The 72,089-nt window shown below is 38.4% G+C and overlaps 3 protein-coding genes across 26 annotated transcripts; 2 read left to right on the top strand and 1 right to left on the bottom strand.

The window, feature by feature from the left end:
• The first annotated feature begins 22,598 nt into the window (after positions 1-22,598).
• Positions 22,599-25,731, top strand: LOC110007680 (glucan endo-1,3-beta-glucosidase 1). 4 transcript variants are annotated; one of them, XM_088849765.1, is made up of 3 exons: positions 22,599-22,721; positions 23,521-23,775; positions 25,505-25,731. In XM_088849765.1, the coding sequence occupies exons 1-3, from the start codon at positions 22,643-22,645 to the stop codon at positions 25,537-25,539; spliced, it is 369 nt and encodes a 122-aa protein (XP_088705891.1). In that variant the 5' UTR covers positions 22,599-22,642; the 3' UTR covers positions 25,540-25,731. The 4 variants fall into 4 exon arrangements, with proteins under 4 accessions (XP_088705891.1, XP_020525840.1, XP_020525837.1 ...); XM_020670181.2 differs by having other exon boundaries at positions 23,515-23,775; XM_020670178.2 differs by having other exon boundaries at positions 23,515-23,775; positions 25,380-25,731.
• A 14,176-nt stretch (positions 25,732-39,907) lies between these two features.
• On the top strand, positions 39,908-41,762 carry LOC18438794 (glucan endo-1,3-beta-glucosidase 4). 4 transcript variants are annotated; one of them, XM_088849762.1, is made up of 3 exons: positions 39,908-40,061; positions 40,738-40,987; positions 41,566-41,762. In XM_088849762.1, exons 1-3 carry the CDS (start codon positions 39,983-39,985, stop codon positions 41,609-41,611), a joined length of 375 nt encoding a protein of 124 aa, XP_088705888.1. In that variant the 5' UTR covers positions 39,908-39,982; the 3' UTR covers positions 41,612-41,762. The 4 variants fall into 4 exon arrangements, with proteins under 4 accessions (XP_088705888.1, XP_088705890.1, XP_020525841.1 ...); XM_088849764.1 differs by having other exon boundaries at positions 39,910-40,061; positions 40,738-40,959; XM_020670182.2 differs by having other exon boundaries at positions 39,910-40,061; positions 40,705-40,987.
• A 315-nt stretch (positions 41,763-42,077) lies between these two features.
• LOC18438793 (uncharacterized) lies at positions 42,078-58,707 on the bottom strand. 18 transcript variants are annotated; one of them, XM_088849750.1, is made up of 7 exons: positions 58,477-58,707; positions 58,311-58,381; positions 57,851-57,931; positions 57,668-57,711; positions 57,451-57,580; positions 55,699-55,779; positions 42,078-42,328 (listed from the first exon to the last, which is right to left on the bottom strand). In XM_088849750.1, exons 1-7 carry the CDS (start codon positions 58,514-58,516, stop codon positions 42,305-42,307), a joined length of 471 nt encoding a protein of 156 aa, XP_088705876.1. In that variant the 5' UTR covers positions 58,517-58,707; the 3' UTR covers positions 42,078-42,304. The 18 variants fall into 18 exon arrangements, with proteins under 18 accessions (XP_088705876.1, XP_020525835.1, XP_020525830.1 ...); XM_020670176.2 differs by having other exon boundaries at positions 57,528-57,580; XM_020670171.2 differs by having other exon boundaries at positions 55,699-55,768; positions 57,528-57,580.
• Between the last annotated feature and the right edge of the window lie 13,382 nt (positions 58,708-72,089).

The raw sequence follows: 72,089 nt of genomic DNA, 5'->3' as shown, positions 1-72,089 counted from the left end.
GCTAGATATGAGCACCAAAAGTTACTGTTCGTGACTGTCCCATGGAATCGTAGGGTGGCCGCATGGGAATAGTGCGCGGCTTCTTTTGTTTCACTCTTTCGCTTATAACATCTTCTTGGAGTGTCCGTTTATGCTGAAAGTTGACCCCCCAGGGTTTTCACCTTGTTGGATCCAATGGTGGTGGTCCCATAGCAATTTGAGAGACCGAAAATGTAGCTCTAGTTTTAAGGTCCGTTTCAAGGTGCTAGAGGTCGATTCTGCTAGAAGTTTTTTTCAGTCTACATTTCCTTAGACATGTCAGAATGAGACAAAACTTGGTAGGAGATTTTTGAGAATCCTCATGAAGACCTTGATCCGTTCTAGGGCTATTCTGAGACTGTTGAAATTTTCACTATTTGCTAAGCTTTTATTGAGCGAAGGCCCCATGATGATGAAAAATATCTTCCAACAGAGAGGTCCAAAGTTTGGGAGGGATCTTTCTTTGGATCAGTGATCATGACAGCTGAACTGGTTACTCCTTTTTGTTGGTTGCCTCGGGGGTTAGTCTGAGAGCTACCATTGCCCCGGTTCTTCCCTGAGCTTGCAGATGGTTGTCGTGACCCGTTGTGGTGGCGTGTTAGGCATTCTATGCGGATTGATTTATAGATCAGATCTGACATGGAAGTCAGGTTGGAGGCCTCAACATGTAGAGCAATCTCAGGTCGCATGTTTTGCACACAAGTTTGAACTGCTTCCTTCTCAAGAATGGTATTGGGATAGCGAGCATTTCTCCATCTTGATAAGAACTGATCCACGGGCTCATCAGGGTCTTTGGTCAAGGTGAGAAGCTTAATGGTTTGAACCTCTCTCTTGACCTTGTAGAAGCACTGGAGGAAGAGTTTCTCCATTTCCTCCCAAGTATGCACCGAGTTTGGGGGAAGTCGAGTATACCACTAAAGTCTGGGCCATCAAGGGTTTCAACAAACTGATGGAGGATGAGTCTCCCATCAACTGTTGTTTCTCGGCATGCTGCTTAGAAATGGGCGATATGCTGGTTCGGGGACATGGTTCTGGTTAATAGGGGAAACTTCCCTTTCTTGTGATCTGAGGGAGTCTCCCATCAACTACTGTATCCCTGAAATTTACTTGTTCTTTAAGCTATGAGTAACCATAGCTTGGATGTTTACCTATGAGAAGGGATGAGGAAAGGGAAGGGGCTGCCTTGGAGGTGCACCATCTGACTGGTGGGAATTGACATCATGGTTAGTTGACTATTGTGCAGCGTTATAAGATCAATCTTCTCTATCATTGCATGCACACTATCTTTGAATTTTTTCATGCAGTCTTCCTGCGAGTCAAGTTCATTTTTAACCATTTCGCTGACTATTTCTTCAGGAGGGTCAGCCTTAGTTGCAATTGAGGGCTTGTGAACATGACGGGTCGCGCACACTAGATTGGTCAGCAGGGGGTCAACATGCCCTGACTGGACTCGATTCTTATATGTCGATCGCATGAGGATCGGTTCACGACAGTCTTGGGACAGTGGCTATTGAGTGGTTCGGTCATCTTCTATGACACTAACCACCATAAAGGGCGCATGTACTTCTTCTTCAGGCTTCGTCATTTAAAAAGGGTAGAAGGGATTTAGGTGAAGAGGGTCATCAGAACCGGTTGCCCCGACCGCCTTGGTCACTTCCTTGGTAAGAATTTGTAGACCCCTGTCACGTTTAGCTTTGAGGTTTTGATGGACCTCGCGTCAAAACTATGATCGGGACTGCGGCTGATCAGCTCTTCTTGCACAAGAGAGAACTGTCTCCCTCAGGTGAGGCAAAGGATGAGGGCCTGGGACCGGAGTCATCCTAAGCCAGGGAGGATGAAGGACTCGATCTTCCATCAAGTCTTTGCCCTGAGCTCTCTTATGAGCTCCAGAAACACGATCGAGATGACGAGGCTGGTTCAGGATGATACTCTTGAGGAAGATCTTCGAGTACCAGGGCTGGAGGTGCTTGCTCGAAGAAGGAGAAGCAGAAAAGAGTTAGGTTGACTCATGACGATGTCTGAGTCGAGGACGAGGAGCTGTTTGTGGCAGCGACATGTGTGAACCACTTGAAGTTCGAGGATCTTGTTCCCTGGGGACACTCACAAATGCAGGGATAGGAAAATCCCCGATCCGGATGAATTGGTTACAGAAGCCGGAAGCCATAAGTGCAGATCCAGAAAATAAAAGGAGAAACTTAGCCAAATAAGAACAATCTGACTAAGGGGTAGTATGTCCCCAGTGGAGTTGCCAAGCTGGTTAGGTGCTTCGATCTCATCCTTCGAATCTGGATGATCGGGCGGAATGCGTCTCGGGTTTCAAGGGAACCCGAGACTTTCTGATCCCTCTCTTGAGAACCTTGCTAAAAAATAAGTGCAGGCATACAAACCAATGAGAGAGGAATTTAAGGTGGGTTCATGACTTACGCAGGTTGGCTCACGTGGGTGTCCTCTTAGATCATGAAGAGAGCCCCCCAATCGTAAAACTGGTTCGAAATCACCTCCCTTGGCTTGTATTCTCCCATTTCTGATTTCACACACCTATGGAAAATATTACAAGACAGGTGGGTCAAGGGACCACACCTTGCCTTTAGGTGACAGTACACAGGCGTGCGCTATCAAAAGATGAGAAGAACGAGAGCATGAGGATTGGGGAGAGAAGAATTTGATCGATTGGTGAAACGGACATAGTGACCTGACTAATAAGTAACTGACCAATCGTGGTAGTAAAACTGGCTTGGTAGCTCAGACCGACTCAACAGAGAGATCAAAGAGAGAAAGTAAAGAAGAGAGAGAAGAAGAAACAGAGTAAAGAAGAAGATAAAAGAGAAGAAGAAATAGAGTAGGTTAGAAGATGATGAGAGAAGAAGAAGAGAGAGAAGGGAAGGCGTGTTTAGGGTCATGCATTCGAGACCTATGGGAAGCCTTTTAACCTCGGGCTGCCAGGACGTGCACTATAGTTTAGGGTCATATAGTTGGACCGTAGTGGTGATGAATGGCAGTTTGTGGAGGCCATAGAGTGAGCTTGGTGATGACTTTTGACTCACTTGGGAAGATGGCATGAGTTTCCTTATGAAGAGTTGATGATGGCTGGATGGTGGGTGAGCACTGGTGACCCACTAGTGGATGGAAAGTATGACTTGCGGAAGGGTTCACCATTTGGTGAGCATGGGTAAGACTCACTAGGGGAAAGGATATCAATGATGGTGAAGGGGGTGCGCGCACACGAATGGGCTGGCTAGGGAAGGCGTGCGTGAAGATGCACGTAAAGGGCATGTTTGCACGTATGTAGACTCACCAAGGAGGAAATGGAGGTGGAGTGAACACACGAGCGGGTCGGTTAGGGAAGACGTGCTTGAAGATGAGCGTAAAAGGTGTGTATGCATATGTGGGGGCATCTTTAAGGTCATGCCTCTTGGACCTGGGCAAAGTAGTTTAACGTCATGCTGTCAATATGTGCACTATGGTTTAAGGTCATATATCTTATACCATAGTTATGCAGTTTAAAGTCATGCAACTAGAACTATGTAGTTTAAGGTCATGCAGCAAGAGCTCCGCTGCAGTTTAAGGTCATGCAACATGACCTCCGTTATAGTTTAAAGTCATATAGTTTGGATTATGGCTGTGCAGTTTAAGGTCATGCAGCAAAGACCATAACTGTGAAGTTTAAGGTCATGTAGCATGGACCAGTGTGTGGGTCATCATGTAGGTAAGGCTACATGGGGGATGAGTTGTGGATAGCCATCTGACTCTTAAGGATAAAGGTGGTTAAGGCTATACACAAGAAGTGAGGTTTTAGATGGAGATGGTAGCACTCAAGTAATGACAAATGGAAGAGATTTCACTAGGGGTTAAGAGGGCCATTGTGACTCCACGGGTATAATGAGCAATGGGATGTACGAACTCCACTAGGGATGATAGGCCAGAGCACAAATGAACCTCATTGAGGGTGAAGGGATAAGGATGGCCATAACTCCCTATGGATAGTGGGTGGTCGTAGGATGTGACCCTTACTGGGATGTCGGTGCGGAACACCCATTGGGGGTTAAGGGGGTAAGTACGACCCCTGCGTGCATCTAACTCCACTGAGGATGTTGTTGAGATACCCTTTTAACAAAGGATGGTCTATCTCACGGTTGGAGCCATGTGCATGGGCCATTTGTCCCGCCATGCGTTACATTTTTTAAGGTCTTGTAGCTCGGACCTTGGCTATGCAATTTAAGGTCATGCAGTAACGACTATGCAGTTTAAGGTCATGCAACTAGACTTCCTCTACAGATTAAGGTCATGTAGTTTGGACCGTCATGCTAAACCTTTTAACTTCATGCTGTCAAGACATGCACTATGGTTTAAGGTCACACGTTGGACCATAGTCATATAGTTTTGAGTCATGAACCAAGGACTATGCAGTTTAAGGTCATGCAACTAGACCACCGCTACAGTTTAAGGTCATATAATTTGGACCATGCAGTTTAAGGTCGTGCAACTAGGGTTTAGGGTTTAGGGTTTAGGGTTTAGGGTTTAGGGTTTAGGGTTTAGGATTTAGGGTTTAAGGTTTCGGGTTTAGGGTTTAGGGTTTAGGCTCTAAGGTTTAGGGTTTAGACCTTCTCTACAGTTTAGAGTCATGAAACAAGGACTATGCAGTCTAAGGTCGTGCAACTAGACCACTGCTACAGTTTAAAGTCATAGTTTGGACCATACAGTTTAAGGTTGTGCAACTAGACCTTCGCTACAGTTTAGAGTCATGAAACGAGTACTATGCAGTTTAAGGTCATGCAACTAGACCACCGCTATAGTTTAAGGTCATATAGTTTGGACCTTACAATTTAAGGTCGTGCAACTAAACCTTGGTTGTACATTTTAAGATCATGCAGCATGGACGGTGGTGAGGTGTGGGAATGTGACTCCATGGGGAGTAGAACCGTTGCCAGAGACTAGACTCCTTGAGGAGTGAGGCTGTGGTGTAGGGGATGAACTTCTTGAGAGTACAAGACGATGGTCCGGCTGAACACATAGCATTAAGCCCCTTGGTGAAGCGGGTGACGGTCACTCCCGACGAAACGCGCGGCGATAACCTCTTGACGAGACGTGCAGCGATGACCCCTTGACGAGGCGTGCGGCAATAGCCTCAAGACGAGGAGTGCGACAATAGTCCTCTAACAGAGCGCACAGCGCTGTCCTTTGAATGAAACTTGTGCGATGACCTTTTTGGGTCTCAAGCTTGACCTGACCCAGCCTAGTCTTACAGCCCTCAAGAACTAGGGACTGGAATGTCATTTTTTATTTGTCGAGGCAGGGATACCCCGATAGAGGTCGTAATAATAGAAGAGGATGAACCCCCAAGAGCTGAAGTGGGGCCATCCGAGCAACAGGAGACGACTACCTCGAGCGAAAGATCTCCGGGGGGTGGAGAAGCAAGACGCCCTGAGGGATCAAGCTTGTCGGGCCCTAAGGTGGCGCTCGTGACTGAAGAGGAGACAGGCACCATGGGAAAGCCTGTTGATGAAATGATCCCCATGGCAGACCAGGGTCAAGAAGGAGACGGAGAGGGTGTCGATCGTCCCGAGGTGGAGATGGCTCTAGAGGATGGGACACAATGCAAATGAGGATGGTCATTGTGTATATTACATGACTAGTGGGAGTGGTATCACTTTCAGGACCCTGTATGTGGATGACATTCTAATAGCTAGTAGCACCTTAGACCAAATAAGGGATACAAAAGCATTGCTATCTAATAGTTTTGACATGAAGGATTTAGGAGAAGCCTCTTACGTGTTGGGAATCCAAATTGTGAGAGATAGAGCTGCCCGTACAATTCATTTGACACAATCCACATATTGCAAGAAGGTTCTTGAGAGGTTCGGTGTGAGTGAGTGCAAATCAATTGATACACCTGTTGAAAAGAGAGTGAAATTGAGAGTCAATATGAAACCAAGTGGTGATCTTCAAAGAAGTGAAATGGAAAGGGTCCCGTATAGGTGTGTCGTGGGGTCGCTAATGTATTTAACTATGGGAACTTGGCCCGACCTAGCTTTTGCCCAAAGTTTAATACGTCGTTTTCAAAGTGATCCTAGGTTAGAACAATGGAAAGTCATTTAAAGAATCATGAGATATCTAAAAAGAACAATTGATTATGCATTAACCGATGGGAATGTGAGTGAGCTTAGAGTTTTGGGATATACGGAGTCCGACTATCAAGGGACCCAGATGACTCAAGATCCACATCAGGTTACCTATTTTTGTATGGAGGTACTGCCACATCTTGGCTCACCAAGATGCAAAATACAGTAGCCCTATCTACTATGAAAGTTGAGTACATGGCTTTGAGTTCCATAGTTAAAGAAGCCATATGGATTAAGAAGTCCTTGAATCATCTGTTTTAAAACCTACTCAAGCATGGAACACTTAGAATCATGTGTGTAATCAAGCCGCCATAGCCATGGCAGTAAAACCAAGGTTTCATAGCAAATCAAGACACATAAGAGCTCGATATCATCATGTGAGAGAAGAGGCTTTGGAGCTATCTCTCCCTGCTTTGGAAGCTGTTGTGTCTGTAAGCTAGGACATTGTTTAATCTGGTGTCCCAATTTTCCACATTTAAAACAGGCTCCGGTATTCCAATAACAATGGCTTGATCCATGATTTTTCCCCCATTTTCTACATGGTTCTATTGGGTTTTGAAATGGCGAGGGCCTTGGCTTCTTGTTTGGCCTTTCAAACTGTTGTCGATTAGATGATGTAGGTCTAACATGACTGTTCTGATTTTTCATCTTTTGGTAATCTTCAAAATCTTTTTCGACAATTTGGGCACGATCCCCTATTTCAGCATAAGTTCTTAATTTCAAGACTGATATTCTGCTTCTAATAGCTGGCCTGAGAGCCCTTTCAAATTTCTTCACCTTTCTTGCCTCATTGTTAATCATATGTGGTGCAAACCTGGCCAATTCAGTAAACTTGGCCTCATATTGTGCTACTGTCCTATTTCCTTGGATTAATTCTAGAAATTCCATTTCTTTTTGGTCTCGAATAAAATCTGGGAAATACTTTTCATTAAATGCCTCTAGAAATACTTCCCAAGTCAAGTTTTTATTTTCTTTGACCAATACTCCTTTTGCCATTCGCCACCAGTGTTGTGCCTCACCTTCTAACATAAAAACTGCAAAGGCCACCTTCCTATCATCAAGACATTCCATAACCTCGAATATTTTTTCCAGTTGCATAATCCATCCCTCGGCTTCCAGTGGGTTTACAGCACCCTTAAAAGAAGGTGGGTTTAATTTCTTAAATTGTTCGATATTGCTCCCACCATTTCTTGTAACTGACTGCCTGGGTGGATTGTTGTTTTCCATCTGATGTTGCATTAGAGCAACCATATTTTTCAAGGCTTTGTGAATTCCTTCCATATTGGCTTCAGCTATTCTGGATCCTGACTTTATCCCGGTCTGTACACACAATAAATGTGATTTTAAGTACTTTCTTTTTAAATTTCCTAAGGATCTTAAACCTATTGCTCTGATACCATAATTGTCACACCCCAAGAATTTACAATACTATTATTCCTGAGATGTGACGGAAAAAAACATATATACATCTATTGATAAGACAAATTTACAGTGGCGAGGTCTTACATAGTAATTAAAGAAAGCTAGCACAACAACAGTATCTTCCAAGGTTAATCTTGACTAGCACTCAAAATGAATCCGTAGTTATCCTGAAAAAATGTTTACCATAGTTTGATGAGTTTGGCTACTCAGTAAGTGATCATCATAATCTTAAAAATAATCATGATTTAAAGATATCAATATTTTCCAAAATGAGATCTATTAACAGAAATGCATCAACAGTTTCACTTTCAATAAATGCATAATTTAAGTATAATCTGAGTAATTGAAATGCTTATAACACTTTTAACGACAGTACATAATTCAAAGGATTTCACAAAATACCCTACTGGCATCCCAAGTAGGTCACCTATATACCCCATCAGCGTCCTGATGGGTCCACTTAATCCCTATCGGCGTCCCAGATAGGTCCACTTAATCCCTGCAGGTCCACTTATACCTCACCGGCGTACCGGATGAGTCTACTTAATCCCTACCGGCGTCCCCGATAGGTCCACTTATACCTCACCGGCGAACCGGATGAGTCCACTTGCATACTTAAATTATTTCTAAATCTCTTCAAATATTCGAAAGTAGCAATATCATGTACTCAACATATCACTGAAACCATTAATATGAATTTCACTTAAACCATTAATAACAGTCACTCTCTATAATATTTCAAAAATAACCAATCAAATATTTTGGGCTCAAATTTAGAAAGGTAGCAGTTTGTAAAGGCATTCTAACATAATTGCCAATTTAATATGTATAGAAAAACTCTTATAAAAATTCAAGAATACAGAATTATCACAATTTATGGAATATCAATTCACAAATAAACATTTCACAACAGTACTATAATCAATTGCAAAAATGTCAATTTTTAAATAATAAGGCAGTCATTTGCACATGAATTTTACAATGTCTAAATATTCAAAACAGTAGAAAGAAATATCACAATTTTACTAAAAGCAGAAATATCACATTTATTTCTAACAATAGACAAGAAAAATAAATAAATTTATTTTTCTAATTTACAGCATTCAAAATTTCTAACATAGATAAAATATCACAATTTTTATTAAAAGGATTATTTTTCAAGATAATGAGGTCACGTGCGCATAAAATTTATCGCGCTTAAAATTCATGATAATAAGCAGAAATAATTATTTCATTTCATTTTTAAAAAGAATGGATTATTTTTCGAGACAATGGGGTCACTTACACACAAAACTTATAAAATAAAGATCCTGGACGGAAATATCACTATTTATTAAAAACAGACTATTTTTCAGGAAGACGATGTCACTTACCCACAAATGTTTGAGAGGAAGCTTCCGATAAAAATTTCGGTTCGAGAGAGAAGTTCACTGTGTTTCGACCAGAGAGAGAGATCTCAAAATTTTGTTTTAGGGTGGGAGTGCTCACATCCCCTATTTAAATTCTTATAACGTATTATTATATTATTTTATTACGCTCTACCTCATACCTGAGGTGTCGCGTTAAAAGTCTGCTTTTATCATACAAAAACCACGTCCGCTAAAGGACGTTGCCAGCTGCAAGCAGCAGGAGGCAAAAGCAGGCCAAGCAAAAGTTAAACCAAAGTAAAAGTTTTGAAAATAGTGATGGTCCCCAAGGACCATCATACTCAATCAGACCATCACTTATTAAAAGCATCATTTCCCCCCCATTTTTTTTTTTTTTTTTTTTTTTTTTTAAGTTTTAGGATTGTTACAGAACCAGACACAAATGTATTTGGGTCCAGGTTTTGGACTGGGATCCAACCTGTCGGATCCAATAGTTGGACTCATATCCGTACCTGTCGGGTCTCGGATCTATCCCGTCAAGTCCCTGGTTTGGTAGGGTCCATTGCCACCATCACCATGAACTTTTTTTTTTTTTGCCCATTTTTTACTATCATATACCCATATTGTTGGCAACAAGGGCATAATCATCTGTCATTGGATTTCAAGTTGTCTGATTTATTGTTTAATAGCTAAAGATGACTACGAATTCTTATTGTATATGATCTTTAATACACCCAAACGAATAGGGCTTGAAGTATTTTATCTCCAACAGTTTATGGGTATGGGTCTGGTCCAACTGGACCTAGACCCAGACCCGAATAGTGTTAGGGTTCAAGTTTTGGACCCAGACCCGACCTGCGGGTACAACTATTAGACCCATACCCTGACCTGTGTCTGGGTATACCAGTCGAGTCAGGACCCCTAATTGTTTGGCTCAAGAGTAACCTTCTCTCTCTTTATTGATGTTTATATATGGAACGCTGGCAATGGGTAGGGTGCCTAGTCCACCCTAGTTGCCCTAGTCCTGAAAGGTAGGGCCTGAAAATGTGACTAGAGGGCCAAGCCAATGCTTGGCTGGGGTCGGGCCGGGCGGGCAATGGCCAGGGCCATGATAGAACATGAATAACCATCTAGATTTTTCGTTTTTCATCAGCTCAGATTGGGCCGGGCTGGGGCCAAAGGACGTGTGGGCTCTCTCTACAAGATCTCATCACATGGAGGTGGGCTTAGCCCATCAATAGGTGCGCGTCCATTGGGGTGGATTCACATAATTGTATTGATGCACTAAACAAGTGTTTAAAAGGCACAATCGTATTGACAGAAAAATGGTCCAAACAAGTTTTAACAATTTAAAAGTTTTTAAAAGGGAAAATTATAAATACCCCTCAAAATGAAGACATCCTGTCCTTGAATACTTTTAATATCACGCCCTAAACTCCAGCACTTCTTTTTCTTGTATTTACCCACCCAGTCAATAAGTAAAGGCTAAAATAAGCTTATCTTTTCCCACCCTCTCTACCCACCTACCCTTTCTCTCTACTGGCCCTCTCTCTACCTATCCTCTCTCACTCACTCTCCACCTACCCTTTCTCTATCTCTCTCACCTCATGGCATCTACTCCAACTGTGCCAGTTTACTCATACAACAAATAAGAGAGGAAAAGAAGCGAAAGAAGTAAGAAGGCTATAATGAAGATTTTCAGGGGACTAGATTTTGTTGTTTTCCATAGAATTTTTTCCAAAAAAGAAATTCAAGTGTTTAGGAAAAACCACTTCTCACATAAACCAAGTAAGCAAAGACATTTTGCTGGGTCTACGTCGAAGATATTTATGCAACAATTATGTATGAGAAGACAAGGTAAGCCTCAATACCAATACGATCCACAAAGCTATGCTCCTAATTTTGACAGTGATCGTGATGACAATTTCGATGGGTTTTCTAGTTTGTTTTCCGTCGAGATTCAACATTTTTTAGAGAGCAGTGATGTCCTCGTTGATTTTTGGAGGTTTGGGTGGAGAGAGAGAGAGAGAGAGAGAGAGAGAGAGAGAGACCGTTATTGGGGCAGAGAGAGAGGTGGGTAGAGAGAGGGAGATAGAGAGAGGGAGAGATGGAGAGAGGGTGGATAGAGAAAGAGTGAGAGAGGGGGTGGGTAGAGAGAAAGAGAGGGAGGATAAAGAGACAGAAAGAGAGGGAGGATGGGTAGAGAGAGAAAGAGAGGGCGTATATTTTACGCTATATTTGTTTGACTCATTGATTGAGGGTATTACAATAAAAAATAGTGTTGTGGTTTAGGATGTGATACTAAAAGTCTTGGGAGGTATGTATAATTTTCCCTAAATATACTATAGTAATGAAGGGTATGAACAACTTTCCCTAAATAACATGCCTCGAAGACGTTCAAAATGTCATAGGTGATGTGGTATAGAGTCTAGGGTGTTCTTTGAGCAAAACCACAAATACAACTCAAAATTTTCAATAAGAGGTATTGTTTAAACAAGCAAATAAACAATTACAGCCACTCCAATTAGAAATAAGAACACTTTAAGATATGAATACCACTTACAAATGCCCCTTATGGGGTATAATACATATCTTTGCTCACAAATCAAAACTATGTCACAAAACATAACATTTTTACAATAAATGAGCTTATGCTCTTACCTAACCAAATGACATAACATAAACACTTGAAACAAAAATTACAGAGCTTTTCTAGACTTGTAACAGTGAGTTGAGTGCCAATACTAAGTGGGGAAGCCAATGGATTCTAACCCTTATGCCTAGGTCACAACCGGACCTTTTGAGGATTTAATATTGTTTTAAGGATAAGTGCAAGAGTGGTTTTGTAATCACAAGGTGATTAATTCAAATGGGAAGCTTCAAACACTTTTTAAAACAACAAATAAATCCCAATGAGAGAGATTAAAATGATGGAGATTAGTTTGCAAAATGAATGAGAGCGATCAGACCCAAAATGAGCCAAATATGAACAAACTACTCCATATGGTCCACCAATATTTCTCTCAATGTAAAACGAGGAACTCTACCTCAACAAATGTGCTTTTAAAATAGAAATTAATTCTCTGAACTTGAAGATTAATATAGGATGTACTCAAGAAAGTTTGGATGGAAAGGATATATGAGAAACTATACATGATTCATAAAGCAATGAAGGTATTGAACTCACGATCAAGGTTAAAGGCACACCTTATAACTTTAGCATAAAGATCATGCAAAACCAATAAAAAAAGGATGTCAAACTTCTGTAAACATGAATTTATAGCAATTTTAGATCATGAAGAAGTAAAACGATGAACGATAAACTCACAAATAGATGATACCTTGATGGTGACATATGATGGACTTGACATAGTAGAAAGAAGGGGCAATATTAAAAATCATTTTATGCTCAAGAACATGAACCAAAAGGGGCTGAACGTGGAGCTCAAGTTTTGATATCTTTTCTCTCTCTTTGATTCATGAAAAGTATTTTCTTAGGGTTTGAATTTGAGCTTTAAATGTATTTATATGAAGTGTATAAGTTATGAATTGATCATGACCTATGGTGCACTTCATCAATGACATATGAGAGTCTAATTATCCTAGCCACTCATCCCATCCAACCACTAGGATGAGGGGGATGAGATTTGAGCACCTTATCACCTCATAAACCCTAAGTCAAAGCTACATTACCCTTTCATTCTTGTCCCCATATATTAATTCTAATCGTATCCAACACGGCTTTACACAAAGACCCTTGATTTTAATAAATCTATAAGTGTAGAGAATGGTCAAGTGTAAGGGCATTTTGGTAAAAGGTTTCAATCACATGAGAAAGGTAAAAGGGGCTTATGATGCCACCAATAAAATTAGCACAACTCACACCCTTCATGTGCACCTTCACATTGGGTCACTCCAATGGGGCACATCCACATGAAATGTTAACATGGCATATGTCCCATATGGATATTTTAAAATTGCTTTGGCTCTATACAAGCCAAGCATGTCACATATGTAACATTTAAGCATGTGACTAAAATTCAACTTTAAGTCATAACAATATAACATAAGCTTTCAAATAAAAGAAAAAAGGAAGGTAAGTGACCGAGTGCCATAAGGTTTCCCATGCATGGGAATCTTCTCCCAAACATAGGGGGCCCAACGTGAGGGGTCCATTGTGCCACGTGGCCACCCTGTGGCCACTTGGGTGCTATGTGGCATCCACATGGACGCCCTCACATAAGCTTGAACAATTTCGAAAATCATATTTTTGGTAATTTAAAAAATACAAAATAATTCTCCAAAAATTTCAATAAATATTTAAATATCTTTACATCATTTCTCAATAAAATAAAATCAGACAAAAGGTATGTGAGATCTCGAGGTTTGATTCTAGGAATCAAAGTACTCCATTGGGCTAGTCTTGAATGATGTTCCACTATGTCTCAAGTTGACCCGATGCACCTATGATCCCCAGTTTATGGCAGTGACATATAATTGGACACATCAAAATCATTAAGGAAGAGCTTCCCATCATCGGGTTCTCAATATATTACATAAGATTGTAGCTGTGAGGTGAAAGTGGGATATATTCTATTGGAGGCTATGCATGATGACCCATTTACAAAAGGCTTGGTTGCTAATGCTTGCATGAGGCATGTGCATGGGATGGGGCTAAAGAGGTTAACATAGCTGTCATTACTTCCTCCCTTCATTGTGAGTATTTCTTTTATAGATGTGTATGAATGTTTTCCATTACTCTATAATTGTGTGCGATAATGAGAATGAGATTCGATTAAAGCCTCAAAAGGCCAAGTGGGAGAATGTTGGCAATATGGCCTTTCAATACCTTAATGCCAAGAGTATTTCGCTTAGTGGGAGTGAGTGAGAGAGATAGAATCATGTGTGATAATCAAGCCGCCATAGCCATGGCAGTAAAACTAAGGTTTCATAGCAAATCAAGACACATAAGAGCTCGATATCATCTTGTGAGAGAAGAGATTGGAGCTGGTGAGGTGAAAGTGGGATATATTCCATTGGAGGCTATGGATGTTGACCCATGTACTAAAGGCTTGGTTACTAGTGCTTTCATGAGGCATGTGCATAAGATGGGGCTAAGGAGGTTAACATAGTTGTTATTACTTTCTTCCTTCATTATGAGTATTTCTTTTATAGATGTGTATGAATGTTTTGTATTATTCTATTGTGTGCGATAATGAGAATGAGATTCGATTAAGTTCTCAAAAGACCATGTAGGAGAATGTTGGTAATATAGCCTTTTAATGCCAAGATTCTTTCGCTTAATGGAAGTGAGTAAGAGAGATAGAATCTAGGTACTTTGCGAACTGGGGCTCAAATTCTCTTACCTCGAGTACATGAGGGACTAAGAGTTTACGTTTTCATAAATCAATTTCTTAAGGAGGTGCGAGGGTTACCACTTAGTCATGAATTTTAATTAGAATACCTCATGATTAGTTGTGATTAGCTAGAGCTTAAAGAATCTAATGGAGTAGCATAGAACCTAAGTGTTTGTTGAGAGTTGGCGCTATATGGGATGGTCAAGACTCATGAGACATGAGTCCATAACCTGACACGAGACCATTCCATAGCATATACGCTTTCATTCGTAAGAGAAGCCATTCTTCTTAAGGTTTATCCGACTTAGAAGAGCTAATGCACATGTGCTTTGAGAGGACCCTGTATTTAAGTAGGAATATGTCCTACAGGGAAGGGAAGAGTATTTGCGATTACCGAGCAAGACGCTCAGGCCTCAAAATCAGTGATCCAAGGTACTCTTACTATCTTCCAAAAAGTAGCTCATGTTTTGATTGATCCTGGATCTACTCATTCATTTGTGTTACAACACTTTGTATGCCACTTAAAGGTAGAACCAGAACAATTAGAATACATTCTAGAGGTAGCCACACCGATGGGAGATTCAATTAACACTAATATAATGTACAAATCATGTGTAATAAAGATAGAAGAAAAGGAACTGTTGGTTGATTTAATACTCTTGGAAATTCAAGATTTTGATGTAATCTTAGGCATGGATTGGCTTTCTGCATACCATGCAAGTATTGATTGTTATAAGAAAATTCTTACCTTTAGTATTCCGAATCAACCAGTATTTTACTTCAATGGTTTAAAGAAGACTCCCCATCATATTTAATCTCTTATATTCGAGCTAATCGCCTCCTTCGAAAAGGGTGTCAAGGCTTTCTTGCCTATATCAAAGAAGATAGGAAGGAAGAAATAAATTTGGATATCACTCCGGTTATCCGAGAATTTCCCGACGTTTTTCCTGAAGAATTGCCAGGATTACCGCCTGACAGGGAAATTGAATTCTCCATTGAATTATTGCCAGGGGTAGCACCAATTTCTAAGCCACCTTACAGAATGGCTCATGTAGAACTTAAAGAACTGAAACAACAATTGGAAGAATTATTAGATAAAGGTTTTATCAGGCCCAGTGTGTCACCTTGGGGTGCTCCAGTACTGTTTGTCAAAAAGAGAGATGGGACTATGAGATTGTGTATTGATTATAGACAGTTGAACCAAGTGACAGTGAAAATTAAGTATCCATTACCTAGAATTGATGATTTATTTGATCAATTACAAGGATCACAAGTGTTTTCAAAAATTGATCTTAGATCTGGATACCATCAGCTTAAGATTAAAAGTGAAGATGTACTCAAGACAGCTTTCAGAACAAGGTATGGCCATTATGAATTTTTAGTCATGCCTTTTGGATTAACCAATGCACCAGCTGCATTTATGGATTTGATGAATCGGATCTTTAAGCCCTTTTTGGATAAATTTATTGTGGTATTCATCGATGATATTTTAATTTATTCCAAGAATCAGAAGGAACATGAGCAGCATGTAAGAATGGTATTGAAAATATTAAGAGAGAAGAAATTGTATGCCAAACTTAGTAAATGTGAATTTTGGCTTGAACAAGTGACATTTTTAGGACATGTCATATCAAATGAAGGTCTATCAGTTGATCCTTCAAAGGTTGAAGCCGTTGTTAATTGGAAACAACCAAGTAATGTAACTGAAGTTCGAAGCTTTTTGGGATTGGCAGGATATTACAGAAAATTTGTAGAAGGATTTTCTCGAATCGCAATCCCATTGACTCGATTGACACAGAAAAATGTCAAATTTGAGTGGACAAGTGAATGTGAGGAGAGTTTTCAAGAACTAAAAGTTCGATTAACTTCAGCACCTATTTTAACTATTCCTGAGGGGAGTGGGGGATTTGTGATTTATAGTGATGCTTCACATAAAGGTTTGGGCTGTGTATTAATGCAATATGGGAAAGTAGTGGCATATGCATCCAGATAGTTGAAAGAATATGAGAAAAAATATCCAATTCATGATTTGGAGCTAGCCGCAATAGTATTCGCTCTAAAAATATGGAGGCATTATCTATATGGTGAGCAATTCGTAATATACACGGATCATAAGAGTTTGAAATACCTTTTCTCTCAAAAAGATTTAAATATGCAACAGATAAGATGGATGGATTTCTTAAAAGATTATGATTGTACAATCCATTATCATTCAGGAAAAGCTAACGTTGTGGCCGACGCTCTAAGTAGAAAATCTACGGGAGTCTTAGCTCATCTAATGATCCAAGAAATGCGATTGTTAGAAGAAATAGTGGATTGGCATCCAACTCCGTCCATTAATGGTGTGGTAAGTATGATTGCCAATATTAAGGCGGAACCCCAACTAATCCAACAGATTCGATTGGCACAAAAGAAAGACCATCAGCTTATAACAATTATAGAAAAGGTGAAGCAAGGAAAGAGAGATGAATTCTCTATATGTAGTGAGGATTTGCTAAGATTCAAAAGTCGGGTTTGTGTCCCGAATGATGAGAGTGTAAAGAAAGCTATCTTAGAAGAAGCACATCATTCTCGTTATACGATACATCCCGGAAGTATTAAAATGTATCAGGACCTGAAGAAAAGCTTTTGGTGGAATAATATGAAAAAAGAGGTAGCACTATTTGTGTCTAAATGCCTAACATGCCAGCAAGTAAAAAGCTGAACATCAAAGGCCCGTTGGGTTGTTGCAGCCTTTACCTGTGCCAGAATGGAAGTGGGAGCACATCTCTATGGATTTTGTCTCTGGCTTGCCTAGAACAAATTCAGGACATGATAGCATTTGGGTCATTGTGGACCGGTTAACCAAAGCTGCCCACTTTCTACCGATTCACACGACGTACACTTTGGATCGACTGGCTCAGCTGTACATTAAGGAAATAGTGCGGTTGCATGGAGTTCCTGTCAATATTGTATCGGACAAGGATACTCGGTTTACTTCTAAATTTTGGGCTAGACTACAGTCAGCCATGGGGACGAGACTCGCCTTTAGTATTGCCTTTCACCCCCAAACTGATGGACAATCGGAGAGGACCATCCAAACCTTGGAAGATATGCTGAGGGCCTGTGTTATTGACCTTACAGGAAGCTGGGATGACCATTTACCTCTAATTGAGTTTGCTTATAATAATAGCTTCCAAGCCAGTATTCAGATGGCACCATATGAAGCACTGTATGGAAGGAAATGCAGGTCACCCATATGTTGGGACGAGGTTGGTGAAAGAAAGCTTTTGGGGCCCGAAATTGTCCAGATAACCACAGATAAGATAGCATTAATTCGTGAAAGGCTCAAGACAGCTCAGTGTCGGCAAAAGAGTTATGCCGATAACCGAAGGAGAGATCTTGAATTTGAGGAAAGTGATCGAGTTTTCCTAAAAATCTCACCAATAAAGGGCATTATGAGATTCGGCAAGAAAGAAAAGTTGAGCCCACGTTACATCGGACCATTTGAAATCCTGGAAAGAATCGGAGGTATCGCTTATAGACTTGCCTTACCACCCGAATTGGCAAATGTCCATAATGTCTTTCATGTATCTTCACTATGAAAATATCAGCTCAACCCGTCCCATATCTTAAAATATGAACCTTTACCGATCAGGAAGGACCTATCTTTCATTGAGCAGCCAATTTTGATACTAGATAGAAGGGTGCAAGTGTTGCGTAACAAGGAGATTCCTTTAGTCCGTGTATTATGGCAGTACCATTCAAGAGAATAGTCGATTTGGGAACGAGAAGACGAAATCAGAGAAAAATACCCCTATCTTTTTCAGTAATCAGGTACACAAATTTAGAGGACTAAATTTCTTTAAGGAGGGAAGAATGTAACAATCCTAAAATTTCAAAAAAAAAAAAAAGAAAAAAAAAAAAATGGGGGGGGGGAAATGATGCTTTTAATAGGTGATGGTCTGATTGAGTATGATGGTCCTTGAGGACCATCACTATTTTCAAAACTTTTACTTTGGTTTAACTTTTGCTTTGCCTGCTTTTGCCTCCTGCTGCTTGCAGCTGGCAATGTCCTTTAGCGGACGTGGTTTTCGTACGATAAAAGCAGACTTTTAACGCGACACCTCAGGTATGAAGTAGAGCGTAATAAAATAATATAATAATACGTTATAAGAATTTAAATAGGGGATGTAAGCACTCCCACCCTAAAACAAAATTTTGAGATCTCTCTCTCTGATCGAAACACAGTGAACTTCTCTCTCGAACCGAATTTTTTATCGGAAGCTTCCTCTCAAACATTTGTGGGTAAGTGACATCGTCTTCCTGAAAAATAGTCTGTTTTTAATAAATAGTGATATTTCCGTCCAGGATCTTTATTTTATAAGTTTTGTGTGTAAGTGACCCCATTGTCTCGAAAAATAATCCATTCTTTTTAAAAATGAAATGAAATAATTATTTCTGCTTATTATCATGAATTTTAGGCGCGATAAATTTTATGCGCAAGTGACCTCATTATCTTGAAAAATAATCTTTTTAATAAAAATTGTGATATTTTATCTATGTTAGAAATTTTGAATGCTGTAAATTAGAAAAATAAATTTATTTATTTTTCTTGTCTATTGTTAGAAATAAATGTGAGATTTCTGCTATTAGTAAAATTGTGATATTTCTTTCTACTGTTTTGAATATTTAGACATTGTAAAATTCATGTGCAAATGACTGCCTTATTATTTAAAAATTGACATTTTTGTAATTGATTATAGTATTGTTGTGAAATGTGTATTTGTGAATTGATATTCCATAAATTGTGATAATTCCGTATTCTTGAATTTTTATAAGAGTTTTTTTATACATATTAAATTGGCAATTATGCTAGAATGCCTTTACAAACTGCTACCTTTCTAAATTTGAGCCCAAAATATTTAATTGGTTATTTTTGAAATATTATAGAGAGTGACTGTTATTAATGGTTTAAGTGAAATTCATATTAATGGTTTCAGTGATATGTTGAGTACATGATATTGCTACTTTCGAATGTTTAAAGAGATTTATAAATAATTTAAGTATGCAAGTGGACTCATCCGGTTCGCCGGTGAGGTATAAGTGGACCTATCTGGGACGCCGGTAGGGATTAAGTAGACTCATCCGGTACGCCGGTGAGGTATAAGTGGACCTGCAGGGATTAAGTGGACCTATCTGGGACGCCGATAGGGATTAAGTGGACCCATCAGAACGCTAATGCGGTATATAGGTGACCTACTTGGGACGCCAGTAGGGTATTTTGTGAAATCCTTTGAATTATGTACTGCTGTTAAAAGTGTTATAAGCATTTCAATTACTCGGATTATACTTAAATTATGCATTTATTGAAAGTGAAACTGTTGATGCATTTCTGTTAATAGATCTCATTTTGGAAAATATTGATATCTTTCAATCATGATTATTTTTAGGATTATGATGATCACTTACTGAGTAGCCAAACTCATCAAACTATGGTAAACATTTTTTCAGGATAACTACGGATTCATTTTGAGTGCTAGTCAAGATCAACTTTGGAAGATACTGTTGTTGTGCTAGCTTTCTTTAATTACTATGTAAGACCTCGCCACTGTAAATTTGTCTTATCAATAGATGTATATATGTTTTGTCCGTCACATTTCAAGAATAATATTATTGTAAATTCTTGGGGTGTGACAGGTTCCGAGTCCAGCCGGACCTGACCCATACCCAACCCGTTGCCACCCCTACATACGATGAATAGACCCTGGTTGTTCAAACTTAAGAAGTTCACTTTACTTTCTAAATGCTTGTACCCTGAATATTCAGAGGTAGTATAGTTATTTTAAATTAGGTGGCCCCGAGAAAAATTCTAGTTCAAGTTAGTGATGGAACGATATTGTTATTTTGGTTGAATCAAGTGATAGTTGATAAGGTATCTGAATAATGCCAAATTAGTTGCTTTGAGCACGCTTTACAAAAAATAAAATAAATCGATCGTTTCATTTTTGGAAGTTTGACCTTGAATTTATATTTTCCCCTAAACTGTATTTCGACTAACAATGCCTAAAGCCAAACAAAAGCTCCTCAATTACGACTGCTAAATAGCCAGCGGTTTTGGTATTGACCAAAACTACAAGTGGAGCATTAGGAGACAAGGAACTAATTACACTAGTGCCTCTACCATGCTCTCGTATGCATACTATACACTTAACTCCCTCGAGCAAAAGAGCTGTTTTGAGGATTTTTGACTTGAGATTTTGAGATCCATCTAAAAAATCACAAGATGATTCTTCTTTTTTTAGAAAGAATAGGATTTTCAGTTTCAACATTTAGATCTTGCCCTCCAACAATTGGACAATCCATGTTCAATCTTCAATCTTGGACGTTATTTTCTCAAGCACATGGAGCGTGCAATTCCAATTGCCTTTTTTGAAGGATTGGTACTTGGTTCAAGAGATACATCAGCAAATGAATTTCCTGAAAATAAACCTAGGTTGGATTTTACCATAGGGAGCAGTATTTCAAAACTCAACTAGGAGGGGTGGATCATTCACCCACACATTTGTAGCTGATTGTTGGATCCACGATTCAAATCGAGTATGCCTTGGCCAATCCAAAAACGTTTTAAAAATAATTAAAATAAAAATAAAAATAAGATTTTATAGGACATACATGACATTTAAAAAACTATTAAATAAGCTTAAAAAGAAAAATAATATATGAGAAGGGATTTTACAAGAGAACTGGGCGAGAGCCATACTATCCTATAATCAATTCCAATCCCTATCAATTTCCATCCAGATGGGCGATCGGGATCGAAAATCTACAGAGTAAATAAGTGTATTCTCCCTAAGGTGCATGAATCTTTTCACATGGAACATTTCTCCCTGCATGTTCCAAAAGCACCCAAAGTGTGGAATCTCTCGATAATGTAATCTCACACGCCAAAGTAGTCCGTCAGTTACGCAGCAAGGCAAGGGTGTTCCTTTTACATGTTCCATAATATTCCAATGATAATAAGTGTATTATGTTCCCTCGGGAGCATAATTTGCTTTTACTCGGTCTGTGACCTATTTGAGGATTTTTTTTAATCTGAAATTTTGGAAATGGAAAAAGTTTATATAAAGTTGCAACCTCATAATGTAGAGCTACGGATGCACCTGAAAAATCCATCGGAGAAGGTAGTTTTAATGTTGAAAAATCATGTGATTGATCATCTTTATATTGAGATGTATGACAATAAAAAATAAAAGATTTTAATTCTCAAAAATAGTGCATTTTATAACATATTACCTAGACCGTCTATTTTCAAGATTTTCATATGTTTATATATCTACTTGATTTTAACCATTTTTGAAATTTAAAATTTTATAATTAGATATAAAAATAGATTTTGAGATAATCCTAAAAACATTTTACATTAAAATTATATACCATGATAAAATGTGAAGGCACACCTTACCTCTACAGCTACGGATGCATTGGTATGCCAACTGGAAATTACCTTAGAATCACTAGATGATTATTTCTCCAAAAAAAGAAAAAAAAAAGGTTTTCAATTTGAGTTTCTAACACTTATAACTCACCTTCTTAAAATTTGGATAGTTTCCATTCAATCTTGAGACATTTGTTTTTTAAGCGCTTAAAAGATACAATTACAACAAAATTTATTGAGGGTAATATATGTGTTAAAATGGTTATATGCTCAAAATGTGGGGTCCTAAAACTGATTCTAGAAGGGTTTTATGCGAGGGAGTAAATACACAGTGATTTCAGAGCGAGTAGAGTATACTTTTCTAGAAAGAGGAGGTCTTGCGGGTTCTTCACGCAAGAATAACACTTTGTTGCGTTTTTAGAGAGGAAGTACACAAGAATAAAAGTATGTTGCGTTTAGAAAGAGAGAGTAGTCATTTGTGATAGGAATGACTTTTTCCTGTTTTATTAATTTTTTTTAGGGGAGAAGTACGTGAGTCCGCGAGAAAGAGTCACGTTAACATTGGAGGGAAAATAAATAAAAATTATCTCTCTTAGCCAGGAAATCGCAATGAGATGTTGAACTCATTTTGAACCCACACATATAATATTTACCTATTAAAAGTGATTGTAACTATCTTGTTCCAATGATAAACAGTTTTTTCCGGCTCTGACCCTACAGTGAAACAGTGGGGAGTGGTACATCCCCTTTAAATCATAGTATAGTGATCTGCCCAAAAAATAGTATAAGACCATCAAATGCCAGCTTCTATACCGATTTCAAAAGATACTGTAAAAAAAACATCCCTCTTCTTTTCAAGCTTTATATGCACATTGTGGCAGAGTACATGAACAGAGTCCAAACTGCAAGATCCAGAGTCTAGAAAGAGAATACCGATCCACAATGGTTTCTCTCTCATCGACTTTCTCTCTCCTCCTGTTCCTTCTCACAGTTCTTCTCTCACTAAATCTGCCATTCTCAGGTAAAACCACTGCCTTGTTTTATTCATTTTTCGTTTTTATTTTCTAGACCAAACTGAGAGATTCATATATGAAATGAATAATGAAAAATATCCAATATAAATAACAAATTAAGAATTATCATTTCTTAGGTCTTCGATTTGTGTATTTTTTTTCTGTGATTGAAATTGTTTACTGAGTGAAACAACGATGTTTTGCAGAATTCTGGATCCAAGAGAAATAAAAATTAAAGAAAGATCCTCCTAGATTAGCATTTTGCCTGCAGGAGTAAGGGTACAATGTAGTCCTGCTAGATTGCAATGGGCGCTCTGTTAAGTTGCATTTTTTTTTTTTTAAGCGCAAGAGAAAATCACTTCAAATTGGTAATGAATCTAGATTTTGCCAAAAAAAAAAATCTTATTTTACTTGAACAATTTTCACTCTTCCATTGCTCTCATTTTTGTTTCCCCTTTTCATTCCCTTCTTTTATATCTATACTCAGTACATCCATGATTGGATCACATTACAAAAACATTTTTCAGGCCTTTTCCTCATTATAATGAAAATTCATTCATTGAATCAGTAAGCGATTGAATCAGATTCAATTACATAATATTTCGAACGATACACCACCACTACCATAACTTTCTCAAAGCAAACAAACTGCATCCAAGAAAAAAAACAACCCAATAATCCCAACAAAACATGAGAACATTAGAGACGATTTTTTTTTTTTTTTAACCTTCAATTGAATCTATTAATTATTTGTGTAGATTTTGATTAGTAGTTTTGGAAACGGTTTTCGTGATTATGAAGGTGCAGATGGTGAAGATGTGAAGGAATGGTGTATTGCTGATTCTCAATTCCCAAATGAGCAGCTGCAGGCGGCCATGGACTGGGCCTGCGGTCCAGGTGGGGCAGACTGCACCAAGATCCAGCCAGGTGGCGAATGCTATAAACCAAATACGGTTCTGGATCATGCTTCCTTTGCATTCAACAGCTATTGGCAAAAGTTCAAGAACCAGGGCGCCTCTTGCTACTTCAATGCAGCTGCCTTCATCTCTGAAGAGGACCCAAGTAAATATAAAACACCTCTCTCTCTCTTTCTCCAAGAAAAAGAGAGAGAAAGAGAGGGACTCTCTCTTGTGATCTAACATGATCAAACATTAATCTACATTTGACCTATACTTTTTCTGTTAATATTACCCGACTATTATAAAATCTAAAAATAATATAAAAAACTTGTCATGAGACTATTTATCTCGAGGTCACAATTATCCTAAGCCATTAAATGTTGAATTCGATGGATTTCGTTGCATCATGAAGTTCAAGATTTTTTTTTTTTTTAATCTCACTCTAGTCAATGACACACACAACTACGTAATTTGAAATTTGATGGAGAAGAGTCGTTGCGATCTCCTTGTACTAAAAGTAAATGGTTTCTTTGTATGTTTTCTTTATAGGGTGTTGTTTGTATAGAACCGAGGCTTTAAACATTCAAAGTAAAGCACACCATCAAATAGTGTCGAGAAATGTGGTTTCAATACTGGATTTGTGATGACATTAAGATATATTTTTATCTTTAATTATAAAATTTAAAGCTTAAAAAATAGTGTAGATCAAGCCATATATATGAAAACTTTAAAATCTTGAAAATTGACGGTCCAAAAATGCATTACAAGATGCACTATTTCCAAAACTTGAAATCTATCTTTTTCTCATGTCCATGCATCTTGAGATTGAGATGATCAATTTGAAGATATTTGGACATCAAAATATCCCCTTTTAAAGAAATTTTTGAGGTGTGCCCTAATTTGATTGTCTAGAGCCTCTCGCTTATATAAATGATTCCTTTTGTTATATCGTATGTCCCAACACTTCTACAACTATAAAACAACCCTGTGATTTTCAAGCTAATGATGTTCATACTTTTCCCTTATTTTGATCTTAAAAACATTGGACACCATACTTGTCCCTTGATTTTGATCTTAGAAAGTTTGGATGCTATTATATTCTTTTTAATTTTTGCCTATGTTGTGATCAAAGTTTGGTGCCAATTTATGTATTGATCCAAAATAATAATGTGTCATGTTTTGGGATATCTTACAGTAGAGGTCTCAAATTTTGAAATTTTTTTTCTCATTTTACCCCGTTATAAGGTTCAAATCTCAAGCAGCTAACTAAGTGTGTCAGTGGTTCGAAATTTAAAATTTGAACCATCCTTTATCTAAGTGTGTCAGTGGTTCGAAATTGAAATTTTGAACCATCCTTTATTATGGGCAAATTCAAGAATTTCTCAACACGGGGTATGCAAGGCAGGTCAAAAGATCAACCTTTGAAGCACCCTACAATTAGGGAGGTTCGAAATTTGGATCTCCAACAGCTCTTGTCACAAAGAAAATTTACATTCGCACTATTTTTAATCCAAAAAGATAAAAAAGCCCCAAAAGTTTTGGATCTCACCATAAAATGTCCAAAAATATGGACCACTTTTTAATTGCATGAAATTCGTACATAATTTTCCCGAAGTTCAGCATTCTATTCAGGTGTCTTTTAATTCAATTTTTACCTCTTGAAACTTTGATCACTACTATTTGGATTAGTATACAATGAGATCATTTATCTTCCATTCAAGATGGTCGCACTTAATCCTTTTGGTAATTACTATTTTCTTGATACAGTGATGGACAGAAAGCCTCAGTTACTTGCAAAAGAATCCTTCCCACTTTTTCCTTTTCCTGGAAATTTTCGGATAGCATTATGATTCAGGATGCTAACAAAGTGATACATTGTCTTCGATTTTCAGGTCATCAATCCTGTAAATTTGAATATCTTCCGTGATGATCCAGTCAAATTCCATCTTCTGATGTTTTTCTCTTCCAAAGGCGTTGATCAATCTGTCTCAATTGTACCAAATAAATATTGAGGTTATATTTTGAAACATATATAGAATGGGAGGAACAAAAAATTATCCTTCTGAATCCATTTTTATTAATACATTTTTCTACCTGATATCTATTTTTTTCCTGTCAATATCTTTTTCCATTTTTCCTTGCGCGAAATGGATCCTTTTAAGCTCTGTGCGTGCTCTCTAAGGCTTCATATTGACCATAAAAGTAGTGAGAGAGAGAGGCATGCATGTTCAGTAGTGAGACAAAAAGCAACCATACTCATCATTTAAACGGGAATTTTGCATTAGTGTTAGAATTAAAATTGATTAACCGGTGATTCAAACCATAGTTACCAAGAGCGGGAACGGCTCCGGTTCAGGGACAGGGAGTGTCGGAGCTACGTCTACCCAAAGCTCCGGAGCTCAGAGAGCGTGTTCCGGTGAGGGTAAAAGTAACATATCGAGATCTCTTATGAACAAGGAGCGTGCTCCCAATACATCGGGATCGATATCCCTATTTAACGGGAACGCTTTCCATGTCAAATGGGATCATGTTCTCATATTCATTAGATCGTGCTCTCATCAACAACAGAATCGCAACTCCATCTAAGAATGACCGCATTCCTATTGGGAAAGGATCGCGCTCCATTCAAGGAATGATCGCGTTCTATGCATGATTAGTCCATGCTCCCATCGCAGAACTCTACTTTTATGAAAATTTGGCTTAGAATATAATTGTTTTATTTTAAAAGTTATTTTTTTTTTAAGAAGCTTATTTTAGGATGTTTTGGGAAAATAGGGATGGAGTTCCGGATATGTGGGGATCACGGTCCTAAAATTTTGGGAGTGGGAATCTAATTTATTCAGGAACGAGATCCTAAAATTTAAGGAACACGTACTGTGCAGTATCGGGAGCGAGCTCTTTTGTGAATAGGATTGAGAATTCTAAAAATTGGAACGAAATCCCAAAAAAATGAGAACAGGTTCCGAATGAGATCCCGACTCCAAAATGCCGGAGCGAGAGCACCACCCTAGGGTGGCGCTCCCGGTAACTATGATTCAAACCAACTTAAACAGTGTTTATTATGTCTAAATGCGTCTCCAAAAAACTGATAAGTTGTGTGTGCAGCTAATGCAGGAGATTAACTGCAACCGTCTTTCTATTTATCAACGACTTGGGGCAGGTTTTCAAAATATTTAATATAATTCACTTGGCAGTTTTCACCAGTGTGATGGGACTTCGCCGTCTCAAACTTGGCCGAATTACCTAGCCTCGCGGAGTACCCTCGAGTTGTAGATGTGAAAACTTGAAAAGAATATAAAAAAATTTGGAAATGAAATATACTTTTTTTTTTACATGATTTTGATGTATTTAGAAAATATAGGTGAGTATTTCTTACCATACTTATTATTTTTATATATGTTTGAAATTTTTTTTTAAATGTTCTAAACTATAAATCAGTTGTTTTTTTTCATCTTTTCTCCACTTTTTTTAGCTTCTTTTAACTTTTTGAAGTTATTTTTGTTTCTTTTTCCTTTTTTTTATATTTTTCTACTCTCTATTTTTTCTTCATCTTTAAGGGTGAGTCCTTGGTGAAGCACGTCCTTGATGCTCACTTGAACGACAGTAGAGAAACCGTGATTTTAGTGCCGATAAAAACCCCAATGTCTTGGATCAGAGTCTTCGGATTTTTTTGCATCAGAAAGCCAAACCTCTACCTCTGCAATATTGGCCGCCATTATCTACCAATCCAAGATTTCCTTTCGGGAGATTTCTCTCTCCCACTGCCGAACAATCTTAAGAACGCTGGTAACGACCTAAACCCGGCCACGCGTGGCCCGCCCCAGGTGCTTAAAAAGATGCCCTAGCAAAAGCCTCGCCTGGCCTCACATACCCAAAGGAAAAAAATGAAAAACAAAAATAATAAGGGAACAAAATGGTCGGGTCAGGCTCAGCCCTGGAGCACAATTGCTCCAATCACAATGCCACATCTCCACACTATTTTATTTTTAATTTTTTTTATATAAATTATTTTCGGATCAAATTTTGGGCATCCAATCATCTATTAAACACAAACTTCTAAAAAATATTAAAAAAACCTTCCCAATAAAATAAAACGATTAAAATACCTTTGAAAGATTTGTGGGGTATTTTGTTCATTATATTTTATCGAAAAAATATTTTTAATATTTTTTGTAGATGCATCTCAATGAGAAGATGACACATATCAAATTTCATATTCATACAATTTATATAAAAAACATTAAAAATAAAATACTCTGAGGCGTCGGATCTAAGATCAAGCGGTGAGTGACCCTAATGATCAAAATTAGATGGCTGGATGGTAGGCCAAATATAAATCTTCTATGTTGTAGGGGAAATATAGAAATCTTTTCCTTCTCTCCCTATGAACCGGTTTCTATATCTTCATATAGAATGAGCTCATATTTTTGTCGAGCGTGTACACTCCCGGTCAAATACATGGGAGAACTTTTTTTAATGTGAAATTTTGGAAGTCACTTGAGAACTACGGGCTTCAAAACAAAAAATTTGAATTTTGAAATTTTCTAATAATTAGATTTCACTTTCTAAAAATTGGACAATTTGCGTTCAATCTTGCGTGATTATTTCTTTCAAGGGCATAGGTAGTACGGGTAGGAAAAAAATTTTGTGGATATCAGCCGTGGCTTGTCAATATTTGGGTTGTAAAGTTAATCTTAGATTTGGGTACAAGAGGGAATAAATAGACAGTATACTTCCCCAGGAGTATTAAATATTTTAAAAAGAGCAAAGGGTCTAAACAGTCAAATTAGAGCCTACCTCAAAACTTTCTTTAAAAGAGGTTGTTTTGAGGCCCAAATTTACTCAAACTGATCATCTCCACATCATGATGCATGGACATGAGAAAAAAATGAAATTCATTTTTTAAAAATAGTGTAACTTGTAACACATTTTTGGACCGTCAATTTTCAAGTTTTCATATATCTACTCGTTCTACACTAGTTTTTAAGTTTTAAATTTTATAATAAAAGATGAAAATATATTTTAAGGTTATCACACAGAGTTTCAATATTGAAACCATATTTTTCGATGTTATTTAAAGGTCGGTTCTAATTTGATTGTTTAGAGCCTGGGCTCTATACAAACCCAAATGTAAATTCAAGAATACACTCATATTAGGTATACCTAAGTAGCTCTTAGAGAATTAGTAAAATAAAATTGTATTAAAATGATTTCATTATAAGGAAGGATACATCTAACACGATTGTGGAAAAATGCCGGTAAAAATATAGCGAGAAATGAAGGTAAAAATATAGCACGTGAACAAAAAACTATGAGATGTGCATGTGTCAAAGATATTATAACCCCACGAGATAATACTATGCATTTACTCCCTCAGGTAAAATCATAGTTACTAAGTCCCCGATTAAAACATAATTTTTTCAAAAAATCTCCGATTTTTGAAATCCATTAAGAACTCCGAGTTTTTCAAATGTTCTTCAAAGAGCCGTACTCTCGTAATGGAATCAATATAAATCCATATTTTATATTTTTCAAAAAAAACTTTTCAAAACTCTTCTTTCATATAACATTATTGAAACTTTTTTCTCTTCATTGATTTAATATCTTCGAATTTAGGAGTAGAGTTATACATATTAAAAGTGGGACTAATTTAAGAATATTAATTTTTTCAAAAAAAAATCATCAAAAGTTTTTTTAGGAAAATCTATTAAAAATATGAGCAATATATTCCCAAATAAATAATCTATCAGCCGTAAATCTTAAAATAATAGCTAGAGTTCGATGAAGAGTAACCCAATGAAACATGTTCTTTTTCTCTAAACCCAGAGTATGAATAGGAAGAGCAAGAGATATCAGTCACAACTAAAAATTTAGGTTGCTAGAAATTTAGAGTAATATTCAAATATTTAGCTTTGCTTAAGTATTTTATTGCTTTCTTTCTACTTACAGAAGTTTGAGTAATTCCACCTTTTCGAAAAAATATTTTGTTATACCATTGGTGTAATTGAAGCATTTTGGATGGACCTCTATTTTACATTTATGGATTTTTGGTATTTTAATTAATTGCAATCCTACACTAAGGGTTTTTTTATGGTATTTTGTTCTAACAATTCTATACATTGGATTACGGTTCTTGTTATTTGCTAATGTAGTTCTTGTGTTCTTGTTTCGTTATAGGCTCCCAATAAATCTATCATATATTTTGTGCCGTGACAATTATTGAAAAAAATTACAAAAAATTGTCAAGTATTACCTTGGAGATAAACTTATTGTTCAATAATTTTAATGCATTCATAGAATAACTGCAAATCGTAATCTCATCCTATGTCATCTTTACATATCTAATTTTCTCATTCCATCTTGTTTAGTCTAATTCGAAATATTCAGTCTAATTCGAAATATTCACGATAATTTAACTTACCTCATTTTTGGCGATCCGTATGTTTGACCTGATTTTTTGCCTTTGACTTTCTGAAACAAAATCAATTTTTACCGATATTTTGGTTTGTTGAAATATTGTTAAATGCCGATTTTCTAACTATGGCTAAAACCCATTTGGGATTTAATTTTATGACCCTTAATTTAATTTTGGGGTGTAACCTCTTTAACCCGTAAGTTGACCTCAAGAAAGAAAATCATAATCTCATCCTCTATGTCCTTTAAAAAAATAATGTCTCCAGAATAAATAGAAACTGTCTAACTTTTAGAGGGTAAGATCTAAGTGTTAGAAAAAGTTTTTCGTTTGAGAATAATAATCTAGTGATTAGGGGGTTCTAGAATTTCAAATTTAAAAAATCCCCACAAGTAGTTCTTTTCACCGATGGAGTAGAGAGGACGAAGGAGGCCTCCTTCAAAAGGGGAGGGGTGGGATCAGTGACTCACACCGCTAGGTAGCCTTCTCATTGAACTTTAGAAGCTATGCATACATCAAAGCCTGTACCCTAGAGGGCTTTGCTTTGCAGTGTCAAAAGCAATTAGAATTAATATGTTATAAAGCAATTAGAATTAATATGTTATACATGCTCATCTTTCCAATAAGCCAAACAAGATAAATGTATCTTCCAAGTTGAATCCAAATGTTATCTAAATGGCATTTACCAAAGTATTTTTTAACAGATTCATTTCTCAAGAAACAAAATTTTCCAAGGCTTGGGCTATAAAATATGGCCAGGGGACCTGTGAGAATTTAAGAACTTCTTCGATGCGGAAAAAAAAATCCCAAAAATTAGATCCTACCAAGATCGTGTACGTATCCAATTAGAAACAAAATACGAGAGAGCACAAGCCATACTACGAGAAATAATATACGAAACACACACACCATAAGAACACAAAGATTTATGTGGCACGACAAACTGAAATCCACAATATTAATGAAAGTTACATCATAGTTTTGGGACACATAGTTACCTCTCTAACCCTCGACAAAAACCAATCGAGCAAACTCCTTAAGACCCTCTCTCTCGATCGGCACCACCCGTCAATCTCTCATCTTTATTCCCCAGCTAAATCATTGTCTAATAAGAGACCCATCTCTATTCCACTGCTAAACCGCTGTCCAGAAAAGACCCTTGAGAGAAATCGAGGTTTTCTCTCACTAAAACCGTTGTCCAAGAAAAGACCCTTGAGAGCAACATAAACTTTTTCTCACTAAAAGGGGAAATGATTCTCTACAAGAAACCAACATCTCAATCACATGAGGTACATTCATGGTTTTTCTCTCTTTATGAAGCTCTCTTCTCTCTAAAGGGAGGCATTACCTCTGAAGCATAAGAAGCCCAACCTCTCTCTTTAGAGAAAGAGACATTTCCCCAATAGGGCACAAAATTCTCTGCACTTTCATCTCATATATATAAAGTTAGAAATCCACATCAAACACTTTCATATATATATATATATATATATATATATATATATATATAAAGTTAGGAATCCATATCAAATAAGAAACTTCCTATAGATATTACATATATCTCAAGTAAGAAGAGATACACTCAAGTAATAAGAGATATATCCTAGAGTTCTAATATTTAACTTCCTATAGATGTTACGTATATCTCAAGAAGCAAGAGATATATCTCCGAGTCCTAATATTTTTGGATTTCTTTTTTCTTTTGGTAAAACAGAATTTGGATATTCATATTTTTAAAAATATGAATAAATCCGTTACTAGTTTTCTATATATATGAATTATAAATTGTTCTAAATATGCATGTTTTTGTACATGCTTGATTGTTCGATTTAGCAGCCTTTCAGCATAAAATGTCTTTGGCCCTCCATGAGTGGTGATTGTTGAGAAAGAAATGCTTTACGCTAAGAGAGAGAAAGATGGTCTGCAAAATGTAAGTGGATATACAGAGGCTGAGAATGAAAGTCAAGATAAGAAAGATTAGCGTGGGTAGTTGCATTTTGCGAGAATAGTATAAGAGGGGGAAGAATTCAGAAAATTGAAAGAGAAGGGAGATGGAAAGATTTTGGGTGTGGGGAATAAGAGATAAATTAAAGAGTAGGGAGGTAGATAAGAAAAGAGAGGGGAGTACGGTTAAAAAACCCTTGTCATTTAGAGAAACTCTTGTTAATGGGGATTTGAGGGAGAAAAAAAAAGAAATAGGACAAACCTTTGTTAATGGTAACTTGAGAAAAAAAAAAAACAAATTTGTGAGGTTTCAAGTTGGGAAACAAAGATGTGTCATTCTATGGATTGAAGCAGTTGTGGGATATTGGAGGTGGTTTTTCTTTTTCTATTGGTTAGATAGAGAGAGAGAGGCCAAAACTTTTGTACAAACAGATAGATAGCATAAGAGAAGGAAAAGGCTTGGAGAGAGCACGAAAATCAAAAGATATCCCATGAGATTGCGCGCGTTAGCATTTTTGTGTCATGTAAAATTCAAATCCAACTTGTTTTTTTAAAGACCGTGATATAAGGACCTTATCCAAAACTCTTGTGACATGATTTGGTGCTATCAAACATGCTTTTTAGCATATTGAATTATAAAAAATTTGAATCACATAATATCGTGAGAAATCCAGATATTTGGGGGTCATCAAACATAACCTTAGGAAACTTATCAATATCAATCTCAATCCCACATAATATGGGATTTTCTTATGTGGGTGATTTTGGATATCATCATATCCAACTCTCCACCTTGATGTCAAAATCACTTGCTCCCCATGCCAACATCCAAGGGATTTGTAAATAAATTTCTTCATCATTCTTGTTGAAAAATAATACTTGCCATCATATTTCTCCACCTCAAATAAATCGCTAGCATACTTTGCCTCGTGCTTTTGCTCAACTGATTGCACAAACACTAGCCCTGTATTGAACCATGTGCTTTGATACCACTTGTTAAGATTTAAGAACCCTCTTAGATGCGGAATCAAGAATCCTAAAAATTAGATCCCACCAAGATCGTGTACTTATCCAAGCTAGAAACAAACTAAGAGAGAGCATGAGCTATATTATGAGAAATAAAACACGAAACACACACACCACAAGAATACAAAGATTTACGTGGTTCACCTCAAGAAGGCTACATCCATAGCCACGACAAACTAAAATGCACTATATCAATAAAAGTTACATCATAGATTTTGAGACATAGAGTTATTTCTTTAACCCTCGATAAAACCCAATCAAGCAAATCCTTTTAGATCCACTTTCTTGATCGATACCACCCGTCAATCTCTCATCTCTATTCCAAAAATTAATTTCTATGCACTGCTGATCATCTCTATTCCACAAATTAATCTCTATTCTCCTGCGAAAGCGTTATCCAGGAAGAGACCCTAAAGAAAATTTTCTCTCACTAAATGGGGAGACCAACCAAAATATTCATGGGAACCGTTTCTGTAAAAAAGTCCAGCCTCTCAATCACAAGAGGCACATCCATGGTGTTTATCTCCATAGAAAGCTCTCTTCTCTTTAAGGAGAGGCTTTGCCTTTGGAGCAGAGGAGGCCCAACCTTTCTTTTTAGAGGAAGAGACCTTTCCCATATGGTGATCCAAATAGGACACCAATTCTCTGTACTTTCACCTATACATATATACGATTATAAATCCATATCAAATAGGAAACTCCCTATAAATGTTACATATATATGAAAAAGCAAGAGAATATATCCCAGAGTCTTAATCTTTTTGGATTTTTTATTTCTTTTAGAAAACTTATCAACATCAATCACAATCCCATATAATATGTGATTTCTTTATGTAGGTGATTTTGAATATCACCATATCACAATGGCTTGAGGGTCAAAACTGGTCTACGACATGGTTGACTAAGCTGTCGAGCCCTAGCTAGGCCTTTGTTTTGTTTTCTTTTTTTTCTTCTGTAAATCTATTGCGCCCGGCCTAGCCCATTGCTAGCCGTATCCAACAAAATGCACATCGAGATACCTAAAAGGGCCCTTAATTTAGAATTTTTTTGTATGAGATTTGTTTCGCTGTAACTTGGAATTGAGTCCCTATCAAACTATCTTTGGCTCATTATTTCGTATACACTTAGGAGCATGCTGCTCTTATTCTTTAATGAGGTGTTTTAACACAAACTCAAAGTTTAAATATAGCCAAATCCATTATTAATTACTAGATTTTCTAAATCTCTATGTTGGTTGTTTTGCAATAAAGAGATCTTGGATAATTGTTTAGTACTTCTTTCTAACGCAGAGAAGATAAAAATAAGTAATTAATAATAATAATAATAATAAAAGGTTAGAAATATATTCTCTCTTAGATCGGTAAGGGAGTCCACCCCAAAGATCTCTTCACATGATTGAGAAACAATTTATTTACTCTTCAAAAATAACCTATTTCACAAAAAGGAGATATTTTCCTTTAAATACAATTAAAAGAAAGAATCAAAATAAAATAAAATAAAATAAAATAACCCACAAAAAACTCTCTCTTTCTCTCTCAAAATTTTTCTCCATCTTGATTTCTCCTTACCTCACTCAATCTAACTAACCTACCTAAAACACCCACCTATCATGTACAACCTTATTTATCACCTTAAACAAAATATATCCTAACTAATCCCAAAAAACCCTCACTAATTATATTTCTAACAACTAATCCAAATAAAAGATAAAAATATGCCCATATTATATAAAAAAAAAAAAAAAAAAATCATATTTTTATTTGCATCATTGTCCCCGGGTTGGAAAAGCTCGACCTCGAGCATGAATATTTAACATATTCTCTCATAGTCTTTCTAATAGTTGGCGATGCAGTCCAACCATTCATCTAGGTATTTATTTTTCTTCAATAAAATAATTGATGACATACTTGATATTCGGCTTGTAATGGGTATCTCAAATGCCCAACTTTCTACTCAAGGAATAGTATATCACAACCGCAAGTAGCGTATCTTCTTTTTCGTAATTAACTATCGAAATTTTAGCACTTTTAGGTTGTTGTCAACATCTTTTGCACGGAGATTACCTATTCACATTCTTCTCCCACCCGTTACGATCTATTAAATAGATATTGTAGACTTTGTTGAATAACTTTTTTCAGGTCTTCTTCAAGTCTCTCAAATATTTAATCTATACACTCCCTAACTAGATCAGTAGTTGTTTGTGATGACATCATGATATATGGATCTCAAGGCTATAATCTACTTACCTGATCTATTGACTCTGCTACCAACTGATGCAAGAAAGATGAACAAATAATTAAATAGAAATAATAATAAAGGATGAAAGAATATACCATCTATCAATAACTGAATGGGAATCCACCCCAGAGATCTCTTTGTTTTTCTCTCTCTATCTCCCTATCTCCTTTGGTCTCTCTCTAATTTTCTTATTCCTTACAAGAATCCCTTAAATTTAGAAACCCTACCGATCTCAAGCACAACCCTATCTTCCACCTTAAACAAAATATATCCTAACCAACCCAAAATTGATGCTAATACTTTTTGTAACAATTAACCTTAATAAAAAGAATAAAAAATATACTCATATTATATGAAAAATCAAATTTTTTTTTTTAAAAAATATCTTTTTATTGGGATTGTCTACAAAGAGACTATTTATATATTGTACATGGAGGTCATAATCATTCCCACTCATTAGATATCAAACTGCATGAGTTGGGGTAAGTCACGAAGTTTGAGAATTTTTTTTTGCTGTTTTTTTTTTTTTTGAAACTGTGTGCCTATTCAATGACACTCTTACAACTACTCATTTTGAAATTTAAGGGACAATAATGATTGTGACTTCCATGTGCAAAAGATAAAGGAAAAAAATGATATAAGGTTGCAACCTTAAAATGTAGAATTACAGATGCACCTCAAAAATCCATCGAAAAAGGTTATTTCAATGTTGAAATTTTTTCTAATTGATCATCTCGATATGGAGATGTATGTATATACAAAAAATAAATAAATAAATAAAATAAAATAAAAAAAAGAAGAAGATTTTGGGTCCCAAATATAGTTCGTCTTATAATATATTATCTAGACCGTCCATTTTCAAGATTTTTATATGTTTATAGATCTATTTGATTTTAACCATTTTTGGAGTATAAAATTTTGGAATTAGATATGACAATAGATTTTGAGATAATCCTAAGAAAGTTTTTCACCAAAATTATATGTTATGATACAGTTTGGAAGTGCGCCTTAATTGGATTGTTTAAGGTTCACCATTCCTTTTTTCTATCTATACAGAATGCTTTAGTTTGATGATTCATAAAGTGGAAGGTTGTGGGAATTTCTCTGGTTTTAAAGTGGCTAAGATGGGTCCAAGAGTTTCTCATTTGCACTATACAGATGATACACTTAGTTTTTATGAAGCAAATGAGAAACAAGTGAAAAACATTGCTCGATTTTTAGCTTACTGCGAGATGGCTTTGGGTTTGAAAGTCAATTTTCATAAGACTTCAATGATAGGTATTAACTGTTCTCCGGCCTTGATTCAATATTTGGCAAATCTTTTGGGTTGTTTGGTGGGCTCTTTCCCTTTTACTTATCTGGGAATGTCAATCTCTTATTCTAGGCACACTATAGCGGTTTGGGATAAGATGTTAGAGAGAGTCCAAGTGAATTTGGATCTTTGAAAACCGAAATACCTGTCTATAGGTGGTAGGGTTACATTGCTAAGTTCTTGTTTAACTAATTTACCAATCTACTTGATATCTCTTAATGACAGCCTCAATGATAAAGAAAATTGAAAGAATGATGCGTAATTGTTTGTGGGGGTTTTTTTGAGAAGAAAAGAGTATCTCTTACTTAGGTGGGATCGTATTTGTACCCAAAAGAGTGAAGGTGTTCTTGATATTAGAAAGATAAAATATATGAATGAGGCATTGCTTTGTAAGTAGTGGTGGAGAAGTTTTCAATATACAGATCAGCTTTGGTTTCAAGTATTGTCTTCGAAATATGGCCTGGATTGGTAAGGAATGTGGTTAGGAGAGGGTAGAAATAGAGAAATATCTTCTCTGTGGACATCCATTTACAGATATAGGCCAATAATTGAGAGTTATTTTCGTTGGAATGTTAGTTGTGGTGACAACATCTCTTTTTAGCATCATAAGTGGATAGGTGATGCCCCACTAAAGCTTACTTATCGAGAAATTTTTGCTAAGGTTTCGCAACCTAATGTTAAGGTATCCGATATGGTTGAAGTGTGAGGTAATCGTGTTGCTTGGAGTATTAATTTCCCGTGTAATAGGTTGAGTGCAGATATTTATCTTCAATGAAACAATTTAATGGGTATCTTCGATGCAGTTTATATTTCCCAGGGGTTGGGAAGTTGAGTACGATGGGTATTGTTGGTCAAGCCTTGTTAGAAGCTCTTTTTTCACGATTGATGGAGACGTCTTTACCTACTGTAGCCAAAGTGTGGAAATGACATGTTCCCCATAAGGTACAGGTGTTTTTATGGATAGCTATTCAAAATAAGATTCTAACGGTGGATAATGTGATTAAGAGGGATAAAATTTTACGTAACATATGTTTGATGTGTAAAGCAGATGAGGAATCTGGGGAGCATCTTATCATCCACTGCCACGTTGCCTCAAGAATTTGATATTGGTTATTTGGGCTACTTGGGGTTTATGCTTCACTGCCCCAATCCGTGATGGGTTTAGTGTCATAGTTAACCTTTAATCATTTAGCTTCTGGGGGTATTTTGGTATGGCAAATAGCGAGAGGGACTACTATATGAGAATTATAGAAAGAAAGAAATAGGCAAACTTTTGAAGGAGAGAGTTCATCTTTTGATAGACCACTGAGCAAAGTCAAACTGTCTATCTGGTCCTTGCTCTCAATTACTAAGGAGGGTTGGGGGATTTCACAGCTAGATGTTCTGTTGAATTTGTCAAATTTATTTTTGATGGGTAGAGTAAAGATGAGATCAATGAGTATTTGGGTAGCACCAGAGAATAGGGGATTTTAGTTAAATTTTGATGGGAGCTCTCTAAGTAATCCAGGTTTGGCAGGCATCGGGGGTGTGGTGCGAAACTGTTTTGGAGAGGTCATCGTTTTATATGCTGGCCTATTGGTATAGTCACAGCTAACCAATCGGAGTTAATGGCTTTGTTGCAAGGGTTAAAAAATTTTATCTCTAAAAACATTGGGAGTAGCTGTATTATTGAAGGAGAATCTATAAACGTAATTAATTGGCGCAAGAATGAGCAATGCATTCCATGAGAACTAAGGTCTAATTAGCTGCAAATTATGGATCTGATGGCTTCACTTTCAGTTTCTTTTTGTGATGTCTATCGGGAGGCGAATTCCTTGGCTGACTTTCTTACTAAAGGAGAGGCCTCTTTGTCCACTCTAACTATTTTCTCTTATGTAATTCCTTTTTAGTAGATTTATAAATAAAATAAGGAATATTTATCAAAAAAAAAAAAGGTTGCAACCTTATAAAAATCACACCCAAAGATAAATGGTCTCTTTATTGACGATCCCGTTTAATTTGCTTTATTTTCTTCCCAACCTCACACACTATTTCTGGATTTTTTTTAATTTTTTCGCCATTTTCCCAGCTAAAACAAAAAAAAAATGTTTTAACTTGTCTTTAGAAAGAAGAATACCATTTCTTTGGAGAGAAAGTAAAGGTCATAATCGTCATTGTGATGGTACAGCTAGACAACATGGAGAGCATTTCTTTCTAGAAATCTTTTTTTTTTTGGAAATTATGTAATTTATGCTTCATTATTACTAATTTTAATTACTAATTTACGCTTCAATTACGACTAATTTGTCAAGGATATATCGACCGACAGTGGAGATTAACCCATGCTTTTGAAATAGATATTATCGATCACGGTAGGTAAATCTCGACTGTTCATGAATTTGGAGGTTGCCCCATGGTCTGCCATATATCCCCATTTGTGAATTTTCGATGTTTTTTTCTCCTTTTTTTGGGTAATACAAAGGGGATGACGAACCACTACCTATTTTTTGAAATCATTAGTATTTTTTAATGTATTAGATAAAAATGGAAGCCTAGATCTTAACTAGGGGACAAGTGGTACTGCCACCACGACCCCATATAAGAGCGCGGTCGTGCAGGCAAAATACCTATTGTTTAGGGATACAGAAATTAATCAAAATATACTTAATAATTTTCCCTTTTATTTTATTCTTATTTAGTTTTTTCCACTTTTCCCATTCAAAATTATATATATTTTAATAGTATTTTGTAAGTAAACAAAATAAAAATAAAGTTTATATAAGGTTGCAACCTGAATTACAGATGCACTTCAAAACTCCATCGGAAAAGGTTGTTTTAATGTTGAAAAAACCTCTAATTGATCATCTCGACATCGAGATGTATGAATATGAAAAAAAAAATAAGATTTTGGGTCTCCGAAATAGTGCATCTTGCGATACATTATCTAGACTGTTCATTTTCAAAATTTTAATATGTTTATAGATCTACTTAATTTTAACTATTTTTTAAATTTAAAATTTTATAATTAGATATGAAAATAGATTTTGAGATAATCCTAAAAATTGTTTTCACCAAAATTATATGTTATGATAAAATTTGGTGGTGCACCTTAATTGGATTGTTTAAGGTTGCAACCTTATAAAAACCACACCCAACTATACAAAATGGTCCCATTTGATAACCTTTCAGGAGAGAAAGAGAGAGAGAGAGGATATACTATAGTCCCGTTATGCATGGTATTCACTCGCAATTTACTGGAACAAGGATAACACACCACATGCAAGGTCATCAACGTCAGATTTTCAAAACATTGGCATCTATGCCAGATTTGAAAACAGTATTCTATAATCCCTACCGTTCTATATATATATATATATATATATATATATATATATATAATGTGACTACTGGATACGTCCACAGAAGGTCAAGCTGCAAGATCCAGAGTCTAGAGCCCCAATGGCCTCTCGCTCAATGGCTCTCTCTCTCATCCCCTGGATTCTGGTAGCTCTCCTCTCACTGAATCTGCCATTATCAGGTAAAACCAAACCCCTACTTTTCTTTTTCTTTTTATTATTTTGTAGTCCGAAACTATGCAATTCAGTATATGAAATGAAGAATCACCATTATAAATGAGAGCACCCACTTCTTCATCTTTGGATTTATAACTTAAATATCTTTTTTCGATTTCTTTCAAAATATGGTTTTTCAGTTTCTATTAAAAAGAAGAAAAAAATTATTCAAAGTGATAACGAATCTGGAAAATGTTTACCACCAGATTTCTCTTTGTTCCTTTTCTTGGTTGGTTTTGATTGCAGCAATACATAATGTTCACTGTTCCTTTTATTTTATGCTTTTCTTTCTGCCTTCATATTGCTGCTTTTTTCTTGGATTATGAAGAGTACCAAGGTACTCTATTTTTTTCTCCTTTTGAATTTAATTTGGCTCAAGTTTTCTAGTGACACATGACCACCACGCTTATAGTTACTACAACTACTAAACCATAGCAACTCAGATTCAAGACCAGTAAGAAATCCCACGCTCGACCCTAAAATTTCAGAAATCTCATGCTCAACTTTCTTTCTTTTGCTTTTAAATAACGAATTTTGGTTACATATTTCAATTTAAAATAATAATTTTGAAAACGGGTATTACTATATTTGGTGATAATGATGGTGCAGATGGTGATGATGAGAAGCAATGGTGCATTGCAGATCCACAGACGACAGATGAGCAGCTGCAGGGGGCCATGAACTGGGCTTGTGGCACAGGTGGGGTTAACTGCACCAAGATCCAGCCAGGAGGCGAATGCTATGATCCCAACATAGTGGTAGACCATGCTTCTTATGTTTTTAATGATTATTGGCAAAGGTTCAAGAACCAGGGTGCCTACTGCTATTTCAATGCGGTTGCCTTGAACACCGGGGAGGACCCAAGTGAGCAAACACACTCTCCACAAAAAAAGTATCTCTCCCTAGACCTCGCAATATTAAAATGAAGCTGAACCCCAAGTATCACCGTACTTTCATCCTCCAAATAAGTGCCTCTCTCTTTAGATCTCATAAGATCAAATGAAATGCATCCTACAGATCCCCAGTTCAACATACTTCTTACTGTACTCTCTCTCTCTCTCTCTCTCTCTCTCTCTCTCTCTCACACACACACACACGCACACACTCACACAAAGTTACTTGTTCGATTTCCAAACCTCACAGAAAATTTCACTATTTCCTCCATGTTCCCACACTTCTTACTATAGTTTTGTTGGCCATCATTGTATTAATGGTCATCTCAATACTCAGTACTGTTCCCTGAATTGCACTCACAAAAACTTCTAGATACAACTGTATTTCAGTTTTGTTTACAATTCTTTAAACTCTTCACTCGATGCAATGAAAAATATAAAACCCCACTAACTTTAGTGTCCAAAAATTCCCCTTGCTGGCTCCTCTTTCACGGATTTATTTATCATGGTTCTATGTAATAGCCCAGAATTATCCTTGTGGATGCTAACAATGTGATAAATTGGCATTGATTTTCAGGTCATGGCTCCTGCAAGTTCGAGTGTCTTCCATGATCCCTCTGTAATTTCTTATATTTCTCCTCTTAAGGCATCAGTCAATTTTATCAAAAACGTATCACAAATAAATGTTTTGAGGTCATGTTTGGAATGTTTCGGCAATGGGAGGAACAAAAATTATTCCAATTCTTCATTACTCAATACAAAATTCTTCCTTAATATCCATTTTATCAAGATGTATTTCTCGTGCACATTAGAATTCCTCTCAATTTTTTCCCACAATTTGTGATGGATCAGATAAAGATGACCATTTTTTCTTGTGTGACGTAAATTTCTAAATAAGCGTGACTGAGTGAAAGAGAAGATTCCACTACCTGACAATTAGCTACCATTTGCTACTTCCTAACACACTTTCAAAGCTTTAAAGCATACCATATAAAAGTTCAATTCGGCCTACTCCACAAACAAATCCAGTACAGATCGCGTGGCACAATTTTGGAGAGCTATATAACTGCGTAAAACGATATGCAGACATGATATGAACTTTCAATTTCATGTAGGTAGATGCAACAATACAATTACAATATCCCAAGAAGAAATAACTTTTAACCTAAGAGATGAACTCAGCACACGAATTCTTTGGCTTTTGAACTTTGGGATACAAACAAACATGTTTATGCTTACATCAGAAGAGCAGAGATGCCCAAGCACCTATGAATGCAAATCCACCAAAGGGTGCCAAGGTGGAATACTTCCTGTCTTCAAGCAATGCCACGGTATAACACCTGCCGTGAGTGTTCAGAAATTTAATCAAGAATCATCCCGAAATGAGAGACATCTAACAGAAATTAAGCATGACACAAAAGGACTTGTTTGCATGAAAATGATGCCAAAAAACAGAGCATGACTTCCAGGATTTATTTTGCTGAAGCCTTCGTTATTTCCTAGGAAGATTACCATTGTTTTAAGGAACAATTTTGAGTTCCCGTTCCTTTTTTCTGTTATTATTTTCTTATAGTGGAGCTTAGTAACAGGCTGGACCATAGGTTACAGCTCTGGAAGTAATCATAAAGTTGATTGTCGAATATTTAATTCTGACTCATTACCCTTATGTAAGAAGAAATTGTTGGAACTCATTTGCAAGGAACCCCCTCACTAAATCTGACAAAAAGCACTTCAATATTATTGTGTGTGTATTTTGTGAGGCTTGAAATGCATGTGGAACTTGTGACTAATGCTCCTAGAATATTGACAGTAGCAAGAGGATAGCAAAGAAGCAACTAGAGCTTGGCCCCAAGCATTAGAATGATGTCATCCAAAGCAAGCATCTTTTGCATTGGACACCATGGAAAGGTGTCACAAATGGTGTTGTTATGAAGAGAAATCCTTCTCTATTAACCTACCTTCAATATTTTCAACCTAATTTTCAATCTCAAATTTCATCATGGCCATTGACATCATCATTTCAGATTCTGGATAGACAAATCATGCATAGAACTTGTTGGAGTAGGAGAATCCTAACATCACATTTCATCCTATGACTATGCAACAGAATATATACATAGTTTATTTGTTCTTGACCGAAGGAATTTCTTACCCTCGATTATTTATATAAACATACTTTAGGACTTAGTGAGGTAGGATTTAGTTTCCTATGCAATTGAGTTAGAAGAATATCATTGCATTAGAAATCTTGGCCAAGCCATTTCCTGGGTGCTCTGTCAAAAAGCCCATAGGATTTTCTATTATAGAAAAACCAAGGAAAGAGGTTGCATGAATAGTCCCAAATAAATTGAGCAGATTAACCACATATAGTCGCCAAGAGCAAGCAAACTTTTAGCATTATGTATCTCTTAAAGTATTCTAGAGAGGGAGGCTTTGAATCACTTGTTCTATGTGCTTCTCGCTTAACTTCTCTTTTTCTTTTTGATAGATAACAAATCTTCTAAGGGTTGATTGAAAATGCAGCCAAATTGGAATAACCACAACAGGTAACAATGAGTAACATAAATAAAGCCTGGGGAGAAGGTGTGCAATCCAAATGAGAGTACCCCTGAACTTCCTAAGCAAGAAAATCTATCTCCCAATTAACTTCTCTTTGCACATGGGAATGGGATAAAGGCTTCCATTCCTCTATAACATTAACACTTCTTCCATCATGATAACTAATCAATAGGAGTAACCATCTCTTCATGTTCCACCTAGGGAATATTAAATCAACCTCCACAATCAACAGCTCCTCTAAGACAAAAACAAAACCTCAATTCAAAAAAGCTCTCACCTTGCCTCTGTAGAATCATAAATGCCAACAAAAGCCTTAAAAGTTCTTGAATATCCTATCATAGCTATGTGAAATTAAGCCCCCAAACCAGCTGGTCCTGGATTCATGCTCCTATTCTCAATCGATTGCATATGCAGGTGAGCCCTAGTAGACACACTTACACATCATCATCATCATCATCATCATCATCATCATCATCATCATCATTATCTGAGCCTCATTCCAACCATTTGGGGTCGGCTACATGAATCCTATTCCGCCATTCCACTCTATCAAGTGCCATACCCTCAGACTATAAGTTTCCATATATCTTCTCACTACTTCTATCCATATCCTTTAGGCCCTTCCGTTTTTCCTTTTAGAATCTTCCACTTGAACTAAATCATCCCTTGATAGTTCGCACAACTCTGTATATCTCCTTTGTTCTTGTAAATAGGAACCACAATACTTTTCCTCCATTCATCTTGCATTCTCTTTGTTCACAAAATCTTGGTGAACAACTTGGTCAACCAGAATAACCCAATCTCTCCCATCTATTTCTAAAACTCTAATGAGTTACCATCAGGTCCTAAAGCCTTTCCCATCTTCATCTGAGATACCATCTGGTTTTAAGCTTCTCTCACTTCAGATATCCTAATTCTACGAAAGTATCTATGACCTCTGACCTCATTTATGTCAATGGTTCCTCCTAACGATGAGCTCCCAGAATGGTCGTCATTTAATAATACATGAAAATAAATTCTCCACCTTTCATTGACCCCGTCATCCTCCACCAACACCCTCTGATCCTCACTCTTAATGCCTTTAACATGATCTAGGTTCATTCCCTCTCTCATTTTTGCTAGTTTGAAGACATCTTTTTCACTTTCTCTTGTCCCCAATTTATTGTATAGGTCATCATATGCCTTAAGCTTGGTCTAAGTATTTTCTTAGCATTCCTTTTGACATTTCTAAATTACACACTTCCACACAATTATCATAATTCAATTTGAACATTTAATGTCCCACTTTGAGCTATATATGACTTGATCCAAGATATTTGGCAAACACAAGGTAAGTCTCGGATCCATTTTTTTGGCAAAGTTTTTAAAATTTTAGCTCAGTTACATTTTTGGATTCACTGTTGTCTCACATCACATCAACATACTGCCACAACCAGCTTATTAACATTGATGAAATACTGATATTACTCTTCAAGCCATAAATGATGCGATCTATATATTTGCGTAACATGTGATCCCTCCATTGATAATCTTATTTTGAACTTTATCTTGCATCCCATCAAACTGTGACTTCAACCATGGTTTCTCCATAGTAATGCTAGCAGGTGTGACACCAGGGATTCTCCATTATCGAGGTCTTGTGAAGCCCATTAATGCCAAATAAACATAGGTATTAAATGAAGAATTTTAAAAACAAATGCAAGTTTAGTCATACTTCCAACCATTACTTGAATGAAATCCTCACATCATGATCAAATCCAATTAGAATTTATTCCAACTACACTCTCCTACATAAAAAGGAACATCCATAAGAAAATGTAAAAAGTAGGATACCAAAAACTCTTAGGATTTGCTAAACTCTGAATCAGCAAACTTGAAAAGGATTCCAAACAAAAATTGTGCAGTTTGTGGTCCAAGGAATTCGAATTCGATTACGGATTCAAATTCAAATTAATCTAGGCACAATTTGAAATTGAATGGAAGTGAATTTCAAGGAAGTAGTGGGGTGCCTATTTAGCCATGTCCCCAGATCCATAGCCACTCTACAGCTCTCCTGATGGGATGGAGGGCCAAACACCAACCTATCAGTCAGCCTTGATGAAAGATCAAGAGACCTTGATACAGCAAATGACAAAGATACAAATAAGGGTTTTGGATAAGAAATGCCACTGTAACACATGCTCAAGGCGAGAGGAAAAGTCGAGATTTGGGGCAAGAAGACCCAAATGGAAGCTTCTTCAAATTGAGTGTGGGTATCATAGTTTCCAGGATTGCCCAACCCAAGTGGCAATTCCGCTTTGGAATCCTACTCCAGCACTCCAAGAGAGGGATCTTCAAGGCATCTCAATGTTTAAACTTGTGGATCTCGAACCCCACTGCTGGGGATTGAGATCCCAAAAGGTTGAGAGCGATCCCAGCGTTTCGAAGATTATAATGTTTCATTTTTATAAATATTTTTATACAGTGTAATCTTCATTTATTGAGCAGCTCCAAAAAGTTGGGAGCAAGATCCCCAAAAGGTTGGAATCAAGAACCCCAAAAGGTTGGAATCAAGAACCCCAAAAGGTCTGATTGAGATCTCCAGAATATGCATTGTACGAATGACATTCTGTACCATAGTGATCTTCTAGTTTTTAGAATCCTTCACTTACAGTCCCCAAATCACTTCCCATCTGTCCAGTTCCAACAAGTATGGTGGAGACACGTTTTAATCCTAGACAAACGTTCTCGACAGGATCAATAGCTGAAAATCAATTTGGACCTCCATAATGTCTCGAGATTTACAGAGAGGAAATCATAGGCAAGAAAAGGGGCACTTTCCTTTGCTAACCATTTTTCCATCCAGAAAAATTCCATTACAAGGCCATTGCAGGATGTTCATCAAAGTATACCTAAATCAACAATCAGCAGGCTGCTGCAATGTAAAATGGGGATGATGGAATCAACAAAGAAGGGGAGAAAGGGGGGTGGGGAGCAGAAGAGAATGCAGGAAACAATTCCACCCATAAGAAAAAACAAAAGATGGTGATGAATCAAACAAATTGTGATGCAGCCCAGAATACTGCTCTCGAGTATCTAAACAAAAGAGATAAACTTACAGTTTACAGGAGGAATCATAGAAGGGAAAATTAGTCATTGAGTCTATCATTTCATGTCTTTTCTTGAGTCCTTTTATTCTCTTAGGCGTAAGTAGTAATTTCTAGAGTTTTATATGTCGTTTTATTCACTTAAAGTCATTATAGTAAAGGGCCATGATTAGATTAGATGGATGGCCAGAATTAAGTCTTGTTTAGGGTTCTCTTATATAAAGGATGTACCCAAGCATAATGATGGCTTATGTTATGGACTTTATTCAAAGCCTAGAGCAGCCATTGCTCATTCTCTTATCTCAGGTTCTTCCATTTTTCTCAAGTGATCATGTCTTTGATAATGATCCCATCTTTGATGAGGGTCCCATCTTTGATGATTTGATGGTGATAATCTCTATGTAGAACAACAAAGGCGAAGAAAAGTAGGATCAAGGAAATGACAGTGGCAGTAAGGATGTTGTTTTTCTTGATGACTTGCCTGAATATGCATCATCATGTGAGGTGCGCCCCAAGGGTTTGGTGATATTTTCCTATAAAATCTTTGCTAGTGAGTTCAATATAGAAAGTGGCCATTGAATGGTTGTTTGTATGATTCATGATGTTGGACTTCAGCTCCATCCATTATTTTGTTTTGAGTGGAGAACCTCTATATCTAATCACGTTGTGCAAACTGAAGGAAATCATAGGGGTAATGCAGCATCAATCTTGAGCCGCTTCAAAATTCATGGTAGAGTGTTCTCTGATGTGTATAGGACCAAGTGTGTTGTGCTTATGTACTACAAGTATGGCAATTCTCAATGCGTCCAAAATGTGAGTTAATCCAAAGTCTATGAGGAATGCAATAAAATGGCACACCAAGATCTCAAGTCTTGTCAAGGTAGGAGCGTTCAAAAATTTGAAGAACATCAACGACAATGCCTATCAATTACAGCTATCAAGCCATATTCACACTTTTGATGTTTTTAATGTCAAGCATCTTATTCCATATTGTGGTAATACCTTTGACAACGAGCTGCCAAATTTGAGGGCAAATTCTTTTGTGGAAGGGGGGACTAATCCAACCCAGAATATTGTTCTCGAGTATCTAAACAAGAGAGATAAGCTTAAAGTTTATAAGAGGAACCACAAAGGGCAAATTAGTCATTGAGTCTACCTTCTATGTGTTTATTTATTTCTTGAGTCTTTTTATTCACTTAGGAGCATAAGTCATAATTTCCAGAATCTTTAATGTCTTTTTATTCACTTAAAGTCTTTTATAATAAAGGGTCATGATTAGACTAGATGGATGGCCAGGATTAAGTTTTGTTTAAGATTTTCTTATATAAAGGATGTACTCAAGCATAATGATGAATTATGTTATGAACTATATTCAAAGCCTAGAGCAACCACTGCTCATTCTTTTATATCTAGTTTTTGCATCTTTTTCTATTGATCTTCCCTATCTTCTTTTCTAAACCCTAGCCCAAGCTACTAGGTCGGTGCCAAATTGGCTCTAGTTTGGTACTAGAGATTGCTCTGATTATTTTTCCCACCAGAACTCAGTTGTTATTCTAGAGACAGATCAAAATCCCCATGAAGATGCGATCAGCCAGATTACAGAAAGTCAAAGGAGAAGGTACGAGAAACTGAGTCATCATCCTCACCAAAATATCTCTACATGCACCACTCCTGGTTGTGAGGGCCAGGAGTTTGTTCTCAAGCAGATACCGCCAGCAATTGTGAGGGGCAGGAGTTTGTAGTCAAGAAGTTTCACCAGAAAGCAGCTCATGTGCATATGGTTACCCAGAGATCTTACCATACGCATAGTATCATAGATAGCAGGATAACTTACAATGTTACTCTTAAGTCTTTGGAGGAGGTAGTATTTAGTGACTATGGAGGTTACGCCAACTCTCCGGAGGAGGTAGTGTTTAGTGAATCATGAGAATTTGAGGAAGACAGATTCTCAATATAAGCCAGAAACTGGCAGTCGGGTGCCAAGCATTTGGAATACACCCATTACCTTGAAAACATTGGAGTCCATGCTGCAAAAGAAAGGAAGGACACAAAGGGTGAAAGCCACTGAAGTGAAGAAGAAGAAAGAATAGAGTTGAAGAATTTTACATGCGATATCAATACAAGGAAAGTAGACCCTCCACCAGATTGCAAGTAGAAAGCATGCATCCACCTGTTAGGCAAGTGCCATAACCCCATGCAGCTGTATTTCATAATGATTTTTCATGGAACATAAGGGTCTGGGTGGCTCCAAGAAGAAAGCTAAGTTATTTACTTATTTTATTGGAAGTTAAAGCCTGAACCCGGATTTTGCTTGAGACTAAGCAGCCTGAACCTGATGCAGGAGCTATAAGAATGATGGAGGCCTGCTAGTGTATAAGCAAGGCCTGCAAAAGGTGCATCAACTGCAATGTAGGTATGCGGGTTTGCTTAGCTCAAAGAAGTTTCAGAACTTCCCAAGCCTTCTGGTCTCTGTACAGAACCTTTAAATACCTGAGTAATGGTTACAAGCGACTGCTAATAGCCTGTCCTAATAGGTCAAGAGAGAGAAGGTTCTGTGAAGAGCTTCTTGAAGCTATGAATGCACACAATTTACCAAGGTGTACAGGGGGAAACTTAAATACTAAAGGAGGGTACATGAAAGGATATATACATCAGGGAAACGAACTGTCAGTATGGAAGGATTTGATATTTTTATTTCAAATCATGAGTTGCTGGAGATCCTCCTTTTCACGAGTTGCTGGAGATCCCCCCTTGCGGAACAAGGTATACATGGTCCAATCACAATGCAGGTAAATCCATCACAACAAAAATTGGATCATGACCTTGTCTCAGATTTGGAACTGCAGTTCCCTGAAACACACTACTTGCAATCCAACATCAGATTACCTACCAGTTATGCACAAGATAGAAGCAATTGAAGCAGGGCTAAAGCCATTTACATAAATATTACTTGACTCTTTTTTTTGGGAGAATTTTTTGGGAGAAAGAGAGGATAAACAAAGCCATGACTTCAACTTTATAGCCCTTGTGCCAAAGAAACAAGGTGTCATGGACATAAATGGCCTGAAACTAATTAGCCTGCTTGTGTACAAAAGCCAAGCCAAGGTCTTAGAGTGAAGACTTAAAGAAGTTCCAATTCAGGTGATATCATTGTCACAAGTAACATTAGGTAGAAAAACACAGATATGAGATAGATATATCTAGATATGAGGAGAAATTACTATGGGTATTTATAAGCTAGAGATATCTGCAAAAGGCCTATGATCAAGTGTACTAGCCTATATCAGATGAAATCATGAGGCTTGTGCGCTTTAGCGAACTACAACATAGATGGAACTCAGGACATTTGTCCTCTACACATTTCTCAATATTCATAAATGGGTAGCTCCTAAAGGATTTTGTCTGAGTTTGAGGCGGTTTGGATAGAGAGATCCCATGCCTTCATATTCATAATAGTAGCCAAAGATTTCAGTTGTATTTCAGAAGGTGTCTACCAATGCAGTGAAACAATGGCCACCAAGGCGGCCTGAGGCCTAGGCACCTGTCCTAGGCCAGGGTGGCCTTCCTTATGCAGGCCTGCAATGGACAGGCGCCTAGGCATAGGAAGCGGGGTGTCTAGGCACCCTATACCCCACGCAAAAGGGTTGCAGAGAGAGAGAGACAGAGAGAGAGGTGAGAGAGAGAGACAGAGATTCTTTATAACACCTTCCAAGTTTGAATTGCTATTGATTGTTCAATTTTGAAGGGAAAGCATTTCGCCCGCCCAAGGGTGGGCCAGAACAATGCTCCCTTCCCCATATTATGGGGGCCTTACAGGCATTTGTTGCGCCCCAAATTTGGCACCACATCCTCTTGGTCCCAGTGAAGAAGATCATGAAAAAAAAGGAAAGTGGATTTTGTTAAGGAAACACAGGCCCTCTATTTAACGAAAGAAAAAATTGGTGTCTATCAAATTGAGGCCTTAGGGGAGTTTGCTAATCCCAAATTTTGTACGCTACCTCATCAGCAACAGATGAACAATTTTCAGGGTAGAAAAAGAAAAAAGAAAATTGATTCTGAGTTCTTAGAGGGCCTAGATCTAGCCGTCTGTGAAATGAACGGCCGAAGCTTAACAATTCCAAGAAAACCATTTTCCAAGGTTCTTCCAGGAATTTATTTTCACACGCTTCTTCTTCGCAGTCAAGAAGATGTGTGGACCAAGCAATGTTATTATGACTAGACTAGAGGTTGAAATTTTTTCTTCTTATTTTTTTGGGGGGATCATAATGTTTTGGATAGGTTAACTGCTCAAACAGGTTAAAAAATAAAAATAAAAAAAAAATCAAGAAAGGACAAAGATGTTGAAGAAATAGAAAACTATCAGAAAAAAGATGAAAATTTCTAGAAAAATCAGAAACAACTCGGAAAATAATTACGAATTGCAGCTATAAAATTGAGCTAAAAAATATAAACGAACAAATTAAAATTAAAAAAATGGTCAAAACAGGTCAGAACACCAGTTCATATCAATTTTGACTAGTTCAATGCCCACCCCAGTTCAAGACCGGGGATGGACTAGTTAGGCACCAATTGAAAAATTCCCAGATCGAGACAACCACTATGGTTTTAATAACAGTGGTGTCAAATTTAGGGCTACAAGAATGCCCTAATGCACCCAATATAGGGGAGGGCAGACCAATGCAGCCATCCGACTTAGGGCAGACAAAATGTGCTCCCAATTTTAAATTTTGGATTTGAGACACTCATTTAAACCCTTCTTAATTTTAAGATATGTTGCTTTTATTTAGGGAGGGAGATGGGGAAAGAGACTTATATCGTTATGCATCACCATCCAAGTTCGATTTGTTTAAGTGAATTTTATTTTTTGAATTTGAAGAACCCATTTCTAACATCAATTTTCATGAATGAGAGAGAGAGAGATTTACTCCCTTTACATAACCTTCCAATTTGACTGGCCATTAACTCTTCAATTATTGAATTTGGGGCATTCATTTATACCCTTGTTAACTGAATTCATTAATTATTGTTCAAAAATGCTAAACTTGCATTAATTAGGGCTGGCGACGGGCCATACCAAGGCCAGGCTGGCCCTGGCCAGGTGAAAGACGCCCTACTCCCTGTAGAGCCAACCCAGCTCAGCCGTGACCAGGTGAAAGAGGTCTTGGCCTAGGCCCGGCCCTAGACCACCTGGGTCAAGCGGGGCTAAAAAAGTTTCAAAAAATAAATAATGAAAATGTAAAAAAAAATAAGGGTTGGGCTGGCCTTGACCTTGGCCCAGCCCGATCCTCAGGCCTTGGTGACCCATTCTCCAGCCAGGTCCTCAGGCTTAGGGTAAGTGGGCCTTCAAACCGTCATCATGCAGGTGCACGACCTGCATGGCTAGTCAATCCACAAGGTAGTGGGGTGACTAGGTGTGTAACCGACCCCCTCCACTCAGAAGCTAGAGGGCGTGGATTGAGCTAGTGGGGAAGGTGGGCGTAACGGCCACCATGAATGGTGGGTAGTTACGCCTTGCTGACACAGAGTGTGGAACATGGGCAGTCAATGCGTGTAACTGACCCATGTGGTGGTCGGCCAGGTGGCTGATCGAAAGTGCATGGGGGACAGGTGGCCTCCATGCAGCGGTCATGGTTGTGGCATGACGGTTATGGTAGTGTGCCACTTGAAATTCGAAATGTAGCTTGGGGCTATAAGTACCCTTTGCCCGGCCCAGAGTGAAGGGACCGTGGCTGCATACACAAACAAATTGTATAGGGTAATATATTGGGCTGAGGACCTCAGCTATCGTTTGCCTTGTGCGTGTGCCCTTGTATGTTTGTCTCTAAATTCTCTCTAGCGTAGTGTGTGGGGAAAGTTGGCCCAGCCTTAATCGATTATGGACTTCAGGTAGTTCAAATGAGGCGGTGACTTGGTCCATGTGCCCGAGGGCCGGGCAAGGGTCAGTGCCGGCCCTATTCAGCCCCGGCCCGACCCCCTTTTCTTCTTGTTTCATCTTTTATTTTTTCTCAGTTTTTGGCCCGGTCCTATGAGGAAAAGGACTGGACCAGGGCCAAAGCCAAGGTTGGCCCCACCCAAACCCAGGCCATTGCCATCCTTCGAGACAAAAAGGGAAGCCACACTCGTAGAGGGGAAGTGACAAGGCATGGTGTAAACAATGTGGTTCAAGAGATCTTGGATCATGTTGCAAAGTTAAGGGCAACCTTCTCATACTCATGGAGAGTGACAAATGAAGCAGCGGATGCACTGATCAGATAAGAGGTATCCATATCTAGTCGAATAGATTACTTAGGTTTTAGTGTAAGGGTAGAATCGGTTGCACATAGACTTAGTTTTGTAAAGAAATGATATGCCCTCTTACACATCAATTTTGATATCAATGAGAATAAGTTCATTTTCAAAAAAAAAGATATCAATGAAAATAAGTTGACAACCAAAAGAGAAAAGCTTAGGTGGAAAAAAAAGGACTCACACCCTGCACCATAAACTCAGACATTTTAATATACTCACATCAATTCAGTTACCTAATAGGGGAAAAGATAAAAAGCATACAACTAAAACTCAAAACTGAAATCTATTGAACATAGCCTAGTTCTTATATAAATGTTCACGCTCCAACCAGAATAAAAGTACACGTGAGGGAACGAAGAAAACTACTCCAATGTTTAACCAAGTAAACCTTGTGTTTCTCAAAGTCTTTCCTGTAGTTTGCTAGGAGAGAGAGAGAGAGAGAGAGAGAGAGAGAGAGAGGGAGGGAGGAAGTGGATGAAGTATGCAGTTACAAACCTCCACATTCACTAATATAAAGCCCCAATATGAAACTATGGGCTGGAGTTCCTGCTTAGGTAGTTTGTATGAATGCTAAAAGTGAGCTCACCCATGATGTGAGGCCATCTAGCAATGACTGCAGGGGTAGGTATGCAAAATACCCTAAGGAGGACAAATGGATTTTTCTATCCCCACCCATATAGTCATGAGGAACAATTGACAAGCCAATCCGTAGATCTCATGCCCCTTTGCACTCATGTGAGGCATGAAATGAGATCAACATCACCAGGTGAAGACCATTCTAGAATCATAAGAAGTTAGAAGAAACACAAGAATGACAATGTGTATTAAGCACATATGAGTTAAGCTTATTTAGACAAAGTAAGTACATGGAGCGCTAACAAGTGCACGAATAACTAGTGGAGAGATGAGTGAGTTTTCAGTGACAAAAGATCTACATCAAGGGTCGGCATTGAGCCCATACCTCCTTGTCTTAGTTATGGATGACTTAACTAGGCACTTACAGGATGAGGTAACGTGGTGCATGTTGTTCGCAGATGACATGGTTTTGATCGATGGCACCTGAAACGGCGTCAATACAAAGTTGGAACTTTGGAGGGATGCTCTAGAATCCAAAAGTTTTAAAATTAGCTGGACTAAAACAGAGTATATGGAATGCAAGTTTAGTAATAATAGGAGTGGAGACGAGGAAGTAGTTATGATTGAGGGCTAGGAAGTACAAAAAAGACCGCACTTTCGATATCATGAGTCGATAATCCAAAAAAATGGAGAGATTGAAGAAGATGTCGCACACAGAATTAGAGCTGGGTGGGCGAAATGGAAATGTGCAACTGGAATTTTATGTGATCGTCGCATACCAATGAAGCTGAAGGACAAATTCTATAGGACAGTTGTGAGATTAGCTTTACTCTATGGGGCTGAATATTGGGTGGACAAAAAACAATATACCCATAAAATAAGTGTTATGGAGATGAAGATGTTGAAATGGATGAGTTACAAGGCATGAAGCGATAGAATTCAAAATGAATCCATTCAGAAGAATTTAGGTGTGGCACCAATAGGTGATAAGATGAGAGAGTAGACTTCGGTGGGCTGGCCATGTGCGGCACCGACCAAGTACAACACCTATTAGGAGGTGCAAGTTAGTTCAGGTGAAAAGACTTAAAAGGGCAAAGGGTAGGCTCAAAAGGACGTGGATGGAAGTAGTTCGAAAAGATATGGGGATTTATGGCTTCATTGAGGGTATGGCCTTTAATAGAGCAGAATGACGGACCAAGATTCATGTAGCCGACCCCAATTAATTGAGAAAAGGTTATGATGATGATGATGATGATGAAGTACATAAAAAATAAATAGCACTCAAATGGCATTTAAATGTATAGAAAGAATGGACCTAAAAATACCATCACGAATAAGACCTTATGAAAGACTCAAACACACTATTTGAAAGCTCCCCTACAAGTATAGTAACCAAAATTAAGCCGTTCAATACCAGAATGATAACTTATTGGGGGTTGACGGGCAACCCAACAAGTTAACATCTCACAAGTATTTAAGCAAAGATCTAAGCCAAAGATAGAGGGACCATAGCTGATGCCATGCACTCGCCTGTGCCAGAAGCATTCCAAAAGTAGAGATATCCATGAAGTAGAAAGCTAGATGAACTCTCAAAAAATCCCCTGAATTGGGTCACCACTTTCAAAATATCAAACAAAATTTTAAGAACAGCTGAACTTTCCTTCAACCAACTTCTAGGTAAATATCTTCAGCTTACAACAAGGAGTACACAACCATTCACAAACACAAAGATGTTGCATTTATATGTGCAAGATTTATGCTTGTCACTTCTTGATTTGACATGATATCTAGCATCATGTCCATATTGCGTATAGCTCCATCACCCAATCTTCCGTATGACGTGCTGCAATAGCTTCCATACATAAAGTTACTTGAGATCAATAAAAAGAAAAGAAAAACGCAACTAGTTTGTTTCATGTAGCTCCAAAAGTCCTGCCACTCAATGAAAACAGATAACTTCATGTCTAGCTCCTGATGTGTGGATTCAAGCCAAATATACACCCAACTTCCTTCTTCCTTAAGAAGGGAAATAAATCTCATTTTAAACATTCCAAAATCCATGATCTTCTAAAGCCTCCTCCAAATAACCTATAAGTGTGTGCTTAGGATTCATGCATAAAGTAACCACGAAGATTTTAAGACTATTAAACAGCAATGAGCAGATCATAATGTACGATCAAAAGATTAGTCCTAGTCCTTACAGAACTCTTGGTTGGTCCAAATTGAGTCTCCAGGGCCATGCATTGCCTTTCACTTGAAATTTGAAATGGACTGCATTTCATCTACAAATGTGGGGAGAGAGAGAGAGAGAGAGAGAGAGAGAGAAACTAAAGGGTATATATTCATACAAGCAATCTGACCATGTTATTTCTTCTATCTATACATTGCGACCCAGCTATTTGACCAATGAAGTATGCCATGTTTGCAGATTACAGAATAAATATGGATTTTATGAATATTCTCTGATGGTTTTGACTTTTTTATTTATTTGGGATAACATGGTTTCGACTGGTCTAATAATATGAAAAAGCACTTTTACGAGGCATTTAGTGTCCCAAGGGGAGATCATGTTAACAAGAAACTAGAGATCCCAGTTTTACCATCAAATTGGTCATCATCACCTAAGACAAGGTTAGCGACCTTTGTAGCTTAATATAATTGACTAGGGATTTGGGATAAGTAATTTACTAATCAGCATACAATCTGAATACGCGTTAATAATAAAAATGATAGGCAGAATTATAGCTTGACGGCTCATCTAATCTGAAGCTGCTACCAATTTAAAACGCTTTCCAGTATTGTACCACTGGAAAAAATAAAATATTACTAGAATCCACGATAGTTGAAAACATGTTCAAGACAAGCACCAAAAATATTAAGTTCTATGTTGGACTGTACTTCTTTTAAGCTATGAAAAAATAAAATATTACTAGAATCCACAGTAATTAAAAGTTGAAAACATGTTCAAGACAAGCACCAAAAATATTAAGTTCTATGTTGGACTGTACTTCTTTCAAGCTATGCAAAAGTTGGGCTACTTACCTTCTAAACCAACTATCCTAGATTTATTCATTGCAGCAAGTTTCTGCTTCTTACACATAATCCATACTTCTGGAATCTTATAAATGTATGAATATCGTGCATAAGGGATACCCATTAAAACTAAATTACAAACCCCTATTTCCAACCCTAGTTTCAGTAACCAAATAAATTAGCTCACAGAGAGTTCCAAAAACCATAATAAGAAATAAAATATGATATGATAAAACTATTATGACATGACGATGAAGATGATCATTATCATCATCATCAATGATCCAATCAAGGGACTCGGCCCTTGGCCGAAGCGAGCTACTCGGCCGAGTTCAAGTGGACCAAGCCTAGTCTTGTACAGCATCAAAGCCCTAGATAAATTAAAAATGAAAAATGAAAAATTTTGAAAAAATAAAAGAAAGGTACTAAAAGTTAAATAAAACCAAAGACATCCTTAAACTCCAAATAAGCTTAAAAATTTACAAAAAGAGATGGATTTAAAAAAAATATTTATAGTTGGGGATATTTTAAAAAAATCAAAAGAAAAAAACATAAAAATAGGGATTGTTTAAAAAAAAAAAAATCACCAATCTTCGCCAAAAAATGCAAATTATACACACCAATCTACGCCAAAAACATGCAAATTATACACATCATTATCGGAGCTTTTTCTCAACTAATTGGGGTTAGCTACTCATGGAAAGTTTTGGCAAAGTTTAATTCAGGCAGCCACCTCCTTTACTCAGGCTTGGGATGGGCTAAGGGAAAGCTTTAAGGCCCTCACCCTTTTCAGATCATAAAATCCAAATTATATACAAAAAGATTATAGAACAATCCCATATTTTTTAACAATTCTTAAGAATTTTTTATCTCTTTTATGCACCCGAGTTATAAATACAACTTGGGCTAACTTGGCCTACCCATAGGGTGAGGCCTAGTTGCTCGAGTGGACTCAGGCATGTTCTGTAACACTGATCATCATCATCATCATTCATACCATCCATGATCAGCAGAAGAATTATAATCATCATAATCACCACCACCATCATCCTAAGAATGACAATCATCTCATCATAAAAAAATCATATGATAAGAAATATACAGAATTTCATTACAAACTGAGAAGCGTGCACTTACGTGCCCGAGAAAGCCAAAATGCCGGTTGTTAGCAAAGACCCAAACTGCACAGAAAAGAGAAATCCAAGAAATAGAATAGAACAGAGCGAGTTATCTCACTGAAACATCAGCATTTCTACAATTCTCTCTAATTAAGCCCAAAAAACAGAGCCTAGCAAAGCAGAAACATCAAGAAAAACATACGACGTGGGGATGCTTGGTAATAGGAGCCGCTAACAAGGCTGCTGTATGCACCAAATGATAGAGAGATGCAGTTTGCCAAACCTGCCAATTTTAGGTTTTTTACACACAATATATGCGGTAAATACCCAAAATTTGTACTTAATGAGAGAGAGAGAGAGAGAGGGAGAGTTCTGTCCCATTTTCTAAGTTGGGTTTGGGCTCGAAGATATGATGAGAGAGAGGGAAGGAGATTCCACATCTCTGCAATAGAGAGAGAAAGACTCACAATTTTTAATTCATGGATAGAGAAAGTTGTATGAAAAGTAGTTCTAGGTCGTGATTCTGCAATTGTTTGAAGAAATGGGAGGCGGAAAAGATGCAATTCTGCAATTCAGAGGGAGAAAGAGATTCTTTAAGATGGGGTTGGGATTGAAGACTTCAGAGAGAGAGTTTGTGTAAGAGAGAGAGTTAGATTTGTTACATCTTTGTAAGCTGGGTTGTGCGGCTGAAAGACATGGGCTCCATAGGTGCCCAGACCAAGAGCAGCAACCCCTAAGACCAAAATAATACAAGCAAAAAACTCCATTAACGAAAGAATCAGTCGACGAAAAATAGATTCATACATGAAGATAATATAGGGTGTGTACCAGAAACGGCAGCAACTCTATGCCAGAGCAAGGGATCCATTGAAAGGACCTCTGCGCCTTAAACCAGGAGTTGAGTTGGTCCCTATTTGTTTTCTGCCTTCTCTATATTTAGCCTACGTATGCGAACAGTCTTTATTGAGGAATGAATTGCAACCATGAGGGTGGATCATCCGTGGTCGGATTTCGGTTCCAACCCTCCTACTTGATCGAAGGTAAATCTTGATCTGTTTGATATGGTGTTTCGGAAAACACAATCTGGATGATATGGTGTTTGATATGGTGTTTCGGAAAACACAATCTGTTTGATATGGTGTTTGGGAACAAGTAGGGATCGATCTGGTTCTGGAAAAGTATTAGAACCCATTGTTCCCAATCGAGAATCGATCTGGGTCGGGAGAAGTATCGGAACCCATTGGTCCCCCAAAACAATTGGCTTTCCTTTTTATTTATTTACTTTTTTTCCTGCTTTTTTTTTAGTTTCTTAGGTGTATTCTAGTGTTTAAAGCACCCATGCAACGTTCTTCATTTCATCTAAATTTTTATTTTTATTTTTTTAAATTATCTCGAGTCACCTATCTGACGAATTAGATCAGTAATCCAAACAATTTAGACCAGCATAGGAAAAATCGAACCGAAACAATTAACCAGATATGGGCCAAGAAGCAGTTCAACTGGCCTAACAGGTCAACCGTTCTACCGGATAAGTTCCGAGCGGTCAAAAAAGTATTAAAAAATACAAAAACAAATCTAATAAATATGAAAAAATATATTTAAAGAATGATTAAACAAAGCACATCTAAATAAAATTGAAAATTAATGAGAAAAATGAATTTCAAAGAATCTATGTGTTCCAAGGGATATTTTTGAAATTTTTTTAAAAAAGATGGGAAAATGTACAAATATATATTACTGGGAAAAACAATTTTCAATTTTTTCTATAATGATGAAAAATATTAAAAAATCATTACAAATAAAATCACATATTTTTTTGAGATTTTATATAATCTTTTTAAATTTTTTTAAAAATATCCAGCCGATCACCAAAACCAACTCAAACTAGCTAGTGGCTGGTTCCGATCTAACAGGCGGATACTGATTAAAACGGCAGATTTTTCCAACAATGATATGGATCAATAAGTCGGCAATCTAAATTAGTAACACGAAATTTGGGCAATTCAAGAACAATTCTAACAATTTATGTAGGAATGGAAATTTTTCAATTGCTCATTAAAAGCTCGTCGAAACAGCACCTAGTTATTTGTGATTGATTAATTTTATCGGAAAGTTAGCATGCAATGCCTATCAATCCTCCACAGCAAACCGAATTACATCAAATCCACTATTTTATCCATACGTGCAAAAGTAAAGAGACTTACACAAAGCCTCAACACCAAGAGAGAGAAATGAAGCTTCGGAATTCACTTTTGAGACCCTATAGTTGGGACACAAAAAATAGTGTAATATATATATATCACCCACATGGAGCACACTAGTGGTATGGAGCACATTAGTGGCATTTAATTATCTATGTAGGTGATTTCATACCTCATATAGATGACGTCACACATCTCTCAATAACAGAAAATACTCTTACTATAAAAAGCTTCATGTACAAAACAAGACTATATAAGTGTCCAAATTTGTTGAGTGCAATGATAAATTACTCTATAGTGTGAGCACCCTAACATAAGGTTGCAACCTTAAAATGATAGAATTACAAATGCACCTCAAAAATCCATTAGAAAAGATTGTTTTAATGTTAAAAAACCCTCTAAATGATCATCTCAACATCGAAATATAGAAATATAGGAAAAAATATTTTGAGTCCCAGAAATAGTGCATGTTGCAACATATTATCTAGACAATCCATTTACAATATTTTCATATGTTTATAGATCTACTTGATTTTAACTATTTTTGGAGTTTACAATTTTATAATTAGAGATAAAAATAGATTTTTAGATAATCCTAATATTTTTTTACACCAAAATTACATGTTATGATAAAATTTGGAGGTGTGTCTTAATTGGATTGTTTAAGGTTGCAACCTTATAGAAACCACTCCCATATATATATATATATATATATATATATATATATATATATATATATATATATATATATATCGAAAAAGTCTTAAAAGTGCCTAATAGGCGAATTGCTACAGTATTTCGCCCCCGTTATGAACCTACTATGTCTGTAACAGTTTTGCCTAAAAACTACCATGGACCTATGAGAGTCGTGGCGGTTCTCGTATATTTTTTGTGTCAGTTTTATGTGAAAAAAATCCCGTCACGGACATGCTATGTCTGTGATGGTCTTTAATCCACGTCGTCTGAAAACATCAGACGGCGCCGAGTTTATGGGCTAAAATACTGTTCATTTTTGCCCGTAGGCGTTTTGTAGTCTCTTCCGCACGCGCTCGCGTGCACACACACACACACATAGATATATATATATATATATATATATATATATATAAGATAATACGAAATGCCTATAGGTGAAAATGAATAGCTACTCTAATTACCATCCAAACCTCATCGTACAGTCACAGTTGTCTGGTAGTATTTCAATTTTCATTTTTGTTTTACTAATCGGAATGATCTGAAATTTGGATCGTATGTACGTCTTAGTGAGACGCACGTAATAAAATATGAAAAAAATAATTCGTAAAATATAAATTGACCAAAATACCTATGTAAATTTTTGGGGGTATTTTGATCAATTTATATTTTTCAAATTATTTTTTTATATTTTTATTAGGTGTGCCTCACTAAGATGTACACACGCTCCAAATTTTCAAGTAATTTGCAAACACTACTGGACAACTGTGACTGTGTGATGAAGTTTGGATGGTCATGAGGGTAGGGGAAATCACTGTTCATTTTCACCTATAGGCGTTGGGAATAGTTTTCCTAATATATATATATATATATATATATATATATATATATATATATATTGGGTTGATAATCTAGGGAAATGGAGAGAACGAGGAAGATGTTGCACATAGAATTATAGCTGGGTGAGCGAAGTGGAGATGTGCAACTAGAATTTTATGTGATCGCCACATACCAATAAGGTTGAAGGGCAAGTTCTATAGAACATCGATGAGACTAGCTTTGCTTTATGGGGCGGAATGTTGGACGGATAAAAAACAAGATACCCATAGAATGTGTATGGTTATGTGCCTCGATTTCCCCTCAGGATCTGGATGATCGGGTGGTACGCGTCTCCGGGTTCCAAGGGAACCCGAAACTTTGAGATTGCTCTCTTGGGAACCTTGCTCAAGAGCGAGGGCAGGCATACCAACCGATGAGAGATGAATTTAAGGTGGGTTCGAGACTTACTCGGGCTAGCTCTCGTGGGCGCCCTCTTAAATCATGAAGAAATCCCCCCAGTCATAGAACTGGTTCGGAATCATCTCCCTTGACATGTACTCTCCTGTTTCTGCAATCACACACACATGGTAAATTTTACGAGACAAGTGGATCGAAAGAGATCCCACATTGGCTTTGAATGAATGTACATGGAAATGCACATCCAAAAGAAGAAAAGGGTACTAGGGTAAGTAAAGGAAGAGGAAAGAGGTAGATCAGAGGAATTTTGACGAGGTTGCGAGACTAATGCAGTAGCTAGATCAGCAAGTGATTGTCCCAGTGTGGTAGCGAGACGGGCATGGTAACTAGACCGATACAACAGAAATACTACTAGACGCTAGAACTATCATCGAGCCAGCCTGGCATAATGGTTAGCTTATCGTGGCAGTAAGGTGGGCACGACAATTAAGACCGACTTAGCGACAATACTGCTAAACGACAAGACTACTATGGTAATGTTTGTCTCAGCCTCTCTTGGTAAAATGAGAGAAAGAAGAAAGAAGAGAGAGAGAGAGAGAGAAACAAGCATAGTACTACCGATGTCGTGCATGTGAGAAGAAGACGAGATGAGTAATGAGGGAGAAAGGAAAAAGGGAAAGAGGAAGGAGAGAAGAAAAAAAATGAAGAAGAAAGAGAGAGAAGATGAGAGAAAAGATAGCAAAGAATATGGATGGCGATGAGTTCCCGCCGTCCATGATAGAAGGGTAAGAAGAGAGAGAAGACACGGGCGGCAATGAGCCTCCGTCGGTCGTGGCAGAGGAACAAAAAGAGAGAGAAAACATGGATGGCGATGAGCTTTCGCCGTCCATGATAGAGGAATAAGAAGAGAGAGAAAAAATGGGTGACGACGTGCTTCCACCGTCCATGACAGAAAATTAAGATGAGTGAGAAAATATGGGTGACAATGTGCTTCCGCCGTCCATGACAGAGAGATAAGAAGAGAGAGAAAATATAGGCAGCAATGTTCTTCCACCGTCCATGACAGAGAATAGGAAGAGAGAGAAAACATGAGCAGTGATTTGCTTCCACCGTCCATGACAGAAGATTAAGGGAAAAGAGAGAAGACATGAGCGGTGATGTGCTTCCGCCGTCCATGACAAAGGATTAAGAGGAGAGAGAAAACATGGGCGGTAGTGTGCTTCCGCCGTCTATGACAGGGGAATGAGAAGGAAGAGGAAACATGGGCGGTGATGTGGTTCCACCGTCCATAACAGAAGAATAAGAAAAGAGAGAGAACATGGATGGCGATGTGCTTCCGCCGTCCATGACAGAAGATTAGAGAATGAGACTTTGACAGAGGCCTAGTCCGCAACTCGAGTTAAGGCCCAGCTCACTATTTGTGTCCCTGAAGCAAGAAGTCATCATGCTAGGCGATGGACTCCACCATGCATGAATAGAGAGGAGGGAGAGAGAACAGAGAGAGAGTAGGAAAGAGAAGAAAGATAAAGGAAAGGTAAAGAAAAAGAAGAAAAGTGGATAAAGAAGATCAGAGAAGAAATAGGAAAGAAAGATAGACGAGAAAAGAGAAAAAGAGAGAGATGAGAGGAGAGAGAAAGAGAGAGAGATGACGAGAGAGAAAGAGAGATGAGAGGAGGAGAGAGAGATGAGAAGAGGAGAGAGATTTACCTTCATCAAGGGGTACCGGATCTTTTCTTCTCTCTCCGCTCTCTCTCTCCAAGACCCGCCCACAATTTGAATGTGAAAACTCTCAAATTTTATTGATGAGTCTTAAATAGTCAAGGGTCTTATAACAATTGTGTTTAGCATGTACTTATAAAATTGGGCCCAAACATCGGTGGATGTCCAAAAACTACCTAAATTAATAATATTTACAATTTAATTGAATTAAAAGAAATTCTAAAATTGGGTGCAAAAGGATTGTTTTGCTCCTACCCAATAATGTGTGAAATTCCAAAACAGTCCATGTTGCTGCCCTAGAACTTGCGTGATCTTCCATGGATGATTCGGGGTTACTCTTGTGCCCGATTGACCAAAAGATGATTATTTTCTTGTAGGGCTCGGCATGGCGATCGATTTGAGACTAACTTCGAGCCATGGATCGTGTTTTTAAGCCACGATCATGCGACTCGATATTTGGATGAATCTTGCAAACTGCGGATCGATAGTTTGCTTGTTTCTTGATGTTTTATTTAGTTTCTTCGTTAAATCACACTGAGCATGTCGTCACGATCGCATGGCAACAAACGCAGTTTGATTTCGTGCCTGGACGAAGATTTTGTCGACTTGGATTTTTGGTCGAAATTTAGAAATCTGGCGGCCGGAATTTACAACAACTTCAATGCCTCCGTGTGTGAAAAATTGTTAATCGTACTCGGGGTTCAGACCAGAGATAGCCTCGAACCTTATGCACATAATGCAATTGGCTTCACGTCGATCGGGTATGTGAGCGTCATGATTTGGCTGCTTGAGCGAGGCATGCTGCTGTTGAATTTTCTGCTACTATCTTCACGAATCATCAACTTCTCTCTAGTTTTTCTCCCTTCTTAGGTATCTTCATGGGTCGTGCCACATATCAAAATGCTCTTCTTGATGAGGCGAACACGCTCATCAAAGTTGAGAGCGATCCAACTCAGATAGAGTGAGATATGAGCCTTTGAGGTTGCTGCTCGGGACTGTGCACATCAGCCTCCTTTAATGGAGATTGGTGTAGGGATGCCGCACGAGAATAATGTGCGGCCTAGTTCTTTTTGGTCTTTTACCCATAACTTTATCCTGGAATGCCCGATTAAGCCGAAACTTGATCCGTAGGGGTTTTTTATTGTGCCGAGTCCAATGGTGGTGGTCCCATAGCTGTTTGTCGTACCAAGAATATAATTCTCGTTACGGGATCCATTTTAGGGTGCAAGAGGTTGATTTTTTCAAAATTGTTTCTCTGTTTGCGCTTCCTTAGACATGTCGGATTGAGACAAAACTTGACAGGTGGCCTTTTGAAGTGCTTAGGAAGATTTTAACCCATTCTAGGGAAAATTTGAGACTGTTGGAAATTTCACTGTATGTTAAGGCTTTATTGACTGGCTTCCTCTTTATTCCGCATCAAGGACTAAGGCGCTGAAAAATGTCTTCAAGCAGCTTGCCCTGCCGAATGTTGTGCTTCGAGAGAAGTGAGAAGGACAACGTTCGAAAATTTCCTTCAACTTTATTACTTTCTTCTTCCTAGCCACAAGACCACATGAACATCGAGGAGAATCACACAGCGTTGCAACTAGGATGCTCAGACGTTTGAATGCAATGTACAGGTCCATCCATGGAGACTTTAAGGGGAGAAGAGACTTTTTTGAGGGGTCCTGTTGAAGTCCTCACCTTCAAGGGACTAATTTGTGATTCTGACATCTGAGGATTTTATACGGAGCTCGTTGATCAGAATCATGCCCATTTGGCAGTCGAGTGCCGTGTTGAAGGGCTGACTTTTCCATCTCTAGGACTCTTTTAGCATTTTGAAGTGTGTTAGCGACCTTGTGGGAATAATGCTCTTCTTCATGAGACTTGTATTGCCTTTTTGATGAGTCTTCTATCTTTCGAGTCCTTTTTGTGAATGGATTCAGGCTGTCAAAATATTTTCCTTGAAGCTCGTATTTTTAGAGTCTGGTATCGTGACACCAAGGATTTTTTTCTTTTGATTAGGGGTTGACACCGCCTATTGAGGCGAGTGCTGCATCAACCTGTTTATTGATCCGAGCACCCTTTGTGAGTTTTCACTTGGACTTGGGAAGCGACGTCATAGAGACGGTTTTCACCAACTTCCTTTTATTTGGGGCTCTTTTACCCATGACCTTTTGGTCATATCTACCCTTATTTTTCCATTTTTACTCACGGTGCCCTTTCAGGGTTTTCACCGTGCCCGGGTTTTTATTTACAAAACTCTCTTACTCATGGTTTTGTGACCATGCCCGTCCGTCCGTTTTACTCATGGCGTTCCCTTGTCAAGAATACACCATGCCCGTTATTTTCACTTCTTCTTTTTGTGAAGACGTGCTTATGGTCGTACCTTTGGGACCTGTGCAAAGCCTTCTAACGTATACGGTCAGGACGTGCACTACAGTTTAAGGTCATACAACTGAACCATAGTGGAGATGGATGGCAGTCTGTTGAGGCCACGGAGCGAGTATGGTGGTGATTTGACTCACTTTGGGGAGATGGAACGAGGCTACATGTGAAAGATGGATGATGCATGTGTGGAAGGTGAAAAGTGGTAACCCACTAGCTGATGGTAAGTATGGAAAGCGGGATGGTTCGCCATTATGTGAGCATGAATGAGACTCACTGGGGAATGATGGATGGTAATGAAGGGATTCACTGGGGAGGTAATGAAGGTGGTGCACGCAAGAACGGGTCAAAGTGTGCATGAAGATGCACGTAAAGGACGTGTGCGCATATTGTGGGGGCAAATTTAACGTCATGCCTCCTGGACCTGTGCAAAGAAGTTTAACATCATGCACTCAAGACGTGTACTATGGTTTAAGGTCATATAACTTGGACCGTGGTTATGCAGTTTAGAGTCATGCAAATAGGACCATGCAATTTAAGGTCATGCAACTAGACCTCTGCTACAGTTTAAGTTCATATAGTTTGGACCATGGTGCTAAGCCTTTTAATGTCATGTAGCTAAGACGTAGACTATGTTTAAGGTCATATAGTTTAGACCGTGGCTATGCAGTTTAAAGTCATGCAACTAGGATCAGGCAATTTAAGGTCCTGCAACTAGGCCTTCGCTACAGTTTAAGGTCATATAGTTTGGACCATGGAGTTTAGGGTTGTGCACTTAGACCAAGGCTGCACAGTTTAAGGTCATGCAGCTCAGACCATGGCTGTGCAGTTTAATGTCATACAGCTCAGACCATTGTGTGGGTCGCCATGTAGGTGAAGCTCCTTGGGGAATAGGTCTGTGGATAGTAATTTGACTCCCTGGCAGTAAAATGATAGCAAGTATTTTAGATGGGAAGCAGACTTCACTGGGGATTAAGGGACAAGTATTACTTCCTTAGTGGTGAAAGATGGAACTCCATGGGGGGATATGCTCATGAGAGGTAACCCAACTCCTGGGGGTAGGATAGCCTGGTGTGAGACGAACCTGCAGGGGATTAAAGGGGAAGCACAACCCTAATTCCAGTGGGGATCAATGGGCTACAGTACAGGTGTAATTCCTACTGGGGATGAGGGAAGTGGCCTGCTCCTAACTCCATTGGGTATGGTGGCAGTGGCGTGCTCATAACTCCACTAGGGATAGTGATGAGTCATGCACAGTGGTGACCAAGGTTTAACACGCGTGACGCTAGAACATGCGTGGTGCTAGCATGAAGAGTGTGTAACACACACGGCAGTAGGTTTGAGAAGTAGAAGTGTTGACACGTACATGGCATTTAGCATGAGCGGAGGCAACATGAGTGGTGCTAACGTGAGCAATGGCAACACACGTGGCGATAAACTTGGGAACACAGTCGGCGCTGGGTACATTGAGAACACAGCCGGCGTTGGGTACGTTCTGAACACAGCCGGCGCTGGGTACGTTCTGAACACAGCCGGTGCTGGATACGCAGTCGGTGTTGGTATTTAAGAACACAGCTGGCATTAGGTACGAGCTAGTGTTCAGGCCCTCAGCCCAAGCCCAACCCGATCTTAGTTTTGAGTTTTCATGGTCGGCGGTAGACTTTCATTTGGGCCTCGGGTATGAGCTCGACCCTATCCAGCCCACCATCGTTTAGCCTTCAAGGACATGACTGACATTCCTGGATTTATGGGGGACACCTCAGGGACACTTTGCCTATATAAGGGGGTAAATCTCCATTCTTACCGTTTCATCAAAGGGTAAAAACAACTAAGTCTTTTTTAGCAGTGAGGGTGAAAGAGTTCCCGACGAGAACTCTGGCAGTAAGATTTCACAAGGAGTCTTCAAGAATTTGTCGGTAATCAGATTCCAGCTGCAAGGCTAGAACACCGGCAAGGGAACACAAGGACCTTCGGGAGGCTTACTATTCACCATAGTTAGGAAGAAAGGAGTTTTTTCGGAGTTTGCCGAAATTCCAGCAGTGGTATTTGGGGTACCAGGGAAGGCTAGAATGGGTGGAATTTGCAGCAGAGGGCTTCTTGAGAACTTTCACTGGTTTTTTAGCAATTTTCTAGCGAATGAAAGTGGTTTCTGGTATCGGGAAGGAGAGGGAGAAGTGGTAGCAGAGTCGCCAGGGTATTTCGTTGTTTTTTTAGTGGTTTTCCAGCGAAACACAGGAAGGGGAAAGGTTTCCCAGTGATTTTTCGGTGAGAAAAGGGGAGTTTTCGGCGAGGAGGAGGCGAACGGTTACTCGGAGATGAAGGGTCGTGAAAGGCGAGCAGTCAGTCCATACGTGCGAGGACGTGCGTCAAGCCACATTGTGGCAGCGGTTGTTAGGCGGCGTAGCAAGGCTCAAGGTGACACTTGCAGAATCCGTGGCATGTGTAGGAGATTTTGAATCCGAGCGGCGATAGTCCTTTGTAAACACAGCCGGTGCTAGGCGTTAGTGGACACAGTAGGCGCTAGTATTTGGAGCACACGGTCGGCGCTGGTATTTGGAGCACATAGTCAGCGCTGGTATTTGCGAACCTAGTTGGCGCTAGTATTTGGAGCACACAGTCAACGCTGGTATTTGCGAACCCAGTCGACGCTGGTATCAACGAACATAGTTGGCGCTAGGTGTTCAAGAACACAATCGACAGTGGGTTTTTGAGAAACAGAGTCGGCACTATCTCGTGCCTTAGTGATTTTCATACAGGAGTAGGTCCTTAATCTCGATAAGATGACCGGGCCCTCTCTCAGGATCCCTAATGTGAGGAACCTTCTGAGAGGAGGAGAGGTTTGTACCAGTGAATTTACTGGTGAGAGTCTGACGAGGGGCGAGCTTATTTGGCTCATTGATGCATTGTGCAAGCCAGAGTGGCCTCTCAGCGTCACATTTGTTACTGATCCTGTTCACGTTGAAGTACGGGGGGATGATGATGGTAATGTCAGTATTGAAGAAGGGGTGGCGCTCCTTCATTGTATGCACAGGAATGTGGCCTACAATGCCAATTTAGCCACTTTGGGGAAGAGAATGATGAAGACCCAAGGGATGAAGTGGTCTTCTTCTGGTCTTCGAGTGCAGAGGGGCACCAATATTTGAAAGGATACTCTTCCTGAACCATCTGAGTGCTAGGTTCATTCAGAGATATCCTTGAACGTGTTTCTTTATTAGCAGTAGTTCAGTGCTCAGCTAGCTATTATGATCGGTGCTCCAATACTGTCAAGGTGCTGCTGAAAACATGAAGTCATGTTAGCAACACTTGGCTCCTTGGGCATGGGGAAGTAGGGATCTCTTTACTGGACCTTCATTTTATTAGTGGCTTTCCACTAATCGAGGCTATGTATGACGAATTCATGTCCTAGAACTCAGTCATCTTTAGTGATGCTCGCTTAGAAAGTGAGGAGCCGCCTGTCAGTCTTCAGAAAGTTTTTGAGATATACCAATTGCTTCATTCCAAATCTAGCAACGGTCGAGTGACCTTCACTGAATGGGTGAAGTTCTTTTGTGGGGATTCCCCTGAGGATGGTCGAGGTTCTTTAAGAAATAAGGGGAAGGCAGTTGCTAAGGAGACGCCTCCCATCTATCAACCTGAGACTAGTGACAACTCTGTCTTCTTGGCCGCTTACCAAGCTTTATTCTTATGCAAATTTGTTATTCTTGGAGGGGTAGATGACATCCGACCAGGCACTCTCTATGTGGTTAGTGATATGAAGAGGGGACACCAATATGCTCTCGCTCAACCAGTCCTATGCAATATCTACCATGGACTGGGATCTATCTTTAGGGAGAAGGCCTACAAAGGAAAAGAGGGGGGAATTGGCATTGTCGGGGGAGAATTCTTTCCTGGAGATTTTAAGACTCCATTCCCCATTCATTATGTATATGAGTGGCTAGAGGCCTATTTCCCTTCCACCTATGTCAGGTGTCAGGGCACAGGGAAGAACATGTGCCCCTTGATAAGAATTTCTGATCAAAAGGCTATCTTTCATTGCCCAGGGGAGGCTTGGAGCTTGTTTGGGCATGACTCAAATATGAGGCGGGTCCCCTTTCAAGTTGGGAACTTTACCGACCGCACTTTCATTGATGAATTGGGGAAGAAGTTGGACGACTCTCCCACAACCATCAGGGAGCTCATGTTTATGTTGAGCATTAGAGGGGGGGTTTTTCCCCATCGGACCCCGAACTGTGCTAGACTGGAAGGGTACTTCCCTCATCGCTTCGCTCGTCAGCATGGGCTTGATCAGAGCTACCCCTTCTCTGTGTATTTTTGAGAAGCACCGCGACAGAGTAAACATTGGGAAAAAGGAAGAGCTTGGGACTCTTAGAGAATGTTGGTTGCCAGAGCATGTACGGACTATGTGGTATACATGTTTAGAGGCAATGAAGGTTAGCAAGTATGTGCTTCCCCACTTTGGCAGAAGGTTCGAGTGACCGAGGCCTATGCACGCTGGTGGAAGCTTACCAGCTTAGGATACTGGGATGCTGATCACCCTTGGAAAGGGGAAAATGACAATTGGGGCCAAGAGATTAGACAGAGGAGGATCGTCAATTCTCCCACTCTTGGCGAGATTATTAACTTGGACTATCCATGGAATTAGCAGGGATCCCTCGAGGGATAGCGGCTAATGATACTTCACCACAATTTCTTGCCACGAAGAAAAAGACTGGGAGCATCTCTGATTGACTCGGTTCTATCTTTGAATGGGAGGAGGGCCGAAAGGTCCCAGGTCATGAAGGGCATCCACTGCAGGATTTGAATGCATTGATCGGGAGTGGTCCTCACAGTAGACTTGCTGCAGGCCCTTCTCAAGGAGGGAGTTTTGAAGTGGCTGCTCCTCCTCCAGAAGAAGGGAAGAAAAGGAAACGCTCTACCCCTACCAGTGCTCATGCACTGGCTCAGGCTAGTATACCTGCTCGCAGACGTAGGGGTGCCAAGCTTCCTGTGATTTTAGAATCATGAGGTAGCTCTTCCTCCTCTGATTCATTAGCTGCTCCTTCAATGTCACCTTCTATGCTTTCTCAATCATCTTATGTCTCTCCTGAACTGTTTTATTCTCCTTCAGAGACTGAAGTGGATGAATCCGGCCCCTCTAAGCTTATTATTATCACTTGTGATCTAGAGGTGACTCCGAAACTTGGGGTGGTTTCTTTAGGTCCAAGGGGGATTCTTGAATCAGATTCGACTCCAATGGAGGTCAATGAGGCTGAAGACCTTGCAATCATTGCCCCAAGAGAGGAACCTATCACTAACATGGTCTTTGACCCTCAGGAAACTATTGCCCCGATTGAGACAGGGGCCGCAATAATGGATAATGAGGGCCTAGGCACATCTCTTGAGGAGGGGCCTATGGTTAGCGAAGCTCTTGAGGCTGCTACCCCAGAGTACACCGGACAGGCAGATGAAGGGGTTGAGCTTTTTGTCGTCGAAGTTCTGTTTGTTGAGGATACAAACAAGGTGGAAAAGGCCATGGCTGGGGTTGAAGTGGTGATCTTAGAAGATGAAGGCCAGAGGGAAAAGGTAACCCTTGAACTTGTCAAAGCTGAAGTGACAGTTCAGGTGAGTGGGGAACAAGAAAGAGATCTTGGCATTGAACTTGTTGTTGGCCTTGAACTTGTTGATGTTATAGTTGAGAGTGAGAGACAAGGGGAGGGGATTACTTCTGAATCTTGGGTGCTCAAGGCTTCGGGATTCACAATCACTCTAGAAGATCATATGATTGTCGTTCCTTCAAACACAGCCTCGAAAACCGAAGTTCCTTCAGCAGTGGTGGACTCGAGAGTACCACATAGACCTATTTTTTAGCATAATTTTTGGGATAATTGTGAGCATGCTCTGTGCAGGTCATCAGAATCTAGGGGAGCTGCCTCTCATTGAGCTAGGCCGGGCAATAGTCAAATTGAGGGAGTTTGCTACTGCGATCAACATTTTGGGGGATGCATCAGAAGTTCTCTCTCATTTTCATGCTACCCTAGATGAGCTGGAGAGCTGGAGGTTGCATCATGAGGCTGAGACCAGCAAGTTGGCTTCCTTGGAGGTGTCAATATCGCATCGTCGCGAGGGAATAGATGCATGTGCTCAGAAGAAGGCGACTATGGTTGCTTGTCAGCATGACCTCAAGATGGAGGGGAGAACTTGTTTCAACCAGATGCTTGGAAGTTAAGAGAGGAATTCGGTGATCTT

Source organism: Amborella trichopoda, chromosome 10, assembly GCF_054954075.1.
Source record: "Amborella trichopoda isolate Santa Cruz 75 chromosome 10, AtrichopodaSantaCruz75HAP2 v2.0, whole genome shotgun sequence".
In the NCBI taxonomy this organism is placed as follows: Eukaryota; Viridiplantae; Streptophyta; class Magnoliopsida; order Amborellales; family Amborellaceae; genus Amborella; species Amborella trichopoda.
The sequence above is the reverse complement of the archived record's forward strand: the minus strand, read 5'-3'. Positions and strand labels throughout refer to the sequence as shown.

Coding starts and splice junctions, on each gene's coding strand:
- LOC110007680 (XM_020670178.2), top strand. CDS start 22,643: ATGGTTTCTCTCTCATCGACTTTCTCTCTCCTCCTGTTCCTTCTCACA. Junction 22,722..23,514: donor ACTAAATCTGCCATTCTCAG/GTAAAACCACTG, acceptor GTGATTATGAAG/GTGCAGATGGTGAAGATGTG. Junction 23,776..25,379: donor CATCTCTGAAGAGGACCCAA/GTAAATATAAAA, acceptor TTCTTGATACAG/TGATGGACAGAAAGCCTCAG.
- LOC18438794 (XM_020670182.2), top strand. CDS start 39,983: ATGGCCTCTCGCTCAATGGCTCTCTCTCTCATCCCCTGGATTCTGGTA. Junction 40,062..40,704: donor ACTGAATCTGCCATTATCAG/GTAAAACCAAAC, acceptor ATGATGGTGCAG/ATGGTGATGATGAGAAGCAA. Junction 40,988..41,565: donor ACACACTCTCCACAAAAAAA/GTATCTCTCCCT, acceptor ATTGATTTTCAG/GTCATGGCTCCTGCAAGTTC.
- LOC18438793 (XM_088849750.1), bottom strand. CDS start 58,516: ATGGATCCCTTGCTCTGGCATAGAGTTGCTGCCGTTTCTG. Junction 58,382..58,476: donor TAGAGTTGCTGCCGTTTCTG/GTACACACCCTA, acceptor TTTTGGTCTTAG/GGGTTGCTGCTCTTGGTCTG. Junction 42,329..55,698: donor TTGGACCAACCAAGAGTTCT/GTAAGGACTAGG, acceptor CACTCACGGCAG/GTGTTATACCGTGGCATTGC.